Source organism: Pristis pectinata, chromosome 4 (assembly GCF_009764475.1).
Source record: "Pristis pectinata isolate sPriPec2 chromosome 4, sPriPec2.1.pri, whole genome shotgun sequence".
Taxonomy (NCBI): Eukaryota; Metazoa; Chordata; class Chondrichthyes; order Rhinopristiformes; family Pristidae; genus Pristis; species Pristis pectinata.
The window spans coordinates 40,391,135-40,463,223 of NC_067408.1; the positions used below are offsets into that span (position 1 = coordinate 40,391,135).

The 72,089-nt window shown below is 38.8% G+C and overlaps 1 protein-coding gene across 2 annotated transcripts; it reads right to left on the reverse strand.

Moving 5' to 3' along the window:
- Positions 1–1,867: 1,867 nt before the first annotated feature.
- Positions 1,868–47,521, reverse strand: sfxn1 (sideroflexin 1). 2 transcript variants are annotated; one of them, XM_052013961.1, is made up of 11 exons: positions 47,400–47,521; positions 28,070–28,241; positions 26,578–26,748; positions 21,391–21,489; positions 21,041–21,116; positions 16,707–16,792; positions 15,553–15,680; positions 13,918–13,967; positions 12,517–12,566; positions 8,598–8,645; positions 1,868–2,842 (listed from the first exon to the last, which is right to left on the reverse strand). In XM_052013961.1, the coding sequence occupies exons 2-11, from the start codon at positions 28,231–28,233 to the stop codon at positions 2,746–2,748; spliced, it is 969 nt and encodes a 322-aa protein (XP_051869921.1). In that variant the 5' UTR covers positions 28,234–28,241; positions 47,400–47,521; the 3' UTR covers positions 1,868–2,745. The 2 variants fall into 2 exon arrangements, with proteins under 2 accessions (XP_051869921.1, XP_051869920.1); XM_052013960.1 differs by lacking the exon at positions 47,400–47,521 and adding an exon at positions 46,231–46,372.
- Positions 47,522–72,089: the final 24,568 nt, after the last annotated feature.

Below are 72,089 nucleotides of genomic sequence, written 5' to 3' on the forward strand. Positions count from 1 at the left end.
AGAGCAGTTGCTGTACCAAGCTGTGATACATCCAGATAGGATGCTTTCTATGGTGCATCGGTAAAAGTTGGTGAGAGTCAAAGGGGACAAACCAAATTTCTTTAGCCTCCTGAGGAAGTAGAGGCGCTGGTGAGCTTTCTTGGCCGTGGCATCTACATGATTTGACCAGGACAGGCTGTTGGTGATGTTCACTCCCAGGAACTTGAAGCTCTCAACCCTCTTGACCTCAGCACCATTGATGTAGACAGATGCATGTACACCACCCCCTTTCCTGAAGTCAATGACCAGCTCTTTTGTTTTGTTGACATTGAGGGAAAGGTTGTTGTCATGACACCATTCCACTAAGCTCTCTATCTCCTTCCTGTACTCCAACTCATCGCTGTTTGAGATATGGCCTACAATGGTGGTATCATCTGCAAACTTGTAGATGGAGTTAGAGCAGAATCTGGCCACACAGTCGTGAGTGTATAGGGAGTAGAGTAGAGTAGAGGGCTGAGGACGCAGCCTTGTGGGGAACCAGTGTTGAGAATAATTGTGCCGGAGGTCTTGCTGCCTATCCTCACTGATTGCGGTCTGTTTGTTAGAAAGTCAAGGATCCAGTTACAGAGGTCTCGGAGTTTGGTGACAAGCTTGCTTGGAATTATTGTATTGAAGGTAGAGCTCAATACTTCTCTGCAGAAACTGTTACTTCTCTTCACCAAACTGAGATGTTAGATTTCTTTATCAGCCATTTAACTTGATTGGAATCTTTTGGAGCAGTGAGAGATTAAGGACTGTTTGTGCTGTGGGTGCATGTCCATTCCAAATTTGATTAATGGCTGTCCAGACTCAGTTGTGGATAGGATTTGAATCACAGATCCAAGTTCATAAATAACAGGCCAGTGTCTAAGTCTTTGCCCAACAACCCTCATCCCATTCTTTATTTTTGAATCTAAGCTTTTGACTATTTTGGGATGGCTAATGATACCCCAGATGCTGACTTGCTAAAATACAGTTTGAGCTGATAAGCAGTAGCTGAAGCATTTGAGTGGCAAAATTACACCATATTTATGTGTTAATAAGAGTCTTAGCACGAGATGTACAGCTGTGTGAAAAGGAACATGTTTCAATAGTTAAGAATCATACCTGGGGTCATTCTTCACACAAGAAAAATTTGCATCTCGTCATTGGGGAATGGGGACAAGGATGAATACACAAGCCATTTGAACGATGAATTCAGAAACTGTAGGTTGGGAAGAAGTTAGAGAGATCAGATGGAGAAGACCACGAGATGATTAAAACACAAGAATGACTCTTAAATTTGAGGTTTTGGGAACTGGAAACTAATGTAAATCAGCAAGAAAAGATATGATGAGCATGGATGACTTTGTGTGGGACAGGATAGAGGCCACAAAGTTTCAGCTGTTATAGATTATCAAGTATCGATAAGAGGCTGCAATTGCCATTTTATTCTACAATTCTGAATGACTTTCATTCCTATTGGCTTCTCACCAACCAATGAAAATATCAGCTGCTGTACACAGTTCAGTAACATCTTCATTTAGAGATCAGCAAAGATTCTATAGAAAGAAAATAATAGTTAATCCAGTGACCACCATGAAAAATGTTGTTTGTTCCAAATAAACTACTGTGTTCTAGTGCTTGAACAAATGGATAGCTGATGCACAATCAACAAGGATATGAAAAGCAACCAATCACTCCTAATGCATCAGCAATGCCAAGTCCAAACAGATTTTGATAGAGACAATTGCAGTAATTTCATTTTCATATCAAACTTTCCTTCTGTGTAAATAGATGATAGCAATATTACTACTTGAGCGTGTGTGTTTCGACAAATAATTTCACAGGGAAGCTGTATTATCTTTTCTTGAAGTTTCACTTTATTTGGGTTTTATTTTCCAGTTTCATCTAAATAATACACTTTCATTGATTGAAAGATTGCAAAGACAATATACTTTTTCTATTAAAATTGTACCATAATCATGACTTAATCTTAAAAATCCTGAAGGCATTAAATATCTAGGAATGTAAATTATTTTTAAGAATGTGCTTATACAGCAACATTGAAGTTTTATTGCACGTGCCAATGAGATTATAAATTTTAAAACCATTATCATCTTCTGATCATAGCTATCAAGTTCTGTATTATTTCAAGTATTCAGTCCTTTATGCTCAATCTGGAGTTTAAACTTTATTCACCTGGTAGAGCATACAATTTAGCTAATGGAGAATTACCTTCTGATCCTTTCACATATAGCCCTGAAACATAAATCTGAAGTGAAATGTTTATGCCAACTTTCTAATACAATTATATTTGCATAACACTTGACAGTCACAAGATCTATTTTCTGTTCTAATCTAATTAGCAAATGTTAACACTTGTTATAACCATAAACACAGTACAAACATTAACAGGATGAATGTCGTAAATGAGCAATGTAGTAATGTTTTGTGCTGTGTCAGTTGACTGACAGAGGTTTACATTAGTATAAGTTATTTTAGAAATAGACTACATAAATGCAGACAGCACAAACCGTTGCCTTTTTAAAACTGTCTTATCTGAAACTAATATCAACTATAATTAGCTTAGATTAGTATTCTTAGATCATTAAATAAGCTTTCTGAAAAAAACTATGTAAAAGTACAAATGGGTTAAGACAAAAAAAACACAGTTTTTAAGTTCTGTCACATTGAACTCACTACAAACTGGATTGCTTGGTGTTTTTCTTCAATTATTTTGTGCTTTTATAATCCTTTGTTGAAGTAAACATATTCCACTCCAGGACTGGCCTCTCGAACTTTACCCTGAATATCGTGCTCAAGACGGCTCACAGACATAGAGCTGTAAGAAATTAAATAAAAGGCATCTCAAGACAGTTAAAATACATAATTCCCATAAATTGTCTAAATATCAATGAAAAGCCAGGTATGTAATTTTCATTAACATTATTCATCATCCTGCTTCAATCCCTTTCCTGCATCATTCAGCTAGTTGGAACAACAAATCAGATTCTTTTTTTTAAATCTATCCAGTTATAGTCTGAGAATCATCTGAAGTGCTTTGTACCCTTCACTCTCATGCTACTATGTCAGTCTTGTCTGAAGAACCCATCGTTGGTCCTTTCCTCTTTCTTATTTACCACCCTTCAGCAATCTCATCCAAAAGCAGAGTATCAGCTTCCACAAGCTGCAAAGTTTTGGATATCTTCAAATTTATGAAGACTAGAACTTGAGACTGGCCAGGAGTGCATTGAAATGAGAGTAGAGAGGCGAGATAGCCATCTCACCTCTCCACTCTCAGTCCTGATGCAGGGTTTCAACCCAAAACATTGACAATTTCTTCCACTTGTACAATACCCATGCTACTTCATGACTACTAGCACTATCACCTATCTTGATATCAGACTGTCAGACTGCTTATCCAAAATCCAGCACTGGATGAGTATATATTTCCTCTACCCATACACTGACAACATCAAATTCATTTTCTTTGGTTCTCATCACAAATACCAATTCATAGCAGCCGACCATGCCTCAGCATAGTAACAGAGGCTGAAAAGACAATTTGTAGCCTTTGTGTTGAATTTGACCTTGGAATGAGTTTATGATCACAAAACCATACCATCTCAAGATACACTTCCAGCCCTATATCATCCAGTTCCACCCTTGCCTCAGCCTTGTTACTGAAACCCTCATCCATGCTTTTGTAACTTCTAAAACTGATCATTTCAGTGCATGATGGAGACACAAGAGACTGCAGATGCTGGGATCTGGAGCAACAAACAATCTGCTGGAGGAACTCAGCTGGTCGAGCAGCATCCGTGGGAGGAAAGAAACTGTCAACATTTTGGGTCAAAATCCTGCATCAGGACTGAGAGTGGAGAGGTGAGATGGCCATCTCGCTTCTCCACTCTCATTTCAATGCACTCCTGGCCAGTCTCTCAAGTTCTAGTCTCCATAAATTTGAAGATATCCAAAACTTTGCAGCTTGTATCCTAGTTTGCTTGAAGTTTTGCTCATTCACTAACCTTGTACTGTTGACCTATGTTGGCTCCCATGAGTAAAGCTTTAATTTTAAAATAAAATTTTCCAAATTTCTCCATAACTTTGGCCATGATTTTTCTACATTTGCCCTCTTCAGCATGCATAATTTCATTTCCTCCACTACTGTGTTGAAGCTATCTGTTCTATCTACCGAGACACATACAAGCATTCCTTTCTGCTTTGAACAGTGCAGATGGTATAGAAACTTATGAATCAGATAATGAGCTATTTTATTATGGAACTCTTAGACTCAACCATGGTGTTGATATTTAAGACTGTCGTGGTGGGAGACAAGACTGGGCTTTCTCCTGCTCAAGATGCTTATTACCTTACACTTACAATACACAAATATACAATATACCATTGCATTTCAGTCCTGGACTTTATCCAGATTTGAAGATAGCTAACTTGATCTGCTTTATTATCAAAAGTTTGCATATGGAGCTGAGTGGTGAAAGCAATAAATTTTTCACCATCTGATCTTGTCATAGGTGAAGAAAAGTATTGTTAAATAGTGATATAACTGTAAGAGGATATTTCCTCAGGAACTCAGGAGAATCTCACTGCCTCTCCACTCTGCTTTGGAGCACAGACAACCACAAGACTATCGATTACAGCTCAGCATTCAACACTATTATTCCCTCAGTACTAATAACCAAGCTTCAAAACCTGGGCCTCTGCACCTCCCTCCACAACTGGACTTCCTCATCTGGAAACCACAGTCAGTGCAGATCGGCAATAACATCTCCTCCTTGCTGACTGTCAACACAGGCGCATCTCAAGGATGCATGCTTAGCCCACTGCTCTACTCTCTCTACACTCATGACTGTGTGGCTAAGCACAGCTCAAATGTCATCTGTAAATTCACCAACGACACCACTGTTGTTGGCAGAATCTCAGATGGTGACGAGGTGGCTTACAGGGGTGAGATAGATCAGTTGGTTGAGTGGTGTTGCAACAACCTCACACTCAATGTCAGCAAGATCAAGGAACTTCAGGAAGGGGAAGTTGGGAGAACACACAACTTGAGGGGTCAGCGGTAGAAAGTGTCAGCAGCTTCAGGTTCCTGGCCGTCAACATCTCAGAGGCCCAACACATTGGTTCTATCACAATTTATAAAATATAATTTACATTCTATCTATCCTGGGCCCAACACATTGGTTCAATAACAAAGGTGGCACGCCAGCAGCTCTACTTTGTTAGGAGTTTGAGGAAATTTGGTATGTCACCAAAGACTCTTACAAATTTCTATAGATGTATGGTGGAGAGCATTCTGACTGGTTGCATCACAGGCTGGTATGGAGGCTCCAATGCACAGGATCGCAAAAGGCTGCAGAGGGTTATAGACTCAGCCAGCTCCATCACAGACACAACCCTCCCCACCATCGAGATATCTTCAAGATGCGGTGCCTCAAGAAGGCGGCATCTATCTTTAAGGACCCTCACCATTCGGGACATGCCCTCTTCTCGTTACTACCATCAAGGAGGACGTACAGGAGCCTGAAGATCCACACTCAATGATTCAGGGACAACTTCTTCCCCTCAGTCATCAGGTTTCTGAACAATCCATGAACACTACCTCATTATTCCTTTTTTTATGCACTATTTATTTTTGTAAGTTATAGATTTTTATGTATCTGCACTATACTGCTGCCACAAAACAACAAAGTTCATGTCATATGTCAGTGATAATAAATCTGATTCTGAATTCCTGCAGTGATGTCTTGGAGCTATGATGACTTTGACAACCATTGCCATCTGTCTATCATATACGATTCCAGCATCTGGAGGGTTTATCTTTTGATCTCCTTTACCACCTGGTCAAATACTGCCTCTCAACTCTCATTTGGCATTCCGACCTTATGTTCAGATATGGGCCATGACATGAAGTGTACAGATGAATTGTTCTGCCAGGATTTGAACTTTGGAGTAGATTATTTGTGAATATTTATAGTTATATGGCACAACTGAAATAGTGAGATTGTCAATTCCTGGTCAGTAATTTAACATAAGGAAAATAACTTCCACAATTTTAAAACTGGAAATAAAGGGAGAGTAATGTTGGAGAAATGCTTTTTATAGAGCCATGACATGCAAATTAAGGCAGCCGTGGCTAAAAAGCAAATTAGGCATCATTATGTCACATTTTTTTTTGACAAGTGACACTAAAACAGAATGAAATTACAGAGTTGAGATTCTAACCTTTCTAAATTTATTGCTTCCAGTATTTTTGACTGGTTGAAATCTCAGGTCACTCCTACAGGCAAGCCAATTCTCCCTATGAATTAAAGGCTTTACCTGAACAATTCGAGGTAATCGGCAAAGGTAGAGATGAAAAGAATTTCAATGTATCAGATTAAGAGATTCCTTTGCCTCGATCAAAAGTAATAGTTAACTCTGAGGTGGCCCATCTTAAAAATTTGCCAGGTATTACATGGGATAGAAGAAATGAATAATAAGACAGTAGATGAATCTGTGCTAAAGATAATTTTAAGGGTAATCTGACTGATGTACATAAAACAATGAAGAAAATCTACAGGATATACAAGAATGACTGTCTCCTCCTGGATAGAACTTAGAACAAAGGGATGCAGTTTAAATAGAAAGATCTTGCATTTATTTAGCATCTTTACACAACCTCATGATCCCAGTTATTAGTTATGAAATTGTTTTTGAAGTGTAGTTACTTTATAATGTAGGATCATAAAAAGAGTCATTTAATAATAAATGTGAAACATTTTTGCACATTAAAGTGATGCATGTGGAATCCACTTACCCCTGACAGAGTAACTATTAAGGCTTTATAATGAGGGCACTTGTATTTGGAATTAAAGAAAATGGAGAAGCCACAAATGTCAAAAGGAGCCAATTTAATAAAACTAAATTTAGAATCAGCTGTGAAATACAGGTCAGAAGTTATGTGTAGATTGGACCTGTGTCAGGTTCCATTTATTTGCTCTGGTACCAGCCTACTCATGGCAAAATATATTGAATTCATTTTCTCATGTTTCCATGGTGGATCTCTGGACCACTAATCTCATGACATTAACACTACAATGGGCCTAATCGAGCTGGACTCAGGCCACTGTTTGGATTTGCTACTCAAGGGCCCTGCCTACTGTACTTGCCTGGTCTGGATATGGAGGGGCATATAAGCTGACACCCCACTACTGGGTGGTGAAACCAGTGGAGGCCCTGTTCCCAGAATGAACTGCTACCTTTGACAAGGCTGGGAATGGAACTTCTCCATCCTGTCACTTCAAGGTTTTGTAATAGTTTTTAAATGTATGATATTCAGTGACATTTAAAAGTTATTAATAACACATCAAAACACCTATTTATTTTAACTATTTCTTCAATCTCCAGTCTGGAATTTTCATTAAAATGCATGGTGATTTCTATCCTACACCAGCTCTGTCTGGCCTAGATTGTGAAGGAGAATTTCTCAGCATGGTGCCAGGGAATCCCAGCACAACTGGGCTCCGCTGTTTGATTCCAGATGATCGGTACACCGAATTGTGTCAGTCAGCTCGTGCCTGACTTAGTGGGTCGATGCAAGTCTAGGAGTTACTTACCTGGCAGCAGCTAAATGCTGGTGGATCCCTTTGGAACTGCCAGCCACAGCCAGCACAATTCTACATATCTGGAACTCCAGAGTGCAATCTATGTTTAATAAATACCAGTTGCTATGGTCGGTGTTCCCCTATTCTTAAATGACACTTTCCTAGCTCCAAAGATTACACACCATCTTACTGATCCATTAATCAATTTGTTCCATACTTCTCAGGTGTATTTTAGTCAGCTTGTTGAGTATTAATAATTCTGAAAAGCAAAACAGATCACCACTGAAACGTTTGAATGGTTTCACCAGAAAGCCAAAAGGTAAAGCAAAATGGAGCAGAACCTAAGGAAAGGTGACACAGTGGTGCAGCTAGTAGAGCAGCCTCACTGCTCCAGCGATCTAACCATTCTCCACCTGACTGCAAGGGGACACTCATTTTGCTTCCACGTCACTGAGACATGCAGATTAGTAATTTAATTGGGCAATGTAAAGTGCACCTAACGTATAGGCAAGTACAGTAAAACTTATGTAATCCCCTAACCAACTGTTCAGAAATCCCAGCGGTTCGGCAGCTGACTCACCGGGGCCCCAATTCCCACAGTCTCTTTAAAATGATCAATGTTCCGTTTCCATGCTTACATGAAACTTTTTGGTTCCACTATGAAGTTTATTATAATACTGTGTAAAAATGTGTTGGGGAATTAATCGAATCTACTAGTCCGGGACTAAAGTCCCGAACGTGCTGGATTATTGAAGTTTTACTGTAGTAGAATCTGTGAAGCGTTGATGGGAATGTAGGGAGAATAAATTATGGGATTAGTGTAAATGGGTGCTTCACTATCAACACGGAGTCAGTGGGCTGAAAGGTTTATTTCCATGCTGTATGACTCAAACTTTAATTCTTAACATTCATACAAGTATAAAAGTATGCATAGAAATTCTTAAGATGTAAAATCTTACCAAGCATGATGCACATGAACTGGTTTCTTACCTTTTTTGTGGAAACAATGCACAACAAAGAGGTGTAGCAAATACCAAGCTGTAATAAGAAAGATCAGCAAAAATTAAAGTGGACAAAAAAAAAAATCAAAGGTTTTCCACCATAAATTTCTTGCACAGTGCATCTGAAATAGCCCAATATTAATGCTATCAAGGAAAGAAAAATTTAAAATTCAATTAAGATTTTTGATCACAATTGTATTTCTGAACAAACATTGTTTAACTTCACCAAAGAATGTTTTAAGTATTGGTGCAAGACTTTACATATACACCTAATAATACTTATCGCTAATATTTTAATACTAACTTTGTCAGAATTGTTTTGCTATTTTATGGGAGGCTGGTCCAGCATGGGGAGTAGTACATCAAATGGCAATGTAACACAAGAGAGGATAGATCAGCAGTGGAGTAGAAGAAGAAACAGAATCTAAAAGATAATAGTCACTTGAGCTTTGTACAAACCAGCAGAGGGTCAAATTGAGGAGACTGTTGAATGTCTTGCTCAAAGGATGGGATATGGGAAATAAGTTTTTGAATTTTGGAATACTGGCATAAACACTAGATAAAGGAGGGAAGTACTCCATTAGGAAGAGCTCTGTTTAAAACAAGATGTAATCAATGCAAATACGGCTTTAAACTAGAATGGTGGGTCTGGTAACAGGATGGAAGGGTGAGAGTTTGGAAGTAGCAATTGGTGGGTTGGTAGGTGCAGGAAAAGTTTTAGGCAAGGTGAAGTCAATAAATTTAACAATTCAAGGACATTTAACAGTGTAATGTTCAGGGCAATAATAAACAACGTGAAGCACAAGAGTATTGACTGTTTATTGGTGATGATGCATTAATGAATAAAGACCAAATTATGAGGTAAAATTGTAAAATGGCAATAGTAAAGGCCTTTTACTGGAAGCATTTACAAGACGACAGGCTTGTTAGTGGCACAAAATGCAGTAAAGGAGTTTGAGCTAACTAAAGCTAAAGAAGAAATATTGTAGTGTACCTGATATTTTGAAGACAGAAACCAAATGGAAAAGAGAGTAACACTGCCAGAAAGAATGGCATAAATATGTTATTAAGGAAGGATCTTGTTCAGAATATCAGTAAGTGGGATTGATATGGAAGGAAGAAAAATTACAAGGAACAGAAACATGCTGGTGGGGTGGAGTTGTTGGGAAGAAGTTGTGTGGAATAACTTTAATAATGTCCCACAATATAGTCAAGAAACTGGGTGCCTGTAAGAAGAGTCATGAAATAGCATTTATATGGGCTAGGCAACTTAAGAATTCAACAATAAAAACATCCAATGGAAGCCCATTTTATTTAATTTTCAGTTCGGGATATGATACTGGCTAAGAGGGAGGAAAGCCTCCATGCTTGCCCTTGCTGGAAATGTTAAGTGCACTTATATCACCTCCTTTCCCATCCTATTCCAGTTGAAAATGGCTAAGCAAGCATCAAAACTGTGAGCTTGTTGGTCTGTGGGATATAAAAGTACATTTTACACAACATGTGCCCTCAAGTTATTTAGAGGAATAGTAAGGTTATTTAGTTCCCATTGGGAAGATATCAAAGCCTGAGAACACATACCACCAGGCTCAAGGACAGCTTCCATCCCACTGTTATAAGACTCTTGAACATACCTCTTATACGCTAAGTATGAACTCTTGATCTCTCAACCTACCTCGTCATGACCCTTACACTTTGTCTCCCTGCACTCTCTCTGTAATTGTAAATACTATATTCTGCATTTTTGTTTTTACCTTTTCTACTATGTATGAATGAATGAAATAATCTGTCTGGATGGCATGCAAACAAAAGCGTTTCACTATATCTCGGTACATGTGACAATAATAAACTAATTATCAATTAGTTATATTGGCAGCACATGGCAAGTCTTTACTATTGTGAAACCAGCTTCTGATCTAGTTAGTATTCTATGAAAATATGTTAATATGTGTTTACAACATCAATTTTGAGCAGTCTTCAGCTTCTGTAATGCTTTTTAATAATAAATCTACAGAGTGAAATACTTAGACTCAAGACAGATTTAACAAAAAAAATCCACACAGAACACTTAACAGTAAATGAGGTAATACATTTAGGTAAGATAAAAGAATAAATATGAACTAATTGGCTCAATTTTAATCAGCAAGTAAAACCAGAGGGATCAAGCACAAATATTTAAACGTGGCAGTAAAGGTTGAGAAGGCTGTTTGAGCATATAGGATCTTTTGCTTTAATAACAGAGGATTATACAAAAGCAAAAAATTTATGGTAAGCTTTTACTGCTTAGGCTTTAGATGAAGCACTGTGTTCAATTTTGGTTAATAATTTAGGAAGTACGCAGAGTGCTTTTCTAGAGTTGTACTAGTGTTGAGGAATTTCTGATATATAGGACAGGTCAAAGTAACTAGTGTTCTCATTACAGCAGAGAAGGTTATGATAAAGATTTGAAAGAGGTGCTCAAATTCATTAAATATTTTGGCAAGAAGAAAGGAGAAATTGTTTCCAGTGATAGATGGGTTGGTAAGCAGAAGACTGACTGAGGGCAACAGGCAAAGGAACAAGAAGCCAAGTGAAGAAAAATGTAATGCAGTAAGTTATAGTGATCCGAAATACATTAACAAAGGGTGATAGAATAAGATTCAAGAAAATTTTAACAAATACGTGAAAGTGAGAAAAATAATAAGGATCTGGGGAAACAGCCAGGGAGAGATGAATTGGTTACCTCCAGCTCAGATTAATCCCCTTCTTCTGCGTAACATCATTTCATAATATTATAATAATTTATGATTTTATAATAAAAACTTTTCCTCTTTTTCTAATTGCTATTCATAAATAAGAAAACCACAAAGAAAAACAAAAAATAGAGAAATATGGTGCTGGAGCAGTGAATAAATTACTGGACTAGTAATTTATGGACTTGGATTAACAATCTAGAGATACAAGTCCAAATCTCATCATGGCAGCTATGGAATTTAAATTCAGTTAAATATACGTTGTTAAAAATAAACCGTGCCTTAGTAAAGATGAACACAAATTTACTGGATCCACTAACATCTTTCAAGGGAGGAAGTCTGCCACACATAACTCATAACTCTCGAGCTGTGGCAATATGGTTGACTCTTAAATGTCTTCAGAAACAAGCCACTCAACTAAATTGTAGGGTTTCAAGAAAATGGGTAACCACCACCTTATCAAGGCCAACTGGGGACAACAATGAATGCTGGCCTTGCCGGTAACACCTATGTCCCCAAAAAAATGGCTCATGCTCCCCAATTTGCTCTTGCCTGGAATCACTACCAGTGGTGTATCCATGCCAGTATTTACCTGAGATAGATGCAAAGGGCTTATTTTGATGACCCCCTGCATCCCAGACTCCAGTAGTACGGTCTGGAGGCAGCTGGACTTCAGGTGATATACTAAGAATACCCTGCCTTCGTATGCTCTTAACAGGAATGCGACTTCTGGGAAAGCTGAGGGTGGGGCTTTGTCAATTGTAAAATTTGGCATTGCTTTCAATAGTCTTTGAATCTGGAGACATACAAAACCTATTAAAAATGAAGTTTTGTTATTTTTAAAGTATTAAGTTAAACCAATAAACTAAAGCAAAATCATTACCCTATAATTCTCCTTAAAACTAATAGGATCCCAGACAGAATCCAAGAGGTAATTCCCTAGCATTATGCTGGGAAATCCCAGCAAGACTGGGCAGTGGAGCAAACCAAAAGATTCACTTCAAAACCGATTTAACACAAAACTTACTGTTCAAAGTTTATTTTATCTTTTAGGTTGGTGATGAATTTATTCAAGATAGAAATCCTCCATTAAAAACTACTAATTGGACTAACCTTTATCTGCCATCAATTTAGAACTACTACAGCTAAGGGAGATTTCAAAATTCTTCTACTCACCAGATTCCTACCAAACCCACTTGAATTGGTGCACTCATCCATGGGAATCTCTACAAAAATGAAAAGAACAACAACCTTGTAAATACCAGGACTGCAAAAGTATTTAATTACCTCTAACAGAATATCAACAAGGTTGCTAAGTTTTGCACTGTAGACATAGGATCAGACAGAAGCAAGCATTAAATCATCAATGGTAAGATAATTTTTGAATGAACTGGTCAGTTAAAACATTATTGTAAATATACCACGGCAGACAAAGGGAAAAGTTTTCTTTGAAACTTTTACTCAATCTTTTCCTTCCTAATGTTCTCCCCTACCCTTATGAAACGGTTTCCTTCTTCAAGCATGACTATGGATGCCTATTTTATCCAGTATATGATCATTCTCAGTACATGTTTAAATATTTACACAAGTGGGGCAGATTCATAAAATCTGTATCATGTACATTTTACATATCAAATGACACATCTTGGAAGTGATTTTTATAAAAGGAAAGAAAATGGAAGGCCAAAAGGATCATGCATTCTTTGGCTTTCTCACATGCAAGCCAAGGAAAGCATAATCCTTTTGGCCTTCTCACAAAGTATTCTCTAATGGTTTGAAAGTAATTTCATCAGGTAAAGAGAATAATAAAACACTTAATTTGGAGTATTTATGAAGATTTATTGCTTCAAATAATTGCAATTTTCATTGAAAAATCACCATGTTCAAATCAACTAGGTCTGCGTTATCGAGTTGTAGCTGAAGTCCTCAATTGCTAGACAAAGTATTCCTGGAAAATAATAGGCACTGTGCACCACAGTCATTATTTTACTTTCTGATATGCTTTCTCCAAAGAAGATGGCACAGTGCCAGCTGACTGTAGAATTAAGTCAATGTGCAGAGATTTGAATTTCCTTTATCATGCACCATAGTTTTATTATAATCTGTATCAATAAAATACAGGCTTTTATCTCTCCCTTCAGATACAAGGCCACCAACTAAGAGCTTAGCAAAACAAGAATCACAATTATATTTATTTAATCCACTGCATTGAATATCATCATTGCACAAACGTTCAATACTATTATGCTAGTAAAGCACATTTCTATTCTCTTTTGATTTGAAAGTTAGGAACAGGTATTTATGTGCTATAGGCTCAAATATTCCCTTTGTACAATGTCCCAATAATTTAAATTTCTCTTGGAAATGGTTTCACCTACATTGTACACACTATGGATAACTTATGAAACTTTTTAATTTTAGTTCATAAAATATTTCATTTAATCTTAAGAATAAAAAAATCACTCGTGTATTGAATAAACAGCTTGATTGTTGTTTCTTTCAAAGTAGCAGCAAAATGAATATTGCTGAACATTGTAGAATGATGAATAATTCAAAAGACAACCTCAAAACACTTACTTTTAAAAAGGCTTTCCTTTCCAGTGTATTCATTATAAATGGAGGTATAGCTAAAAATAAAAAAAAGCCCATTTACTACATTGTTCACAATTAAAACAAAATCAGCATTAGCTTTTTGGAACAATATGATTCAATCTTATTTTGGATTTAAATTCAACAAAATGGTTGCAAATAAAATGTACAGTTGGCATTTACAACAAGTTGTTTGGCACCCTAAAAATAAAATGATTTGATTTTATAGAATTTTACAACCTTTGGTTAAAAATTTATGAAATGTAATACTATGGTCAGGATAACATTTGTTTTCCAGTTTTCACTTACCAGCTGGAGGCATTTGTAGCCTTAACATTCAACTATTAAGATGGGTAGGAATCACAATAGCTCATAAAACTATGTTAGTATAGGTATTTAATTGATACTGTACTTCAAGACTGTCAAGGGTAGATAGATTACCATTCACAATGAACAACTGCAATCCAAAAACTGTATGGGAATTTTGCCACTTGTTTCTTCATACCCCCAATCATCCTTGTAATTCTGTACAAGTGAGGTAACTTTCCTAATCAAGATGAATCAGTAATTGTTCTTCTATTTTTAATTGATTCTAATTTATCTTTAATTGGTCTCTTTTGTTTTTAATGCAAATCTAGTGGTGAATGTGGTACAATAAAAAAATAAACTTTTCAGAATGGGGTTAAAGCTCAGTAAAGGAACACATGGCAAATAATGGGAAGAAAAATAACAAGCACTGTATTTTTCTTTGTTAATTCTCCAAAGCTTAGATTTAGAATTGCATTAACTTTTCTTCCTAATTCTTTGTTGAGCTGGGCGCTGAGCTATGATTGACTCAATGGTTCCTACTAATGCTCATCCAATTACTTTGGTGGTCTGTATGTTTTATTCTCATCTCCGATAAACCATCCTTTACCTCCTTTTTCTCCCCCCGAATTTATAGGGTATCTCAGGGCAACAATCCAGAAGTACATAGTGTTAACTTTATTTGATAATGCTCCTGTGATGTACCTTGTGACATTTTGCTATTTTCAAAAGGTATTACAAAAGGTATTAGTTGTTATGTTATAGTTGAGGATAGACTCTACTGCTAGATTTTTACTATCTTATGCAAGATCAGATTTTTAAAACTAGTTTATCAACCAGAACCAGTGGGATATGCCCACAGAATTTACTTGAGTTTGAATGACACCCAAAGCTGACCTCCTGAATTGCAGTATCTTTAAAGCCATTAGCAACTATTAAATCTATCAATGTCTGCTAAATATAGTGGCAAGCCAACATCTGTAAATACAAAATCCAGATGAAAACAAACAAGACCAAAAAAATAATTGGGTTAAAAAGTTCCTATAGTCAAATTGGAAATGAATTATGCTATTAGCTTCCAAATCATGACTTGATACACATTTATCAGTGCGTTAAGTCACCATGACATTTACTCACAGTAAAAGTGAAGTATACGTTTCAAATAACAAACAATAACACTAAGTATGCTTCAGTCTCATATAAATGCAAGTCCTCATGGCCACAACACATTGTGCAAATAACTAACAGAACAAAAATGTGCTGACCGGAGTACAAGAAGTCAGCTTGTTGTAACTATTTGCTTTTAGTACTACTGACCCATGCCAGGAGCAGCCATGAGAATCCTAGAGATGATTACTTGTACAATAGCCTGTTGAGCAGCTTTTGTTGATTCTCCTAGTCGGTTGCCATTCTCATCTGTTATTGGTATTCCATGTTTCAATTCTCTATGGAATAAAAATATATTATTGCTATTTCCAGAATGTTTAAACTCTGTATTCCAAACTGCAAAACAACATTTTTCTCCACATAGAAAGCTTTCTTTATTTTGTTTTGCAGCACAGTAGCTAGTTTATCATTTATGCTTATGAGCATACAATGTAAACATAAAGAAAGTTTAGATGAATGCTTTTTCTGTGCTCTCTCAAGCCATTACCCATATCCTGATGTACTGGAAATAGCTTACTTTTCAGCAATATAAACCTATGTAAACTTACATAACTTTTCAAAAAGATTTAATTTTCAAAAAAAGTTAATTTTAAAAAATTTACTGCTCATCATTATACCTTTATCCTTGCTTCAAAAATACACCATATTCAGTGTGTGGCCAAGATGGCTTTTGGTAAATCAACCAATGATAAACAAGGTGCTGAAAAGTGCTTTCAGTAATTTAAATCACACTCTTCTGAAAAACATTTTGTTTGTGTTGTAAGGTAAATAAAACTACACAATAAATAGGATGTCAGTTTTATTTTTACAAAGGGGAAATACAAGATTAAAACTGTTGGCACTCCCTCCACATAGCCAACAATGGGAGGCTTAAAAAGGGCAAACATCGATTTAAAAAATGTCTTCAATCAAAAAATCCTCTATGGATGTCCCTCCCTCCCAGTAAACAGGTCCATTCTAAACAAAGGAAAGATTATTATTTACAAAACACAAATGCCGATCTTAAGAGTTTATGTAGCATTCACATTCCTTTACAGTATCAAGGATGTCTATGTTATTTTCTTCAATTTTCATTGTTCCTTTAATGAAAAGGAAAGTCAACAGGACAGCTACCATTATTCTGCTACATTCTTCTTAAAGGTAGAGGAATTGTCCACAATGATTTCATTGAAATGCAACATCTGTGCTAAATGTCTCCCACTGCAGCAAAGCCAAAACTGAATACTATAATGATGCATTATGCTGTGCCACCCATAGGATCATTTCATTTTTAAATGTGTGCTTACAGCTACTGAAAACCTTACCTCTGTCTCATCAAAGGAATATTTATACAGTTGGCAGCAGCTACTGCAGCAAATGGAACAAAGCGTCCTATTAGAGGTGTCACACGCTGCATGGAATAAAAGGATCCCTAATTATTTCCTTCACAAGAAAATCTACAAGAGGTATCATTCTAAATCCTTATTAATTACATCTAAGTAAATGTTTCAAAATTGCTACATATAAATAAATGTTACTAAATGACTAAATCTTCATCTCCCGAATAATTTCCCTTACACATATTAATAGTTTCTTACCAAACATAAAAAATTAATTACTAAAGGAATCATATCCAGAGCCCTGGGAATTTGGAGTCTTTCCATTTTGTATTTTCAAATAATAGTGATGAAAGAGTGAACAACATTTTGTTTTGCTGCACAATGGCACTAAATATTCTGACGTCCAAATTATACCCAGATTTTAGTATTTATTTAGGTTATCTTAAACTGTAAAACCACAATAGACTTCTGTCAGCTGTCATTAATTCCAATTAACCCAGGTCTCAAATATTCAAATTAAGGAAAGGTAGATTTAAACAATTTAAAGAGCTAAAGGAATTGAATAGATTTTACTTTAATACTTTTTCTTGCATTGATGCTCATATGCTTAGAATGTAAATAAGCAGATTTTTTCCATTATTCATTCCTGGCTAAAAGTCATCCATGGCATCGTTAATATTTATTGACCATCCAGGAACTACTCTCATAAAAGTGGTGTACAGCTTCTTTGAATTGTTGAAATCTGGAGGAAGTCCCCCGAGTCAAACTGGTGTGCAGCTTGGAAGGTAACTTGACAAAGGTGGTATCCATTGCACTTGCTGCCTCTTTCCCTGTAAGTGGCAAAGATCATGGACTTGGGAGCTGTTGTTGAAGAGTTAATGCAGTGCATTATTGCAGCCACAGAATCTTAGTGGGGGAGCAAGTGAATGATTAAGCTGTTGTTTTTAATATTTAGAGCAGAAGGATTAGGTACCAATAAAGCAGACTGCTTTTGTTAGATTGACTGAAACTTCTTGAGTGGTGTTGGAGTGGTTCTCATCCAAGCAAGTGGAGAGTATTCCCATAATGCTTCTGAATTCCACCTGAAAAGACTTTTGAGAGTCAGTTATTATATCGTAACCATCCTTTAATATGCTTTTGTAGCCATAACGTTTATGTGGCTGGTCAGACTTTCTTTTGGTTAAGTGACAAGCATGCTTTTCAGGATTCAGTGACAGCAATGCCTTTGAAAATTATGGGGAGAAGCTGGACTCCTTTGTGGTGGATATGGTAGTTGCTGGCACTTGTATGTCACTTGCAATTCTAGCCTGTGTCCAGATTTCACAGCATGCAGGCACAAACTACTTAATTTTCTGAGAAGTGGTGAATGCAATCATTAGTGAATAGCCCTATTTCTGACATGGAGGGAAGGTCAATGATGAAGCAGCTGGTTGATTTGGCCCTGGACATCACCCTCAGGAATTTATACAATGATAACCTGTGAATGAGATGATGGATCTCTAACTATCACCAATCTCTCCTTGTACTTTGTACAACACTCATCAATGAAGAAGTATTCCTCCCAGCACCAATGACTTCACTTCACTATCTGAGGCTCCAGGGTACCACAATCAAATGTTTGCTTAATGTCAAGGATAGTCACCTTAAATCTTGAAATTAGCTGATGGGGGTGAGAGGGAGAGGGTAAATTGGATAGAATAGGTTTATACATCCTTTGTGGATAGAAAATATTTGAATAATTTTTTGGATTGTTAGGCAGCTTCCGACGTTTTAGTTGTATATCTACAGCCTGGTTTGTGGTACATCCAATTGTAGAGTACAAGTCTTCATTACAAATGGGATATTTTCAGCTGTTTTTCAACATCTTTTAGTCTATTTCATTCACTCCATAAAGTCTGAATTCTGTGACAGGTGGAGGCTGAGATGGATCCACTTAGCACTTCACTCTGAAGATTGTTTCAAATGCTTTAACATTGTCTCTTGCACTCATGCCATTGAGAATGGGGAAATACAAGAAGCCAGCTTCCTCTAGTAGCTGTTTAATTGGATAAGACCATTCACAAACCTTTGCAACAAGATTTCAGAACTTTAATCTGTTAATTTCTCCACGACCATACTATCTACTAAGACAAATTCACATCTTTACAACGAGGACATCATCTATCATGCATCTCACAAGCTTCACACTAAAGTGAAGCTATTCTGCAGGACAAAGGGGGAACTGTTCAACCTGCATCATTTCCAGTTCAGACTCAAGATCACCCCAACTTCAGTCATCAAGTTCAGGACAAGACACTGGAAAACCTGTACTACTTCCCATGTCTTTGGAGTCACCTCTTAACGAAGGCAGACATTTATAAATTAATTCACCATTGTCTTCAGTGCACCAGCACAGATCAAGACCTCAAATGTGGCATAAAGCCCTGTATATCAGTGATCTTTATCACCCCACTCACTTTCTAGGCTTCTGAGACATAGACTACCTGCAGCAAGGACCTCTGAGCACCAAAGGGACACCATTCATATTGTCCCTACAAAATCCTTCTCATCCACTGGTAGAACACCTAGGCAGCCCTTTAGGATCCTGGATGAATTGCCATCACTTGTGCTCTATGTGTTCCGAGGTGACTGATGTGCCCACCATGTGATCCACAGATTTTAGCACACATGAAACAGGTAGGTGGTATAAGTTGGGAAAGGCTGGACTCCTTTTTGTACTGAATTTCTGTGTGCTCCTGACACTTGCATTTGAGGTGCTCAGTGTTATCCTGAATGGTCCTTCTCCAGTTTGAATGTGATGAGCCAGTGATTTCTAAGAGCCTATGGGAATATTGCAATTTTTCCCTAGGAGACTTTGAGAACATCTTCAACCTGGTAATTTCTTCACTTGGAATAGTGTGTCTAATTCAGATGTCTAATGCAAATGATATTGCATAAACCTGACTGAACGTTTATTAGGTGTATATAGTTGGGGTGTTGGCCTGGGAGAGGAAACTGATCTTGTACCATTCATCCTGCCAGTGGATCCGGAAGATTTTGCAGAGACATTGTCGATACATTTCTAGTGTTTTCAGGTGTCCATGGTAAGGACTCCAAGTCTTAGAAACATAGGATAGCATAATAGCATGTTTGGTAGACTATGAACATTGTACCACGTTTGAAATCTTGATCTTCAAACACCTTCTCATTGGCCTAGGCTGTGCTGGCACACTGGAGAGGATTATGAATTTCATCTCCGTTGTCTGCCTTCGCTGAGCAGTGGCTTCCTAGATATAGAAGGTGGTCCATGCTTTCTAGAGGCTTTGATGGACCATTGCTATTGGAGAATAGTGTTGTACAGCAAGGGCAAGTTGTTAGAGGACCTCAAATCCTAGTGTTAGGAGCACAAGCCCACTGTAAATGGAGGATGGAGCACACTACTTCCTAAACTACCAATGTGCCCATCTAAACAAGTGCTTCCTACCCTGCCTGTGTCAAAATCTGCAGACCCGCAAAGGCCTCATCATTTGTCTCAGAACCCTTTAACAGAACCAGTGTCTTAGTCATCGTCCAGGCCAACAATCCCACATAGTCAGCTCTGATGGTCAGGCTGCATTGATTGTGTACCTAATGTCAGACTCCCAACATAGACACACTATTCTGACCTTTGTCACAGCAAATGATTAGTAGGTAGACAGAGGCAACGTTTCAATAATGTTCTCAAAGCTTCCTTGGAAATATGTAGCATTCCCACTGACTTCTGGGAATCCCTGGTTCATGACTACTCAAATTGGAAGATAAGTATTCATGAAGACATTGAGAACCTCAAGTCCATTCAGTGACCACATATAGAAGCCCGACGTGAATGGTATAAAGAATGCATAACATCCCAAACTACCTAGCACCCTCTTGCACCATCAAGCACCTCCTAGCCCACCTGTGGCAGAGTCTGCAGCTCCCACATTGGCCTCACCAGCCACTTCAGAACCCACAGGACTGGATTGGAAGCAAGTCATCCTCGATCCTGAGGGACTGCCGAAGAAAAGAAGACCACTAAGTGAACACAGGATCATATTAGGTGTGATCAGCCAGCCAATGTTTTATACGTATATCCTGAGCCAGTGACTTATCCCTTTAAAATTTATTATGATTTTGAATACTAGTGTTAAATCTTTTATTCATTTATTTTTAACTCTCCTTGAGGATGATATCAGAAGTGCCCAGATAATTAATGTCTGGCCATTTGTAGTTATTATCCTCATAAAATCAACATCATGTGCTTGCTACCATTTCAATATCCAATAATGGATAGGACATACACGTTTCCAAGTTAGTGATACCTTAGTTAGTGAATTAAGGCCAAGAGCTGTTGCTACTGCACCTGTTGTAGCAGAGACATAGGCTGTACCAAGCTGGCTGCAATTTAAAGAAGAATTAAAATAAGAACAAAATTTAATGAAATCTTAAAATAGTAAACCTAAGCACCATTAGCTGCTGTCAAAGCACTAACTTTTAACATTAGCAATAGTAAATTAATACTGTTTCTTACACGACAAATTAATTTCTATAAATATGTAAAGGACTCATTTTGCTTATTTATTTTAACCAGCCAAAGCAATAATTTGAGACACAGTTAAATACTGAAATCTATGACAATGACTTAAGTAAATCTGAATGCACCATCACTTACCTTACAGTTATTGGTGCATCTCCACTTCTGTTCGTATAGTTCACAATAGCATTGAAGGATTGATTAATCCACTGCCAGAATACCACTGCTGGAGTAGTCCTGAAATCAAATCGGGTGAAAACATTTTATTACTATACTCAGTAAATGTAACTGCCATAGTTTAGAAACATTTATTATGTGGAGATTTTTTGATACCTATTTTAATAGGATTACAATATTTTCTACACTATTCATAATAAGTGGAAGTATTGATACAAGCTTGACAAACAATGTGAATAGCCAAAGCCTTTAATGCTGGGAGACACCAAGAGTGAAAATGAGTTAAAGCAGAAATGGGATGTTTTCAAGCCTGAAAACTGCACGAGAGAATACGATGGAAGAACAAGCTTTGTAATCAAAATAAAACCCTGGAAAAGGATTTGGAGTGAAAGATGGGAAAATACAGTGGCATGCAAAAGTTTGGGCACCCCTAGTCGAAATTTCTGTTACTGTGAATAGCTAAGCGAGTAAAAGATGACCTGATTTCCAAAAGGCATTAAGTTAAAGATGACACATTTCTTTAATATTTGAAGCAAGATTACTTTTTTCATTTCCATCCTTTATAGTTTCAAAATAACAAAAAAGGAAAAAGGGCTTGAAGCAAAAGTTTGGGCACCCTGCATGGTCAGTACTTAGTAACACCCCCTTTGGCAAGTATCACAGCTTGTAAATGCTTTCTGCAGCCAGCTAAGAGTCTTTCAGTTCTTGTTTGGGGGATTTTTGCCCATTCTTCCTTGTAAAAGTCTTCTAGTTCTGTTGGATTCTTGGGCTGTCTTGCATGCACTGTTCTTTTGAGGTCTATCCACAGATTTTCAATGACGTTCAGGTCAGGGGACTGTGAGGGCCATGGCAAAACCTTCAGCTTGTGCCTCTTGAGGTAGTCCATTGTGGATTTTGAGGTGCGTTTAGGATCGTTATCCTGCTGTAGAAGTCATCCTCTTTTCATCTTCAGCTTTTTTTTTTTTACAGACGGTGTGGTGTTTGCTTCCAGAATTTGCTGGTATTTAATTGAATTCATTCTTCCCTCTACCAGTGAAATGTTCCCCGAGCCACTGGCTGCAACACAAGCCCAAAGCATGATCGATCCACCCCGTGCTTAACAGTTGGAGAGGTGTTCTTTTCATGAAATCCTGCACCCTTTTTTCTCCAAACATACCTTTGCTCATTGCAGCTAGAAAGTTTTATTTCACTTCATCAGTCCACAGGACTTGTTTCCAAAATGCATCAGGCTTGTTTAGATGTTCCTTTGCAAACTTCTGACACTGAATTTTATGGTTAGGACGCAGGAAAGTTTGGAGAAAAAAGGGTGCAGAATCTCACGAAAAGAACACCTCTCCAACTGTTAAGCACGGGGGTGGATCGATCATGCTTTGGGCTTGTGTTACAGCCAGTGGCACGGGGAATATTTCACTGGTAGAGAGAAGAATTAATTCAATTAAATACCAACAAATTCTGGAAGCAAACATCACAATGTCTGTAAAAAAAAAAGCTGAAGATGAAAAGAGGATGGCTTCTACAACAGGATAACTATCCTAAACACACCTCAAAAACCACAATGGACTACCTCAAGAGACACAAGCTGAAGGTTTTGCAATGGCCCTCACAGTCCCCTGACCTAAACGTCATCGAAAATCTGTGGATAGACCTCTAAAGAGCAGTGCATGCAAGACGGCCCAAGAATCTCACAGAACTAGAAGCATTTTGCAAGGAAGAATGGGCAAAAATCCCCCAAACAAGAATTGAAAGACTCTTAGCTGGCTACAGAAAGCATTTACAAGCTGTGATACTTGCCAAAGGAGGTGTTACTAAGTACTGACCATGCAGGGTGCCCAAACTTTTGCTTCAAGCCCTTTTCCTTTAAGCCCTTTTCCTTTTTTGTTATTTTGAAACTGTAAAAGATGGAAATAAAAAAAGTAATCTTGCTTAAAATATTAAAGGAATATGTCATCTTTAACTTAATGCCTTTTGGAAATTAGGTCATCTTTTACTCACTTAGCTATTCACAGTAACAGAAATTTTGACCAGGGGTGCCCACACTTTTGCATGCCACTGTATATAGAAAAATCGAAAGAGACTTTAGGATAATGCAAATCTAGTTGAGATACAACAAAACAACAAAGGTAAGAAAAAACACTGATGAAGACAGCATATTGTACATAAAGCTCCCTAGCACTGTAGTGTATTTTGTGTACCAATATCTCCCTTCCCATATCCTATGTTCTTATAAAAGGTCAGCAGCTTGGTTTAGCACGTCTGTGCTTTGTTTGAAGCAATGTGGTAGAGTTTGCTTATTTTGAAGCATTTCAATATTTCAAGAAGCCAATATTTAACAAATCAAAAGGATTTTGATAATTTTATTACTTCCTCTTAAAAAATGGAATCTTGCAAAACATTTATCATGTTTTTTTCTGTTTCACAACCACAGCCTCACTTGCAGCCTAATACTACAGAGAGATTGGCAAGATTGTAATGCAAGTATGAAAGCAATGACATTGATAGCTTCCTTCAAAGCAAATGCTCCTTTTTAAAATGAAAACCTGAAACCCTCCAATTAGAGTCTAATCTCCAAGTTCCTCTTTAAAGCTCTTGAAAACTTCGTTGTCAAAATCTATAAGCTTTCCTCTCATTTGTGGTGTCAAATGAGAAATAAAAGAGGTACTCTGATCTTTTTCTCAACAACCCACCTGGTCAAAGTCAACAGTAATATTTTGTGTACCAATCTCTCCCTTCCCATATCTTCTTTGTGTTTTTCAAAATGGCTGGCTTTTCAGTCATACTCAATTGCTTCTCCCTGGCCCCGATTCCATTCCTACCTGTCCCATGTAGATAGTATAACTCCCGCGATGGCTTCTTTTTTCTTGGATTCTGATGATGGGTCATAAACCTGACACGTTAACCCTACCTTCCTCTCTCCACAGATGTCCCTGACCAGCATTCTTTGTTTTTAAATTGGCTTAGCAGACAAGTTCTATAATTGGTAAGGTAAAGAGTATATATGAATCATTACACATTTTTAAATCACAAGTTTAGGAACTATTTTATAAAATACAAGGGCTTAGCAAATTTTAGAATCTATGAAATCTATGCGCTTTGATAGTACTATCTGAATGTCAGCAGAACAAAAGAGCTGGTCATTGACTTCAGGAAGGGGGGTGGTGCCCATGCTCCTGTCTACATCAACAGTGCTGAGGTCAAGAGGGTTGAGAGTTAAGTTCCTAGGAGTGAATATCGCCAATAGCCTGTCCGGGTCCAACCACAGTGACGCCATGGCCAAGAAAGCTCACCAGTGCCTCTACTTCCTCAGGAGGCTGAAGAAATTTGGCATGTCCCCTTTGACCCTCACCAATCTTTAACTGATGCACCATAGAAAGCATCCTATCTGGATGCATCATGGCTTGCCCTGCCTGTGACTGTTAAAAAAAAAACTGCAGAGAGTTGTAGACACAGCTTAGCACATCATGGAAACCAGCCTCCCCTCCAAGGACTCTGTCTACAGTTTTTGCTGCCTCTGTAAAGCAGCAGCATAACCATAGACCACACCCACCCCAGGCATTCTCTCTTCTCCCCCCTCCCTCCCATCAGGCAGAAAATACAAAAGCCCAAAAGCATGTACCACCAGGCTCAAGGACAGCTTCTCTCCCGCTGTTATAAGACTATTGAACAGTTCCCCAGTGCAATAAAATGGACTCTTGCCCTCATAATCTACCTCGTTATGACCTTGCACCTTATTGTCTCCTGCACTGAATTAGTTTTACACTGTAGATTGTGTGCATTACTCAAGATACTTTTCAGTACTCATCGCAACACAGAAATGGAATTTCGCTGAAAGAAAAAACACAGTAAAAGGCTGTTGGGTCAACCAGTCTATACTGGTCTTTATTCTTTAACACAAGTTGTAATCACAATCTCATATGCTTACCTAATTCCTTCATAATTTCTTCTTCAACCACCTAATGGATTCCTAGATATGGACACCAAGTAGCGCTGTGATTCCAGTTCCTTCCTCTAGGTAGTGTCCTTTACTGCCCTGACATTATATTGTCCTGTCTTACACCATAAACACACAGTTTCAGGTGTTCTCCTTAACTTCCCCAAACATGTGACCCTGCTACTACTATTGTAGGATCTGCTTTGTCCTGTTTGGCTTGGCCACACTACAAATAAGATTTAAGGCAAGGATGGCGAGGTGACGAAAATGTCAGATTCATAGATGTGAGATGGATGACGCAAGGTCAGAACATGAGTTCTCACAAAGAGTCTTTGACCTGAAATGTCAACTCTGCTTCTCTTCCCACATATGTGGTCTGACGTGGTGAGCATTTCCAACATCTGCAGCTTATTGATTGTCAAATCTCTCCTTTGCTTGCTACTGCCACTCAGCTCTGCGATCGTGTCTGACCGCCGCTCAACAGAACAGAGCAGGGAGAATGAAAAATCCAACAAAGAGCAGAGAAACATCCAGCAACCAACATAAAACGAAAGAGAACATTGACTGTAAAATGACACTATTGGAAATATACTATACAATATACATCACAAACTATTTCCAGCAAACTAATATGAACAACATTATGGGAATTTCATGAGTATTTAAAACAAAAACTACCCAGGGATATCACCCTCCATGATTTTCCAGGAAAGGAATATATAGGATTTATCTACAATTTCCAAGAAATGTAAAAGCCCATTTCTTTTTAAAAACCTTAATGTAAACAATCCAAAAGTACATATTATTTAATTGGCTTTTTTTTGCCACAGTTAATAATTCTCCAAATTACTCAGGCATATTTTAGGGTAAGGCAATCTCTAATTTCTCATCAAATAATGCAACAAATATTTCCAAACAGCACAGATTTTGAGGCTGCAGATGGTAACTCTAACCATATGATTATTTTCTTAAACAAAATAGGTCATTTAATTTGATGTTACTAAAAGGGGTTATAATATAATTTGCATTGAAAAGGAATCATTGAGTTGAAAAACTGATTCCTGAGTCTGTCATGTTATCACATGCCTTCCCAAAAATGGGGTTAAATGGCAATAGCGCAGAGAAGTGCACCTTTCCCAGGTGCAAGCTGGTGGCATTAAGTAGCTTTCAGCAGTTGTGAAAAAAAATTGAAGCTCTTGATTGTGAAATCCTTTACTCACTTATAGAAGGTCATCATACATCCAGTAATTGTCATGTTCATTGGCACTTGAGCTGACATTCGGCCAATAAGAATCATCTTTTCTCCCGTATCTGGATGAAATGCAGAATCGTAGATATACTTTGCTTTCCAAAGATCATCTTCTGTAAGCCCAGAAGCTACGATACCTTGTCTAAGATTGCAACACAATTAATATCTAATGAATAAAATCTGCTTAAAAATCACCCAAAGTAAATTCTCAAAAGACTAAAAAGATATAGTTTAACAAGGTACAGATTCCAAATGAAGCAGAGATTATTTTCTGTTTCCAGGTTTCTAAATATTTTCAAAGAGTAGTGACTAAAATTCAAAAGATTTTTATTAATTGTTGACATTTTTGGTACCCTGAAGGTACCATGTAACTCCAGTTTTTCTTTTACTTCACATGAACAGATATTTTGGACAAATTACAAATATTGCTTATTTAATGCCTCACAACAATATCAAAATAATGTAAAAAAAGGATTTTGCTGTGATTATATTTACTGATATTTCGCTTCGGGTTCTATGGTTCTATACTGTTTAAGAGGCTAGTGGGAACAAATTCAATTATAATTTTAAAAAGGGGATATTTATTTGAAAAGGAAAATCTTGCAGGCTTTGAAGAGTAATGGAAGAGGATTAATTAAATAAGTCCTTCAGAGAGCTGACGCTTGATTTTGCTGCACCCTTTGAACTCATCTATAAAATTCAGAGACCAGAGTTTGATTAACATTGTCAACATAATACAAATCTATTAGTTTGCACATCAACTGAAAATGCTTTTTAACCAAATTCACCACAAAGTTACTGTACTATATGCATTTGTTTGTTATTTCAAACTAATGCTTTACATAATCATTTTGTTTGAGATTTTTTCCAGTCATTAGTTAAGAAATACTGAAATTACAGCTTTTGATTTATCAAGCCCAGGAATCAGAGATGCCCTTCCCACAGACATTACTAAAAACCATTTATTGATTGGCTCTGGAATTTTAGTGCTATGCTTGCTTTGCTGGAATGATACTTCCATTGTTAAGGAATAGATATTCAAATATTTCTGCCCGAGGTATCCACTTAATGACTTTCAACCTTACTCCTAACTGGGTATTAATCCAATTTGTTTTTTAAATAAGGTACTATTAACTGACAGAGACATCAATAGCTTTCACTGGTAAATGACTAATTAGTGGAAGATTGGACTTGGACATTTTTCCACAGTTTTGATTGAGGTTTGCTTATTTCATAACATTTGTCCTGTATTCAGAGATAAATAGTTTGTTCCCTGATATTTGTTTTGTTTCTATATTAATCAGAATACCAGCCACTTAAAAAAATCTATTTAAAAACATTTATCCTATAAGAAACTGTTACACCGTTGTTTAATTTTTAAATAAATTAAAATGGTCATGCGGTAAAATTGTAGGAGTAAATCAATAAGCAGAATGCCACACTAAAACTCTGCTATACAATACCTATAATCATGTATTGTCTTTCTAGCATTCTCCAACTGGGTATTTGATAGAAGAATGTTCCTGGGATCAGTAACTGTGAAGAAGTGCTTTGCTCTCCCAATAAAAGTACCCTGGTCCCATCGTGGTTCTTTGATATTGATGGCCAATGACAGTTTTTCAGTCATTTTATAACCTTTACATAGGAAACAACAAAATTACCAGTTGGATCATTTTTTTTTCTAACCAACCATATTTCAATTTAACTACAAACACACAGAAGAGCATTTTCTTTAGAAATTATATACAACACGTGATATGTGACAATTTAATCTTGTAATTACATAATTAAATTAAAAACCACCTTAGTCCAGCTAAACCATGATCAGGAATTTCCTGACAGTGAGAAGTGCAGGAGGTGATAAATAATATTGTGTAGTAGCACTGCCCATGGTAATGCGCTCACAGCTGGTTAAGAAGGTTCTGAGGTTTAACCATCTGTCAAAATTGTTAAACATTTTTATTTTTAATCCATGTTTCTGACATTCAAACATTTAAAATTATTAAAAATTACATTATTGAAAAATTAGAATAATTAAAACACCAGAAGACTCAGAAGCAATTGAATTAAAATGTATTAAAAAGCAAACTAACTTACACTTGCCCCCTCCCTCACAATTGTTCCTTGCTATTGAAATAAACTCAGTCACATGTTCCTGAGAGAGGCCTTATTCCTTGGGATGCAGACAGTACTGAGTTTATCCAACAATTTATTAATGAACTTATTTAATATTTATTCTCTTTTAAATGTGGTTATATAGTTTATAAATTCCCCTTCCAATGTTGTGTCCACTTGATCCATTTCCCCTGATAAATACTGGAAAAAAAATGGGTAATTTTGACTTTGAGGGTTTGCTGCCTGGAATTTTATCCTGACCATCCATTAATGAGCATATTCCAATCTTGACCTTCCCTTTATAATGTACATACTTGTAGAATACATTACTATTTTATTTCTGTTTCTCTTTACCATTCTAAGGATTTGAATTCTTTCCTAATTTTTGTATTGTCCCTTATCTTGCCCTCTTCTATATGTACTTAACTATTCCTTTCCTTCCCATCAATCTCCCCCCCCCCCCCCCCCACGTTCATTCATCCACAAAATCCCACTTGCTTTTAGTTTTTAATTAATGACAGAAGACTGTACATATTTTTACTGGGCTTTGGTAACATAATGTAAATGTTGTTCTTTGCTTTATTGTCCAAAGTTTCATTCTTGCGCCCATACCACCCCCAAAAGAAAAATCAACTTGACCTTTAATGCTCATATCCTTCCAATTTAAAAACCCAAGCCATATTACTTTACAATTCCTACATGTTTCATGTTCAAGTTAAGCCCATCCTTTCGGAACAGCTCCCTCTTGTCAGAGTACTATTAATGGAAACACCTCTTTCTTGTATGAGCCCTTCACTCACATATTAACTTAACCCGGTGTGTTCATCTTTAAAACACTTTGCATGTGGCTCATGTAATAGAGTCATGTCACAGAGAAACAGGCTCTTTGGCCTCCCCACGTCTATGTCAACTATCAAATATCATACTAATCCCATCACGCAGCACTTGGTCTACAGCTGTCTATGCCTTGGCAATTCAAGTGCTTGCTGGCTTAAATGTTGAGAGAGTACTTGTGTCTACCTCTCACATGGTGGTTTTCAGATTCCAACTACTCTCTGGGTGAAAAAGTTCTTCCTCAGATTCCCTTGAAACCTCTTACATCTTTTCCTAAACCTATGCCCTCTAGCTTCAGACACCTCTGCTAAGGGGAAAGTGTCCTACAATCTACCCCATCTATTTCCCTCATAATGCTGTCTCTCTCCATCAGGTCGCCCCCTCAGCCTCTTGCATCCCAAGGAAAACAAGTCCAGTCTCTCCTCAAAAGTGCATCATTCAAGGCAACTTTCTGGTGGATCTCCTCTGCACCCTCTCCTATGCAATATCATTTTTCCTACAGTGTGGTGATCAGAACTGTACACAGTACCTCAGCTGTAGCCTAACCAATATTTTATGAAGTTGTACCATAATGTCCCAGCTTTTATATTCTATGCCCCAGCTAAAGGTGGCCAAAAACCCGTATGCCTTTTTTTAAAACTACCTTATCTACTTGTGCTGCCCCTTCAGGGATCTATGGATTTTACACCAAGTCCCACTGTTCTTTAAGACTGCTTTGAGCCCTACCATTCCTTGTGTTTGTTCTACCCTCATTAGTCCTCCCAAAACATTACCTTACACTTATCAAGATTAAATTCCATCTGACATCGTTCTGCCTGTATTACCCACTGATCAATATCATTGTGTAATCTACAACTATCCTCTTCTCTGTCAACGACACTACCAATTATCATTTGTCATCTGCAAACTTACTGACCATCCTTCCTACACACATCTCAAAAGTTAACATCTGTAACAGAATGAGTCCCAGCACCGATCCCTGTGATGTACGACTGGTCACAGGGTTTCAGTTATATTTACTTTTGCTTTTTATGGTAATAGTGACCTCTCCAACTTTACACAACAGTTGCACTTCGAACGAATATACATTGGAGCATTACACTGAGAGTTACAGAGCAACTGAAATACAGAGATTTTTTTTCAAGGTATTATGGACAATATTGATGTGAGTAGAAGGAAAATTGATGACATAGTTGACTAGAAAATTTGTTAGAATCCTCCTCCACAACTGATTTTGTTTCTTAATTTTGAAAGCAAGAAGGAAATTATTCCCAAACAGAATTAAGAATAGGAAATCTGGAGTTCCTAAATTATAAATTGAGAATTCCAGATCCAGAATTGGCTGATCTTGAAAGGAAATGATGGTGAATTGGTCTTAGTGAATTAGAGAAGGAATGTTTAACAAGCAGCAACACACCCAAGGGAATCGCAGCTCAGTTAAATTTGTCAGGTTGCACTAATAACAATCAATAATTGCGAAATTTCCTTTCAGGAGTGACTGAGGCACATACTTGTTGATGCTTAGCTGTCTGCACACGTGTTATACTCAAGTGAGTACATCAATTAAAATAGTTGTCTTTTGCAAATTGTACAATGTATTTTACTGATCTTATAACTACATTATTATTAGATGAATCACACCAATGGCAAGATAACTTCAGGTCAATTTGTTTTAAGAAGGGACTAATCATCTGAAGCAGTTGAAGTATACAGCCAGACTGAAGATAACTCAGAGAAATTAGTATTTTGGTATTAACAAAATATGATATTAGAAGAAACAGTTGACAGCCATTTATCTTTCAGTAGATATAAAATGTACTGAATCAAAAACTTGCTATCCAACTCAGCAGTTTCTGGCTAATTAGCCTTTTGCAAGTCAATAAAACAACATTACAAATACCTGTCAGAAGCAATTATCACTCGATTCAGAGTAGAACAGCTGGCTGTCTAAATACCCTGAAATTAAGTTGGATTGTACCTACTAACAGGAATGAGAATCATATATCCATACCTTCAGTTTATAGCGGCTTGCAGACTTTGTGCTGCCTGCTAATTTACAGGATTGGGGCATGAACCAGTGCTAATACAAGAATGGTGGTTGCATTCCTCCTTACAGAGAATGCCTAGTATCATTTAAAGCTAGGCCATAAAGCACTATGCCTACAGCAGGTAGTGGAAATTATTTTAAAAGTCAACTTGACCTGGAAAATAATGATGCAATGTAGGAAAAACATAGGCTCTTAAGACTTTCCGATAATGCTAGAGGTGGAAGAAATGAAATTAAGGAGTAATGTGCTTTGCTTACAGAAAACAGAGAGACTCTTCAGGCCATGTTCAATGAGTAGTCAGATGGCTATGAGAGTCAAACCCAGAGACCAAAATGCAGCTCACAAGAACTTCAAGGTGGGGACAAGATCAATAAATGAATCCTCAAATGCCATATCCCAACAACATTGCTTTAAAAACTGTGGGTCAATGATCAATATTTTACATCACTCAACTCCAATAATTTCCATCATTGAGGATGGACACCTATATTTTATGGGATCACCTTGCATTTAACATTAATGCAAATCTCACAGCCACATCTCTTAATTTGCGTACAACATTCAATCATGCCAAGCACATCACCCAACCACACCGAACAATGCTCAAGATACAATTTCATTCACTTGCAGGAGGCAGCTGCCACTAATTGGCAAGAAACAGACACAACCACACGATCTCAGCCATGAAAAAATAAATGGACCAGACATTGCCAAGGCTGTCACCAGAGGGATTGAAAACGATAAACAATGGTATCCTCAACCTATTCTCTGCACATATCACTTTGCCTGGTTCCATAATTTCTTCCAGTTGGCAAGCAGCAAATAGTGCAAACATGCACCTCTTATTTCCACCAGCAGCCCCAACAGGTTGGAATAACTGGTGAGCTACTTCTTGGGGAGTGACATTTGTTTTGTGAAGCATGTGCTTTCTGTCCTCTCTCAGGTTGACAATATTTGTACTTTTATCACTGCCACTTAACATTACTTTGGCAGTTGATTGCTAACAGGCCAACTTTAAATGCTATAACCCAAGTAGTCTGAACCTTCTCAGCCCATAGTTACTTGAGATCATCCTCCAAGGCATCTGCAAAATCCTCCACAGAAAGCAGCCTTCCACCGGGGCATTTAACAACTGCTGGGAGAGGAATAGAACAGGCAAAGAAACATGTAAGGCAGAGACATAGGGAATGTACAAGCTCAACAGTCAATATTTCAAGGCAATATTCATGGTTTGATTTACAAATTTAGTTTGGAATCTTATTTTGTGATGGCTTTTAGTTTTGCACTGTGGTCAAGTGACGCTGAGATAGTCAGCAGAAGGAAGATATTGCAAATGGGGAATATTGCTGTCCACGCAGCAGAAGAATTGTTTTATCACACAAAAGGTTGCTCCACAATATCTTGTGCAGTGGCATTACTTTTATTGTTTCCATTCGGCTCCTGTGCATATCATGTTCACTGGTGTCAAAAAAAAAAATTTCCTGGACAGCTCTTGGCACCCAACACATTGCCATTGAATAAGGACTCAACAACTGTTGCCAAGATATTAGGTAGTGGAATGCACAATTTATAGTTTACAATCACACACCATCTAGATGCAGAAAGTCTTTTGGTTACGGTGCATCTTAAGAGTTGACAACTGGCACCTGAAAAGTAACGTGCATGGAGCTGACAGCCCTGCAGCATAGGGAAAACTTTACAAAGCTATGTACTCACTCCATTCTCTGCTTTCTGGCAAGCGAGTTTTTTCCCTTATGCATCAAGGATAGCAAAACAGCTCCAGTCTAGAAGGAGCCCAAAAACACAAAAGCTCATGGACATGATCATCTTGACTTCAATTGGCAATGCAGTCCTTGCCCTGTTTTGCATATGTTGTTGGAAAAGGTGGAAGATTTCACAGAGGATACTCTTATGAAACGTTCTTGTGAAAGTTCACACACTAAAAGCTGTTCCGCAATGAGGTTCAGGAGGGACAATTAATCCTGGGCAGAAATGGCCTACTGCTGATCGCCCTTGTGTCTGTCCTCCACCTCCTTCTTCTGGTCTGCATCTTTTCTGCATGTCTACTGGAAGAACTCAGTGGTTCGAGCAGCACCTGTGGTGTATAGCCCAGTAATATAGACACTACTGCTGTTACCTTCTAGGGAAAAAATGCAGCCAGACCAATTATGGTGGAATTGACCCAGAGTATATGTGGGAAAACACAACAAAAATTATTTTCTTGTGAAGCAAGCTTACAAGAAGTTTGACTTTAAGCTATTTGGAGTCTATTTTGAATATGTTAAGACAAATAGGGAGCAAGATTTTAAAGTCAATGTGTAAAGAAAGCACTGTACTCTCTGAAATGATCAGATTTCATTGAGCATTGGCAATGCTTCCTTTTTGCCATTTTTAAAAGAAGAAATTTACAATATGTTTTTGTTTTCCTTCTGTTTGACAAATGTCAAAATAAATAGTTCGATGTTGACAAGTGCAATAATAGATACAGTGCAACTTGACTCACCGCAAATTTTCTCATAATCTCTGTGCAGGTTTTGGGATCAAAGTATGTAAGTATTGTATAACACTGAACTCCACGCAAACCACGTGGATAACATAAAGAGGGAACAAAAATTTACTAATCTGATAAGGATTAAAAAAATATATATTTTCCATGTCAGAAATAAGGAGAACAGGGAAGCAAATTTTTAGAGAGTTAACTTTGCACAGATATTTAAACAGCTACCCTTGCGGACACAAGATCGTCTTCCAGAGAGTGAACCCACAGAAAGCAATCGGCTCAGATGGTGTCCCTGGCCATGTCCTTAGATCCTGTGCAGATCAGCTGGTGGGGATTTTGCAGATATTTTTAACTTCTCCCTGCTTCAATCTGAGGTTCCCACCTGCTTTAAGAATACCACTATCATAATGTGCCTTAATGACTACTGCCCGGTGGCTCTGACATCCACCATCACAAAGTGCTTCAAGAGGCTGGTCATGACACGCATTAACTCCAGCCTCCCAGGCAACCTTGACCCACTGCCATTCACCTACCACTGAAACAGGTCGACAGGAGACGCCATCTCCCTGGTCCTACACTCATCTCTGGAGGATCTGGCAGTAAAGACACTTATGTTAGACTATTGCTTAGTGACTACAGCTCCAGCTTCAATACTATAATTCCAAGTAAACTCATCTCCAAACTCCTAGACCTGGGACTCAACACCTCCCTTTGCAACTGGATCTTTGACTTCCTGACCAACAGGCTACAATCAATAAGGATAGGCAGCAACACCTCTGCCACGATTATTCTCAACACTGGTGCCCACAAGGCTGTGTACTCGGCCTCCTATTCTACTCCCAAAACACTCACAACTGCTTTGCCGGATTCTGCTCTAATTCCACCTACAAGTTTGCAGATGACACTGCTATAGTGGGCTGTATCTCAAATAATGATGTCAGAGTACAGGAAGAAGATAGAGAGCCCAGTGACATGGTGTCATGACAAACAACCTTTCTCTTATGTCAGTAAAACAAAAGAGCTGGTCATTGACTTCAGGAAGGGGAGCAGTGCACAAACTCCTGTTTGCATCAACTGTGCTGAGGTCAAGAGCGTTGAGGAGTTTCAAGTTCCTAGGAGTGAACATCACCAATAGCCTGTCCTGGTCAACCATGTTGATGCCACAGCCAAGAAAGCTCACCAGTGCTCTACTTCCTCAGGAGAGGCTAAAGAAATTTGGCACGTCCCCTTGATCCTCACCATTTTTACCGATGCACCATAGAAAGCAAAAGCATCAGGGCTTGGTATGGCAACTGCTCCGCCTGGGCCACAAGAAACTGCAGAGAGTTGTGGACACAGCTCAGCACATCACGGAAACCAGCCTCCCTCCATGGAACTTTGTCTACACCTCACTGCCTCAGTAAAGCAGCCAGCATAATCAAAGATTTCACCCACCCCAGACATTCTCTCTTCTCCCCCCTCCCAACGGGCAGAAAGCCTGAAAGCATGTACCACCAGGCTCAAGGATATCTTCTATCCTGCTGTTATACGACTATTGAAGGTTCCATAGTACAATAAGATGGACTCTTGACCTCATAATCTACCTCATTGTAACCTTGCATCTTACTGTCTACCTGCACTGCACTTTCTCTGTAACTGTAACACTTTATTCTGCATTCTGTTATTGTTTTACCCTCAATGCACTGTTGTAATGAATTGATCTGTACGATCGGTATGCAAGACAAGTTTTTCACTGTACCTCGGTACATGTGACAATAATAAACCAATTTACCAATTTAAGAATTAAACATTATACACAGAAGCTTTTTTTAAAAACATATGGCTTTAATTCTTCCTTTATTCCAAAAAATCCCTTAATAATATACATCTCAAACCAGTTGTACTTTGCACAGCTGACCAAAACCAAGGGTTTTATTTAAGCTTACAGTAGCTACTTGCTGGTAATAAGTTACAAGAAACCCAAGTGTCTCACAAAAAATGCTTTCATGCAATTAGCTAGTTATAACTAAATAAATGTGTTAATCTGAAGCTGAAAGAATTCACGTACTTCCTTTTCTGTTTCATTATAAACATTTCTACGTACCTGACCTGCTAGGTTTTTCATTTGTACATTTACTGTCTGACCTACAGAATATTTCTGTTTTTATTTCAGATTTCCAGTGCCTGCAGTTTTTTGCTTCAACTAAATATCTAATTGATCTGCCTTTAGTGGCATCGGTTGAGGGAAAAATGTCAGCCTTAACTCTGAGGAACCCTGAGCACTTCTTCATAGTCCCATGGAATCTCTTACATTACGTCAAACAAGCAAATAGTGCCACATTTTCATGTCTGGTCAGATTAAGTGCACCTCTGACAATGCAATAATCTTTTAGTACAACAGTTTAGGGTCAGTCTGCATTGCTTGATCAAGTTCTAGAATAAAAGATAGGCAAAGAACATTTCAACCCTTTACTTATGTGTAGAGCCAAAAGTAGAACAGGCCAAATAAGAAAATAGTAAAGCGCATTTCATAAATATTAAAAAAAGATTTAATATATTAAATTGTTATTTTGCAATTTTTTTGAATATAATAATTTCTACTGGAATGACAAGCAACTGCCAATGTCATTTCACTGAATTTTAGACAGTCATTTACTGGCCTTATAACTATTAGTAAATTTTTCCTTTATTGTCTTTCCTGAAAATAGCTTCAGCATTCAGAAGGATTTATACAAAAATCTAGCTCACTTACTGAAATCACATGAGTGTATATAATCCATTCTTTAAACTGAACAGAATTAAACAAAGCAGAGTACAAGGGTATATTTCACATAGCAGATTATAAATATTACTATTGCAAAGTGATTCACAAGATCACAAGACAAGGGAGCAGAAGCAGGCCATTCGGCAGCATCGAGTCTGCTCCAAGGAAAGGGAAATAGAAATGAGAAATGGGGAAATGGGGGGGGGGGGGGGGGGGGGGAGAGAAGAAGAAGAGAAAAAAAAAACTATTCTAATCCAATTACCGGCCTTATCCCCATATCCCTTGATATCCTGACTATTTAGATATCTATCTCCTCCTTGAACGCCCCCACTGATCTGGCCTCCACTGCTGTACGTGGCAAGGAGTTTCCACAAATTCAGAAATGCAGATAAGTAAAATTGAGATATGTGGGTCGATTAACAGAAAAAAAAAATTGTCAATCATAATGTTTTGATTTTGGATTAACACTGTAGGTCTAGTAATAGATTTTGACTACCTTGAAATACAAGATACTCCCCATTTTCCTTTTAACTGCTGTTCTTTTTCAAGGATTAAAAAGATTGTCTTTTACCAAAAGTGATGCAGCACCACCGCTGCTGCACTATAACTGTTGAACCAGATATGGAGCTATGTTGCTGTGGATGTTAATTCTTTGATTTGTTTTAACTGCTTAGTAGGAGTCTGACACATTAAACATAGAATTACTGCTTGCAATAAACCTATACAAATTTAATCAGTGATAATTCTCCTTCCCATTAGCCACCAGATTATTTCAGGATACATGCATTATCTTTACCATCTCCCCATAAAAAAATCAATAGTTCCATCGGTGATTAGCATCTAAAAATAATTAGAAGTATTATAAATAATTATAATTTAAACCAGCTCTTTTTTATATAAAAGAATTTTAGATTTAAAGGTAATATCACATTACCTATCAGATTCATAAAAGTCCAAATAAACTCATTGGAAAGGGCAGCACTGTGGCACAGCTAGTTGAGCTTCTGCCTCACAGTTCTAGTGACCCAAGTTCAATCCTGACCTCCAGTGCTGACTGTGTCAAGTTTGCATTTACTGTCTGGTTTCTTCTGGGTGCTCAGGTTTCCTCCCATATCCAAAGATGTGTGGGTCGATAGCTTAATTGGCAACCACCGTAAATAGCCTTGTGTGTAGATGAGTGGCAGAATCAGGGGGTGTGTGAGAGTGAGTTGATGGGAATGTGGGGAAAATACAATGGACTAGAGTGGGATTAGTGTAAAAATTAGTGCTCAATGTGGACTTGGTGGCTGAAAGGCCTGTTTCCATGCTGCATCTCTCTAATGACCCTATAGTTTGCCATTTAACAGACTTATAAACTTTGAGAAGCAATTCTGCAACAGTACCTAAAAGTGTTTCCGCACTTCAGACATTAGAAAATCTTGACTTTCCATACAGAACAGTATATCTGATAGCTGTTCATTCTAGCATTCATGTCAATACATCAAACTTGGGGATCACTTTCCAATGTGGATGAAATATTGATTCCAAGGAAACACAATTCACATCATTCAAATGCACAAATGGTGATTTTTGTTTTACCCATTTGCCTGCTAGGTCTCAATTTCACGGATAAGTAAAGTCACTTCAAAGTAATTAATTGCTTGAAATGCCATATGATGTTTCTAAAATATGTAATCAGGTCTACTATATAAAATTATTTTATTTATTTTTTGTGCCAGACTGCAAGAACCAAATATTTAAATATATTACATTTGAAACCCAAATATTAAGATACATGAATGCCATAATTATCAGTAGGAAACAATCTTTCCAGAGATGGTTGATATATTTGAAAGCTGAAAAGAATTATTTTAGGGCACATCTCTTCATCACAGTATGTTCTACAACCCAACATGTCAGTACATAGCCAAGAGCAACAAGGTCTTTGACTGACAGTCAGGATTCAGAGTCACTTTCTGCATTCTCTCAAATTTAAAATAGTTTGCAGCTTCGTGACCTATTGAAGACACACAACTAAGCTATAAATTGCACATTATCTCTAAATTCTCGGCAGAACACCATGATACTAAATCCCAGTTTACAGTTATTGCTTCTGCTACCATCTGGACCAAAGGTCATTCAAGACAAAAGTACTCACTCACATAAACCTCCATTATCAAGCATTTGAAAGCTGAAATAAACTGATAAAAAAAAAGAATCATGTTGATGTTCATTATGTACAAACCATAACGTCACTAAATATTCAACAGTGCAATTAATGTTGCCAATTTTACTTCTCTCTGACCCTTCTATTGTCTGCCTATTTCCACTGTTATTACTCTGGGTTTCATGCTTCTTCACAATTTCAATTAAGATCTGCCAACAGGAGCTTTTTGCATGGTCTTATTGCTAATGGAAATAATGGAAGATGCAAACCTGAACAGCTCACCTATTGACAAGGTAACTATAGCAAAATGTTTCCATTGAGGAATTCCAAACTAAGAATGAAGGCAAAAATAAAAGTGAGTAATTGTCACAGAAATTCCACATCATAGCTTTTGGTACTCCTCAGCACAAGTACTTTAAATACAATCTATAAATAAAGTGATGAAATAAGCATTAATAGAACAATTTCCTGATACTCACTGGCTTCACAGAAATCCAAGGAGATACTGTCTGTAGGTGCTATCACAAAAATGAAAGAAAAGTTGTCTTTGCCTAAGACCATATAAACTTACATCATGGAAGTCTGCCATATTCAGAAAGGTGAATATAGCTAATATATGTTACATAACCTTCCTTTAAGCTAGGCACACTAATCTGGTGTTTTGTTAGTAAAACTGTAATAATGAATGAGTGCTGGGTTTCTGAAATACCAAGGCAACAGAAATATTAATTTCTGGAGAGTGAATAACTTGTAATTCAAAAAGAAGACCATGAAAATCAACCAGATGGAAGATAAATAAGCATGGAACCAAGTGCTGGAAAAGAGAGATAATGTTAGCAGAGGCAGCTGAAAATTTGCTGACACCTTGTAGCTAGCATTTGAATAAAAGCTGAAGGAAGATTTCATGAGAGATACATTTTTCAAAGCATTTAGGATGAATTGGAACACAAATGCCAGCCAGCAGAATTTTGCACACAATAGGTTTACATCAGTGACGATCAGCATGCTGGCAACAAGAGAGTTGGAGAATAAAGTGTGAAGGAAACTGTATAAACTAAGATTTCAGTGTTAATGTTGCAGAAGAGGATGCACTTGTGATTGAATTACTGGCTCACTGAAATAAATATCTGGGAGGAAGTTGGAGTTAAAGAATTATTGGGGGAATCTGAAAGAGATAGCTTTGTTCTCTCCAAAAGCTCAACTCTACTAAATTTGGCTATTGATTATTTCATATTGAAACTAACTTAATTTATTCATTTTTTGGGGATCTGGACAAAAATCAAGCTGATGCAAGATAAATAGGCGTGGAACCAAATGCTGGAAAAGGGAAAGTATAATGTTAGTATAGCAGCTGAAAATTTACTTACACTTGTAGCAAGTCTTTTGAATAAAAGTTGATGAAAAATTTCAGGTGAGATTTCTATTTCAATGCATTTTGGGATGAAATGGTGCAAAAATACTGTATCCTCATCTGCAACATTAGCACCAAAACCTTAGTTCATTCCATTCACTCTAGACTTTACTTCTCCAGTGTTCTCATTGACAATTTCTGATCATCACTGACATAAAATCTAATTCATGCAAAAGTTCATTGGCAAGGCCAACACTTAATGACCATACTCAGTTACCCTTAAAAAAAGTGGTGGCAAGCCATCTTCTTGAACTGCTACAGTCCTTCTGGGAAAGATACTCCACAGTCATGTTGGATAGTGAGTTCCAAGATTTAAACCCAATTACCATGAAGGACTAGCAAGATATTTTCCAAATCAGGATGGAGTATGACTTGGAGTGGACCCTGCAAGTGGCAGCACTCCCATGTACCTGCTCCCTTGTTCTTCTAGGTGGTAGAGGTTGCAGATTTAAGAGGTGCTGTGAAGCAGCCTGCGCAAGCAACTGTGGTGCATTTAGTTGACTTTATTGATAATTGAGGGTAGATGTATTGGCTTTATCTTTTTTTATGAAATCAGAAAATACCTAGGCAATTTATCCTGAATTTCCTACTAAGGTACAACACTACAGGTGTTGCATCATTGACAAGATGATATTCAAATGGCCAATCTTCAGATACAAGCATCTTAGCAACTAGTAGCACCAGGCTATTCAATCACTGGGAAAAAAAAAATCACAAGAGGCTGTTCACAAACAATTTTCAACAATAATCAATTTTCAGAAAGAGCTTTTAAGACAGAAAATGCTGGATATACTCCGCATGAGTACTGATGATGAAAGGTCATTGTCCTGAAACATCAACTCTGTTTCCCCCTCCACAAATGCTGCCTGAATTGCTGAGTACCTCCAGGATTTTCTACCTTTACTTCAGCTCCTCCAGCATCCAGAGATTTCTTCTTCCCAAAAAGAGTCATTGAATAGCAAACAGCACAGGGAGATCTAGTCATTCCATTCCAATCTTCCATCCAACACCTATCATTGACACACTACCCATTCACCCACAAACCAACTCACTCAAATATGGAATAGATTTAAGGAAAGAAATACCAGATTTTCAGCCAGGACAGGTGAGATATGAGATGTATTATGAGGACAAAGCTAGAGCAAAAAAGTTGTGAAGTACTATACTAGCAAGGTTGTGTGTATTTGAAAATAAGAACAAGAACTTTACATTTGAGGTGTCGGTGGATCAGAAGCCAATATGGAGTGACGGGCGTGCAAGACTTGGAATCTGGGGGATGAAGTGAATAAATAATTTTGGATAAGCATAAGTTTAGAAAGATTGGAAGGAATATTATCCAGGACAGTAGTGGAATTAGTGTTATACTGTTAGTATGGATAAGTATTTCAGCAGCATAAGATTAAGACAGTGATGCTGGGGTTCAAAGTAGGTTTTCTTTCTTAAAAAAAAGGGAATATGGGGTTAGCAGCTCAGGTCATGGTTAGACAGGATGCAAGCAGTGAAATCAATTCTTAGCAGTGTCCAGAGAATGGGATGGAATTGATGGCAAAAAGGAGGGGGTTTGTTGAGCAGTAGGAAATTGCACCCCATCAGGACTATACATCAGACAGCAGGCTAACAACAGAGACAAGGGAGGTATCAAGTGAGGCAAAGCTGGGTGACATAAGCACATTTGTGGAAACTCGTATCTTGCCTTCGATGATATCACTAAAACCCAACAGGATGAGGAGGAAATAGGAGTATTCATACATAGATGTTGGAAAACTTGGTTTTGAGAAAGAAAGTCAATGCCTTGGATTCTCTGGACATAAGTTGATAGGTAACTTGGAAATGAGTAGTGTAGTTCAATGTATCTAAATAACAAAAAGAGGTGCACTGAAGGAACGTGTAATCAACCTTGTGAAAACCTACAGAGTGATGAAAAGAGCACCATGTTCTGTCATTTTGGGTTTGATTAGGACATTTTCAGTGTAGTATATTGGGCGGAAACTTGACTGGAGAGGATCAAACTCAAAGTTACAGTAAATATCTCATGGATATTGAAAGAATATGCTCATGAATTCTGAACAGAAAGGCTGTAATTTGGCTAACAGTTTGCTATGAGGGCAGGACGAAAACGCAACTTGCTGCTGCATGGATGAGTGATTGAAGCAGATAGCTCTAAAATATTTCATCAGTAGGATAAGAGTTGATAATTAAAGGAGATGATGGAGAAACATTACTTGAGGGAGGATGATTTCACTAAGACTTAAAAATCTTACAGTGGTTGCAGTCTCAGAATAAAGGATTTTGAACAAATGCAGAGAAATTTCTTAATTTAGAGGGTGATGAATCCTTTGGAATTCTCTATCCTGGATGCTGTGGAGATTCAGATCATCAAATTTATTCAAAACAGAGATAGACTCCTGGATACTAAGGAAACCAGTAGGTCTGTGGAGAGTGCAGGAAAATGGGAGTTGGAGATGATCAACCATGATGTTGATGAATGGCATAGCAAGCTCAAAGAGTCAGATGGCCTACTCCTGCACCATATGCACACTTGTGTGGCGTGTAAATAGTGGTATGGTGTGCAAGTACTGATTATACCAGCTGGGCCAATTGGTCTGTTATAATACTGTTGAGTCTATACACCAAATGTGTGATTTATGGCAGAGTAAAACTAAATCACCAAGAACCTGACTTGTTTTCCCCCAAAATCAATTTGTGGCTCCAGATTTACAAATCAAGTTAGGTACTGCTGTAGAGTGATTTTTTTTAAACATCCCAATACTCATGTTGAGTTTAAATTCACCTTAAAATATTTTTCTGTTCTAGAAGTGGACTAGAAGCTTGTACCATCAACTTTCAAAGACTGAAATGACTATGTATTTGAAATGATCCACAAAGAGTGGAGGTTGACAAAGGGTGGGGAAGAGATATAGCAATCATTAAACATTGAAGGAGTTAAGTCAGATTGATTATGCAATTTAAAACAGAATAGGATTTTATTAACAGAAAGAGTACAACAGCAAGAAAGTCATGTTTAATCATTAGAAAAAACACTGATTTGATCATAACCATAGTATAGGCCTGGATGTTCTAAGAAATATTGACAGCTCCACATGAAGTCCTAGCACACGTGAAAGCAGAAGTCCTAAACTTCTTGACAGGTATTCACTGGGATTTTGACAACTGTGCTCTGTGCCAGGCTCCTCATGGATACAGGGAAGAAAGTGATACTTCTGAGATCTTAAACTAGGAACATGGTGCCAAACCTGTACCAGGTTAATTTCATCAACTCCATTCATTGCAACGGAGAGAAAAACAGAAACAGAACTGAATTTTCAGATTTCTGAATGTCCCTGACCCCACCTCGTTATTCCTTTTCCCCCCACTTTATTTATTTTGTAATTTACAGTAATGATTATGTCTTTGCACTGTACTGCTACAAGACAACAAATTTTACCTCATACAAGTCAGTGATAATAAATCTGACTCTGAATTGTAGGCCATTTCAACTTTGAGCCTGCTTCACCATTGATACAATCATAGCTGATCATGCATTTCAGTATCCCATTCCTGCTTTCATTCATATCCCTTGATCTCTTCAGCCATAACTTATCTAATTCCTTCATGAATATATTTAATAATTTTGACTCAACGGCCTTCTGTGGTACAGAATTTACCACTCTTTGGGTGAAAATTTCTCATTTGTCTGAAACAGCTTATCCTATTTCCTTGACCTTTGTCCCTGATTCTGGACTTACTCCCCATTGGGAACATCCTTCTTGCATCTGGTCTGTCCAGTCTATCAGGAATTTTACATTTCAATTAGGTCCCCTTTCATTCTTCTAAACTCTAGCAAATAGGTGCTCAATCTCTCTTTGTATATTAGTTCTGACATCCCAGGAATCAGTCCGGTGAACCTTTGCTTCACTCTCTCCATAGTAGGAACATCCTTCCTCAGGTAAGGAAACCAAATCTGTTCACAATACTCAAGGTGAGGTCTCACCAAAACTCTGTACAAATGCAGTAGACATGCTGGTCCTGTACTCAAATCCTCTCACCATGAGGCCAAGGGACCATTGGCCTTATTAACCACATGCATTGACTGGTTACAAGAACATCCATGTCTCACTGCGCCTCCCCCACCCCCAGTCCTTCGCCGTTCAGATAATAATCTGCCTTCCTGTTTTTGTCACCCAAACCGATACTCTCATAATTATCCCCATTACATATCACCTTCCATGCATTTGTCCACTCACTGACCCTATTCAAGTCAAACTGGAGCTCCTCAGTTCAAAATCCATCTCAGCTTTGAGTCATCCACAAACTTAGGGATGTTACATTTAATTCCCTTATCTAGGTCATTATACATGATTTGAATACAGAGGTCCAAGTACTGAACCCTGCAACAGCCATCAAATCACTTTCTGCCACTTAGAAAAGTATGTTTTTTTCCCCTCTCTTCGTTTCCTGTCTGCCAAGCAGCTCTCCACCCACATCAATATATTACCCCAATTCCATGTGCTTTAAGTTTGGACACAGATCTTTTATCTGGAACCTTATCGAAAATCTTCTGTAAGTCCAAATACACCACATCCACTGGTTCTCATCCATCCACATTTTTCTAATAGCACAGTTCCTAAGAGTGTCCGAGAATGCAAAAAGATTAACTAGTTCCAGGAATGAATTATTCAGTCATGCGACAAATTGTCCACCTTAGAGCAGAGAAGGTTGAGGGGAAACCTGATAAGTGTTCACATATTTTGATCTATATAAACCAAAACAAACATTGATGCCAAGAACCCAAATAACACAGAATTATGGTAACTAGCAAGAGAACCAAGGGCAACCTGGAAAAAATCTTTAAACTGTGAGTACTTATGACAAGAGATGAAATGCCAGAAAAAGCAGCAGAACTAGATATAATTGCGGTTTTCAAAAGGAGCTGGGGAAGTTACTATCTATGTCAAATTCCTTCACCAATTAACTTTCCAAAAAGAATGATAGCACCATAGAAAAACTACAGCACAGAAAGCAGGCCATTTGGCCCTTCTAGTCTGTGCCGAAACATTATTCTGCTAGTCCCATTTACCTGCCCCCAGCCCATACCCTTCCAGACCTCTCTCGTCCATGTATCTATCTAATTTACTCTTAAAAGTTAAGAGCAAGCCTATACTTACCACATCAAATGGCAGCCCATTCCACAGTCCCACCACTCTTTGAGTGAAGAAGTTCCCTCTAATGTTCCCCCTAAACCTTTCCCCTTCCATGATCATTTACCTCAATTCTGAGGTATCAGAAGAGAACTGTAGAGAGACTGGATAGAACATGCATAATGGGCGTAAAAGTGCTTCTGTACCTCGTATTCCTTAAATGCTCAAGAAAGTGTATAGGAATTTGTTTAACCTGTTTTTGAAGGGCATGTTAAGTATCAATTTGTGTGCACACATACACTTAATATGCTTCAATAATTACTGGGACAGGCAATGGAGGGGGCTGGAGGAGGGGCTGGAAGAGGGGCGCTATCCATCCCCCTGTAAAAGTGCTTTAAACTGGAAATATATATTATTGTCCATTCCTTTTAACACAAATTTACCTAATTCAGACTCTCTCTTAAGTATTATAGTTCCACTTTACACTGGTGATAATTTCTTTTCAACTTCCAAAACAATTTTGAATTGGTCAAAAATAGTCCAAGAACATAAGTAGGAGTATGCCAAATGACCTGATGAGCCTATTTCACCATTCAAGCAGATCATGCCTATCAAACTTTGGCCTCAACATCACCTTTCTGCTCTCTCCCAATATCTCTTGTCAATGATATAGATTGTCAGTCACTGACCCCTGATTTTCTTGAATAGTGATGTTATATTTACAATTTTCCAATCTTCTGGCATCTCTCCAGAATCTAAGGAATTCTGATAGATCACGACTCCTGCATCCACTTCTTTTGTCCTGAAGGTGCGAGCCATCAGATCTTGGAGACTTATCAGCCTTCAGACCTATTAGTTTGCCAAACATGTTTTTCATAGGGATAGATTGTTTCACATTCTGTACAGACATTAAATAATAAACATTTGTGGAACAGTGCAAACCTTAATCTAAGATAACGAGTTGATAGTTAATGTTTAATATGATATTGGCTGTAGATGAGGCAAATATGAACAGTCAGCAATTTACACTACAGCATACTATGAACAGAAACCATTATTTAGAATGCAATCTCTATACCAACCAGAGATACATGTAAGAATTGAAGTCAACAAAAATTAAACCATTATTGCAAAGATAGCTTACTGTTTAATTTTATCTTTATGTAACATGCCTTCCTGATAGATTATAAACTTTTGGGATTCATTTTCATCTCAGATGCAAGCTTCTTTGGTGCAATTAAAGAAATCATTGCATCAGAAATACTGAAGTCTGTGCATCACTATAATAGTTGGTCGGAGCTCCAAGGGGTAAAAATATGCAGTCAGCAAAAATTTCTGCGACACGTAAGCAACGTTTGTGTGATTTCTGGTGATCCACGATACAAAGTTAAATTGCCTGTTCCTTTTCTGCTACAGTGTCATTCAATCAAAAACTGGCTGGCGTGGGGAAAAGAAAAATGAACTGAAACCGTATGCTATATCGCGCTTAATCTTCACTGCACAAACACACATACATTGGAAGCATTTATTCTGCACCAGCTGCAAAGGAACAAGATAAACCAAATAAGCGAGGACCCTCGCAACGGGGAGGCCGGCTCATGTGATTGACTGAGCGCTCAGCACTACCGGTGGCTATCGGAATCCGGGCTGCCAGTGCCCGGGACCAGAATCCCCGATCACTGAACGATTGAAGGGGCTGAGGGTCGAGGTCCTGGGGGGCGGCTGCTGCTGCCTCAGTCCCGCTCAGCGCATTGAACCCCCCCCCCCCCCCCCCCCGGGGGAAAAACACATCCCGTCACCTCCCGGCGAGAAGTGCCAATCTACCACCTATCACGGACGTTAACGGCCGTTAACTCACGGTTAGCAGCTGCTGCTGCTGCTGCTGCTGCCTCCTCCAGTCAGTTGCCACACGCTGCCGCAGGTCGGTGAGGCGCTTCACCCGGAAGTGCTGCTGCTGACAGCGCGCGAGCCCAACTGAACGGACACGTGCATGGGGGAAACGTTGGGGGAAGCTGCCGGGGTCTCCCGGCACGCGGATTGGGGGAGGGGAGGGGCGCGGGCGCGCGCCTCCACCCACGTGACCCGTGCGGCGAGTGGAGACGGTGACAGCAGCAGCAGCAGGGGGGGTCGGCGGCGGCGGCAGAGAAGGCGGACGGGTGGATGAAAAATCAAAAGGTCTGCCGATGCTGGAAATCTGAGGGTGAGGAGGACGGGGGCAGTTCGTGCCGGGTGCCGGGGTCCAACATCTCAACATGAGAAATAGGAGGAAGCAGGAGGTCATCTCGCCCTTCCAGTCTGCGCCATTCGTCAGATCGTGGCTGATCTCCTACCTCAGACCCACGCATCAAGATCATGGCTGATCTCCTACCTCAGACCCACGCATCAAGATCATGGCTGATCTCCTACCTCAGACCCACGCATCAAGATCATGGCTGATCTCCTACCTCAGACCCACGCATCAAGATCATGGCTGATCTCCTACCTCAGACCCACGCATCAAGATCATGGCTGATCTCCTACCTCAGACCCACGCATCAAGGATCATGGCTGATCTCCTACCTCAGACCCACGCATCAAGATCATGGCTGATCTCCTACCTCAGACCCACGCATCAAGATCATGGCTGATCTCCTACCTCAGACCCACGCATCAAGATCATGGCTGATCTACCTCAGACCCACGCATCAAGATCATGGCTGATTGTAGAAGATCAGACATAGTCTCCTGCACTATCCCATGTCCTTTAATTCCCCTAATCTCCAGAAATCTATTAACTGAGCTCAATGACTGACTCTCCACAGCCCTGCTGGATAGAGAATTGCATAGATTCACCACCATCAGAATGAAGAAATTTTGCCTCAGTTGTACTCAATGACCTATCCCTTTATCTGGGACTGTGACCCCTGTTTTTAGACTCCTCATCATCCTCCGCATCCATAGAGCCTTGTAAGAATGTTGCATGTCTCAGTGAGATCATCCTGGTCTCTCATGACATCTTCCTAACCTGAATGAGTAGCTTAAGCCTGTATTCTCATTTGCTGCTCATCAAACTAAACAGAGAGAATACATGTTTTTTTTATACAAAATAAACTTTATTCATAATAAAAGACAAACTATATATAATTACAAAACAGTTTCAAACCTTTACATTCTTGTACAGATCACTCATTAGTGTTACCTTTTTATATAGAAACAGCACCGATGCCACACGTATGGCTCCCTGGAAACTACCCGGTCCTGTATTTACAATATTTAGGGGCTTTCTCGCCTGTCCCCGCCCCTCCCTCTCCAGTGGCAGAAGAACCCTAAACTGTAGTCCTTCCCCACCGAGCCTTTGCGTTGGCTGCACCCAGCTTCAGTGCGTCCCTCAGCACGTACTCCTGCAGCCTGGAATGTGCCAGCTGGCAGCATTCCCCTACGGGATATCTCGCAGTGCTGGAAGACCAACAAGTTTCGGGCAGACCAAAGAGCATCTTTCACCGAGTTGATGACCTTCCAGCAGCAGTTGATGTCTGTCTCGGTGTGTGTCCCCGGGAACAGCCCGTAGATCAGAGAATCCTCTGTTACGCTTGCTGCTGGGATGTACCGTGACAAGGATGAGAGATGCAAGAGAATACATGGTGTTTACTCAATCATCAAACTGACCATCCCAGGAACCAGTTTAGTAAATCTTTGTTGCATTCCCTCTATGGCAAGTATATCCTTTTATGGTCAAGGAGACAAAGCTGTACACAGTATTCCAGGTGTTTTCTCAGTAAGGCCCCATATGAGAGCAATAAGACATTTTACTTCTATATCCAAATCCTCTTGTAATCTCACAACATCATAGTCCATAAAAACTGTGTGGCTTTTCACTTTTAATTATTAGTTCTCTGTGCACATTTCTGAGTAAATGCACTAATTTCTTTGACAGCTAAGTTGTGTTTGAACACTAATTGACAACTATATACAACCACTCCACATCACCGTAAACTGCTTTACAGTTAATTAAGTTTAAAGTCCAGTTGCTACATCAGCAAAATAGCAGCCAATTTGCTTGGCAAGGTCCCTCAAGAGAGCAATCAAGATAAATGATCAGTTACTTTTGTTTGGTAATCGATGCTATTTTTCCACACTGCAAGGATAATATACATAGATAGCATTGGATGCATTGCACAAATCCAGGACATTTGGAAAATGATGCCAATGGGTTGTGGTGCTCATTATGGCATTCAGATGGAACTGAAATTTATGTCTTTTGGTCATCAACGACCAATTAACTACTGTCTATATTTGGGAATGCAGATGATGCTGAGGAATTGCCTTTGGTTTTTCGTTTATTGTTAGCTTCAATGTAATGTTACGTAACGTGATGCCAGTATCAAAAGTATAAAATACAGAATTTGAGCAACTTTGAGTCACCAGGCATGGATAAAATCTATTGCAGGCTTTTCGGAGATCCAGTGAGGGCAAAGTGAAGGCTCTGGGCTTTACTTATCAGTGCCAGAGGACTGGGAGAATGAAAAATGATTTGATGGGGTAATCACAAGCCAGTGAGCCTAGAATTGGCAGTTGGAAAAGTATTGGAAAAAATTCTGAAGGATGCAAAGGGTGGTAACCATAGGTAGATATTTTTTCCCCCAGTATGGGAAGGCCATGTGTAGTGGGTATCTACAGGGCTTTTTGTTAGGCCCCTTGCTTTTCATTGTATATATCAATGAATTTGGCCTAATGGAAGGGGTCGTATTTTAAAAGTTTACAGGTGATAACAAAATTGTCAGTTTCGAACATAAAAAAAGTTACACTGGGCATTAATTACAATGACCACAAAATTACTGGATTGTCATAAAAACTCATCTGCTTCACTAGTGCTTTCCAATGCCATGGCGGTGGGGAGTGGAATTTGCTGTCTTTACTCTGCCTGGCTTATTTGAATCCAGACTTAATTGAGAGGTTGACTCTTACATTAAGTGCCATCTGAAAAATACTAACAAACAATAAGCTATGTTGACACTGAGAATGAATAAAATAGTCTACCTGGAATTGACCTGGGCACTGAATTTGCACTGAGCTCTTGTCTACATCAATGGTGCTGAGGCCGAGTGAGTTGAGAGCTTCAAGCTCCTAGGAGTGAATATCACTAATAGCCTGTCCTGGTCCAACCATGTAGATGCCACAGCCGAGAAAGCTCACCAGTGCCTCTACTTTCTCAGGAGCCTGAAGAAATTTGGCATGTCCCCTTTGACCCTCACCAATTGTTATTGATGCATCATAGAAAGCATCCTATCTGGATGCATCATGGCTTGGATGGCAACTGCTCTGCCCATGACCGCAAGAAACTGAGTTGTGGACACAGCTCAGCACATTATGAAACCCTGCCTCCCCTCCATGGACGTCTACACTTCTCTCACTGCCTTGGTAAAGCAACCAGCATAATCAAAGACCCCACCCACCCTAGACATTCTCTCTTCTCCCCCCTCCCATCAGGTAGAAGATACAAATGCCTGAAAGCACTTACCGCCAGACTCAAGGACAGCTTCTATCCACTGTTATAAGACTATTGAACAGTTCCCCAGTATGATAAGATGGACTCTTGTCCTCAATCTTCCTCATTATGACCTTGCACCTTATTGTCTACCTGCACTGCACTTTCTCTGCAGCTGTTACATTTTATTCTGCATTCTGTTATTGTTTTACCTTGTGCTGCCTCAATACACTGTGTGATGAATTGATCTGTATGGAGGGTATGCAAGACAAGTTTTTCACCGTACCTTGGTACACAGTAATAGACCAATTCCAATTTGGATGAGGCAATGTGGCTCCCTGCCCAATTGGCTTTGCAAAGTCCTTTTCACAAGCACCTGGATGGGGACTGATATGTGGGAAAGTTTCCACATAAACTAATCAAGCAATAGCCTGACCTAGGCATATCTTTCAGATAATGTCCCAGATTTCTCCATTACATTTGCTGGGTACATTGGTATTGGTTTATTATTGTCACTTGTACCGAGGTACAGTGAAAAGCTTGTCTTACAAACCGATCGAACAGGTGAATTCCTGTACAGGTCAGTTAGTACAGAGTGCATTGATGTAGTACAGGTAAAAACAGTAACAGTACAGAGTAAAGTGTCACAGCTACAGAGAAAGTGCAGTGCAATAAGGTGCAAGGTCACAACAAGGTAGATCATGAGGTCATAGTCCATCTCATTGTATAAGGGAACCATTCAATAGTCTTATCACTGTGGGGTAGAAGCTGTCCTTAAGTCTGGTGATATCTGTACCACCTCAGGCACCTGTATTTTCTACCCGATGGAAGAGGAGAGAAGAGAGAATGTCCCGGGTGGGTGGGGTCTTTGATTATGCTGGCTGCTACACCAATACAACGAGAGGTAAAGACAGAGTCCAAGGAGGGGAGGCTGGTGTCTGTGATGCGTTGGGCTGTGTCCACAACTCTCTGCAGCTTCTTGCGGTCCTGGGCAGAGCTGTTGCCGTACCAAGCCGTGATACATCCAGATAGGATGCTTTCTATGTGCACTGGTAAAAGTTGGTGAGAGTCAAAGGGGACAAACCAAATTTCTTTAGCCTCCTGAGGAATTAGAGGCGCTGGTGAGCTTTCTTGGCCATGGCATCTACATGATTTGACCAGGACAGGCTGTTGGTGATGTTCACTCCCAGGAACTTGAAGCTCCCAACCCTCTTGACCTCAGCACCATTGATGTAGACCGCCCCCTTTCCTTTAGTCAATGACCAGCTCTTTTGTTTTGTTGACATTGAGGGAAAGGTTGTTGTCATGACACCATTCCACTAAGCTCTCTATCTCCTTCTTGTACTCCGACTCATCGCTGTTTGAGATATGGCCTACAATGGTAGTATCATCTGCAAACTTGTAGATGGAGTTAGAGCAGAATCTGGCCACACAGTCGTGAGTGTATAGGGAGTAGAGGGAGTAGATAGAGTACATCCTATCCCTCTGGCAGTGGGATAGGGTGTACAGGTGGGAGTAACACACAAAAAGCTGGAGGAACTCAGTGGGTCAGGGAGCATCTATGGAAGTAAATTGACAGCTGATGTTTTGGGTTGAAATCCAAGTGAAACTAAGTGGCCTGGGGGTCTTTAGTATTAAATCCAGGCCCCATGAAGTCTCATGATATCAGGCAATGAAATCTCCTCCTGATTACCATCTGCTGTCCTCTTCAATAGATTATTCAGTGAGCCTTTATGTTGAACAACACTTGAAAGAAGCACTGAAAATAGCAGATGCACAGAATATATCCTAGATGTGGTACTTCAATGTCCACCATTAAAAGTGGCATGGTGGCACCACCGTTGGCCAAGCCCTCACGGACGTATATGTCACATTTGGATTGCAAAAGGTAATGAGGGATACCGACACGGCACACTCATCAATGTACCTGTGGCAGATGCATCTTCCACATTAGCACTGGTATAGATGACCATCGTAAAGACAAAGCTCTTTCTTCACATCGAGGACACTCTTCATTGTGTTGTATGTTAAATGGAAATGACCCAGAGAAGATCTCTGGCAGCTTAAAATGAGGCATTAATGAAGCACTGTGGACCATCAGTAGCAGCAGAAATGCACACCACCACAAACTGTAACCTCACGGCCTGGCATATTCCCCTCTCTGCCAATACTATAAAGTCAGGGGATCAACTCCATTTCATTGAAGAGTGCTATAGGGTGTGATGAGAGTAACACCAGGCTTATCTAAAAATGAGATGCCCACCTTTTGAAGGTGCAACACAAGACTACATGAATGTTAAATAACAAAAACTGCATGCCAAGATCATTTTATGTATTTGGGTGTTAAGATTACCAAGAAGCATAAGGACCTGTTTAAAGTTAACTTGTTACCTTTAATTGATCACGTTAAACAATTATTTACGAAATGGTCCCCATTATCTCTATCATTGATAGGCTGAATTAATTCGGTTAAGATGAATATTTTACCAAAATTTCTGTATCTATTTCAGGCCATTCCAACTTTCATCCCAAAATCTGTTTTGACACTATTGATTCTAAAATTCTTTCATATATATGGCAGAATAAAAACCCAAGGTTAAGTAAGAAATATTTAAAAAAATTAAAAAAGGATGGTGGCATGGCTTTGCCTAACCTTAGATTATATTACTGGGCAATTAATATCAGATATTTAATTTTTTGGGCACAAGATTTAGATGTAATTCAATGTTCCAAATGGGTATACCTTGAGTATGAATCAGTGCAAGGATTTTCATTAGCTTCTATTTTAGGAGCCTCACTCCCTTTTGCACTTACTAAATTGTGTAAACATATGACTAACCCAATAGTTAAACGTACAATATGACTATGGTTTCAATTCCGTAAATGCTTTGGATTGAATAAATTTAATTTATCAAACCCCATTCAATCTAATTTTTTTCTTTCAACCATCCAGAATCAACTCAGTTTTTTCTTTAAGGAAAGTGAAGGGAATAACATGTTTCTGTGATTTATTCATTGAAAACTATTTTTTATCTTTTGAACAGTTGTCTAATAAATACAATTTGCCTAGGTTACACTTTTTTCGATACTTACAGATTAGAAATTTTTTAAAAGTTACTATGCCTTCTTTTCCGACTTCATATAAAATTGAAATTACGGAAAAAAATTTAGGCTTTAATCCCTATCAGAAGGGCTTGATTGGAATAATTTATGATCTAATTATGAAAGTACGTCCAGAGACACTTGATAAAATTAAGAATGAATGGGAAAGAGAACTCCAGATACTTTTACCCACAGAGACATGGAAGAAAATTCTTCAATTAGTTAATACATCTTCAATGTGCGCCAGACACTCTTTGATACAATTTAAGGTGGTTCACAGGACCCATATGTCAAAGGATGTTAGCCCGTTTTTATCACCATATAAATCCTATATGTGATAGATGTAATTCAGAGGTGGCTTCCCTGACACATATGTTTTGGTCCTGTCTTCTTTTGGAAAAATATTGGAAAGACATTTTTAACATTATTTCAACTGTACTGAATATTGATTTACAACCTCACCCAATCACTGTTATATTTGGGCTGCCAATGATGGAATCTGGTCACTTATCTGCTGCTGCTGCTTGTTGTATGATTGCCTTTGTTACATTAATGGCCAAGTGATCCATTTTGGATCCAATACCTCCCACTACTTTTCAATGGTTTTCTCAAACTATATCATGTTTAAACTTAGAAAAAATTAGGAGTGGCACTCTTGATTCTTCACTTAAATTTGAGGAAGTTTGGAGTCCATTCATTCAATATTTTCATATGATATAGATCCCTTTTCAATAATCTTTGAATTTAGAGGAGCAGAGTTGATGACATAATAATGCTGTTTGTTCATAGAGAAATATCAGTCCAGTTTTTTTTCTTTTAATTTTTTTTAGTTTGTTTTGTTTTATTACTTATAATTTTTTTTGATTTGGGTTTTTTTATACAATAAATCTTCTTCTTTCTCTTTTTGATTTTTTTGTAATATATTCATTTACTAAGAAATTGTGGCGCCCAGAATATATTTTTTATTCTTTATGACTATATATGTCATGATTGTCCTCCCGATCTCTTTGTATTACGTATAATTACCGATGTTATATGTATTAATCTGTATTAATTTGAAAATTAATAAAAAGATTGAAAAAGAAAAACTGCATGCCAGACCCACTCACTTATGACAAGTATGCACCTGAAATTCTGGAGAGAGAGTGACTTTTGGCTGCTGATACTTTGTTATTGGCTACTGCAATGTGCCATTTTCCAGAAGCACTTGTTTCCTGTTAATTTTTGGAGTACTTTAAACATAATACCCTGAATGTCTATTACTTGCAGAGATAGTAAGTGATGTTATGACTCAAAAATTATCTGATAGCAAATGCATGTCCAAGAAGAAATTACAATGGATTTGCACCAGTTCATGTCAGCAGTTGGTTTTCCTGTTGCAACTTTAACCAGCTAACAGGAATGGAACTCAGCCCAACAACTTGTTTGGGTTAACAGTGTGGATGAACTCCAGGTCAACAGTGTAGAGTGAGTTTATGGAACAGCAACAGGATAAGTTGCGGACTTGCATCAATTTAAATGAGATTAGTCATTATCCTTTGAGTAAAGAAGGCTAAGAAGGATAAAACAATCATTTAAAGAAGAACGGTTAATTAATAAACTAGATATAGTTCACTGTCCCAAGAGAAAAACCATAAAACAATTGTCCAACCAAAAAGAAGTGTTCTGTAAATGGATATCGGGCATTTGGAAATATACTCATGTCTAACCTGATCAAGGCAATAAAAACAACTTTTTTAGAAAGAAGAGACCAGAATTTTTTGATTTCTTTTCTAAATCGGTCAACTTATATTAAGAATATATTAAGTTGAACAATAGGATCAAATTGTGCATGTATGATAATAATTTACACAGCAAAAGAATGATAAATTTCAGTTAATTGCTCTTTCATAATACTTCATATATCCAGTAAAGTTACTTAACTATGTTACTAATTTGCAAGTACTAGATCTTTGGAGCAGATGAGTTTATTCCTTTGATATGTAAATGCATTGACTAAACTATGTGTTTATATATTGTTATTCATTTTGAACTTTTGTTGCCTTATGAGTTGCTATGACAGTCTATACAAAAATGGTGTGGAATAATATCAACACAATCTATGAATATTAAATGACTAATAAAAGGTTATCATCTTTTCCTTTTATTCTGCCAGCTTCTCCCTAATATTGCTGGGTTTGAATTTTTATTTTGTTTTTTTGTTATTTTGCAGTAGTTTGGGTGTGCTTTATTTTTTTAAATCAAAGTTCAATTAAATCAGCTAATTTTGATTGCTAAATTAGTAAATTAGATGACGTGGATGCTACGGCCAAGAAAGCACACCAACGCCTCTACTTCCACAGAAGGCTAAGGTAATTCGGCATGTCCCTGATGACTCTTACCAAATGTTATAGATGCACCATAGAAAGCAACCTATCTGGATGCATCACAGCTTGGTATGGCAACTGCTCTGCCCATGACCACTAGAAATTGCAGAGTTGTGAACGCAGCCCACAAATCAAACTCCCCTCCATTGGTTCCATCTACACCTCCCACTGTCTTGGGAAAGCAGCTTAAAATTAAGGACCCCTTTCACCCCAGTCTTCTCTCCTCTCCTGTCAAGCAGAAGATACAAAGGTTTGAGAGCACATACCACCAGACTCAAGGACAGCTTCTATCCCACTGTTATCACACTCTTGAACGGACTGCTCATACACTAAAAGATGAACTCTTGATCTCCCAATCTACCTTGTCATGGCCCTTGCACTTTATTTGTCTACCTGCACTGCACTTTCTCTGTAACTGCAACACTATATTCTGCATTCTATTTTCTTTTAACTACCTCAGTGTAAATATGTATGGCATGATCTGTCTGAATGGCATGCAAAACAAAAGCTTTTCACTGTATCTCGGTACATAGGACAATAATAAACCAATACCAATAGATGCACAAACTGTTAGCCTCAATAAACAAAATAACAATATGTGCACATTCAAATTGATATTAGGTTATGAATTTTATTTAATTCATTGGATTGTCCTGTTTTCTTATTCTTACAAAATTACTTATTTAAAATGTACACAGGACAATTTAAATAAAATATATACACCTTGACATAAATATCAAAACTATGGTTGAAGTGCTGATATTCAATTTCAAATGAAGCTTTGGAAAAAGACCAATATAATAAATCACGGCATACTTACAGTATTTGCAGATATTGATGCTCTTTCTTTGCTGTCATTGATATGAAGATATTAAGATATTTATTTATTAGTCACATATACATAGAAACACACAGTGAAATGCGTCTTTTTGCGTTACTGAGAATGTGCTGGGGGCAGCCCGCAAGTGTCGCCACTCTTCCGGCACCAATATAGCATGCACACAGCTCCTAACCTGCACACGTGGGAGGAAACCAGATCACCTGGAGGAAACTCACACACAATGTACAAACTCATTGCGGATGGTGGCGGGAATTGAACCTGGGTCGTTGGCACTGTAACAGCATTACACTAACTGCCACACTACAAATCTGAGAAAAGGAACCACATTTGAATAGGCTAGTGACTTTGCTGACAACATCAAAAAATGTTGTCCTTTACTGGCCATTGTGGACGCTGCTCTTTACAGAATACTAGTATTCTAACATTTGGATACATAGGGACTGGAGTGAGAATACGTTGAATAAACTGATTTGGAAGTGCCTCTCGATCATATTTGTGTGCAAAATAGTTTAAGATTAATTTGTAATCTTCAAAGGTTCAGGAAAATTGCTTTTTACATAGGAGGCCTATAACATCCACATTAGCACAAAGGAATCTTTGCCCTGAAATTACAGTGCCTTACCAAAGGGCCTCATTGATGCCTTGAGTCTGCAAATAACAAACTGGAAAATAGATGCATCAAGTCTTTCAATATATTGAATGGCAGATGCTTTTGCAGGTAACCAAAGGTAAATCAACTCTACAGTATTTGCAGTTTAGTTCATATTTTCCCTTCCTTACTACTTCAGCAAAGTCTTCTTCCTCTTGATTGCAGATCCTTGCTCAAATACTGCTTGTACTTTTTCTCTCTGGCGCACCACAGACCAGCCTAACCCAGAGCCGATTGAAATGGTCAACAGTCTATAGACGCATTTTGAAAGCCAAATGTAGCATTCTGGAAGAGAAATATAAATTCTGCATGAGAAACAAAGGACCACAGATGCTGGAATCTAGATGAAAAAATAACAAGATGCTGGAGGAACTCAGCAGGCCAGGCAACATCCGTGGAGAAAATCAGACCGTCGACGTTTCGGGTCAGGACCCTTCTTCAGGACAGAGGATAGGAAAAGGGGAAGCCCAATATATAAGGGGGGAAACAGAGCAGTGATAGGTGGACAAAAGAGGGGAGGCAGGGTGGGTACAAGGTGGTGATAGGTGGATGCAGGTAAGAGATAGTGATAGATGCAGGGGAGGAGGGGAGAGCAGATCCACCAGGGGATGGGTCATGGGTATGGAGGCAGGCACCCCATGGGAGGAGGGAAGGAGAGGAAATTTCCTCTCTGGCACTCAGGAAGACTGCCCTCAGGAAGTTCTCTGGCACGCACAACCTCATCTTCACCATGGACGTCCAGTCCCATATATACCTATAATTTCCCCTCAGAACGTTTTCTGGCATGCACAATCTCATCTTCTCCATGGATGTCCAGTCCCTATATACCTCCATTCCCCATCATGATGGCATCACCGCCCTCCACTTCTTTCTCGACCAGAGACAGAACCAGTCCCCTTCCACTAACACTCTCCTCTGCCTGGCTGAACTTGTCCTTACTCTAAACAACTTCTCTTTCAATTCCTCTCACTTTCTACAGACCAAGGACCTCCCAGACCCAACAGCGATAAGGTTCCCCTTGTCACATTTCATCCCATGAGCCTATGCATCCAGCACATCATTCTCCGCCACTTCCATCCCACCACCAAGCATATCTCCTCCCCACTCCTATCTGCCTTTCACAGGGACTGCTCTCTCTGTGACTCCCTAGTTCACTCCTCCCTCCCCACCCATCCTGCTCCCACCCCCGGGACTTTCCACTGCCTCCACCATAAGTGTAACTCCTGCCCCTACACCACCTCCATCCAGGGACCCACATAGTCCTTTCAGGTGAGGCAGAGATTTATCTGCATCTCCCCTAATATACTGAATTCAGTGCTCCAAGTGTGGCCTCCCCTACATTGGTGAGACCAAATGCAGACTAGGTGACCATTTTGTAGAACATCTGCGCTCCATCCATAACCGCGATCTGCATCTCCCTGTTGCCAGTCACTTCAACTCCCCCTCCCACTCCTTCACTGATGTGTTAGTCCTCGGCCTCCTCCACTGCCAGGAGAAGACCAAACGCAAACTGGAGGAACAGCACCTCATTTTCCGTCTTGGGACCTTACAGCCTAATGGCGTGAATATTGAATTCTCCCACTTTAAGTAAACCCAACCACCCCCACCATGCCTCTTCTTTTCTTCCCTATCCAAGCCTATCTCTTTTTTTCCCTCTCCTCCCCTCCCCCTATGGGGCTCCTGCCTCCATACCCATGACCCATCCCCTGGTGGATCTGCTCTCCTCTCATCTACTATCTCTTATCTGCATCTATCACCACCCCCTTGTGCCCACCCCACCTCCCCTCTTTTGTCCACCTATCACTGCTCTACTTTCCCCCCTATATATTGGGTTTCCCCTTTTCCTATCCTCAGTCCTGAAGAAGGATCCTGACCTGAAAAGTTGACCGTCTGTTTTTCTCCACAGCTGCTGCCTGGCCTGCTGAGGTCCTTCAGCATCTTGTTTTTTTCATATAAATTCTGCATGGTTGCAGTTTATTGCTTGCAGAGTTTTAATAGTGTGTAAAAAAACAAAAATATTTTCTCAAGTAAACCTTCAGGATGTATTTTTGTTTTTTATTGGTTAATACCAGAAAATTCAAGCCCTATTTATTGAAGATGGGAGACTTATTAAAGTGGGAGACAATAATAAACCAATACCAAGATTGAGCTTGACTTCATTCTGTTACCAGGGCAAATTTCCTTAGCTAAGAAATGTTAGCCTAACTCTTTTCTTGCTGAACACTCAATGACTCTTAGACACAATCCTGGATTTATTGCATTGAGGTGAGACTTCTCCAAGTTCTCCTTAATGCTTTTTCTAGCTCCATCTGTTGGAAACTACAGTCATTCAAATTATTGTTCCTCTATCATTTATAGTTTGACAACTTCTGTTGATCATTGTGAAATGTAGCAAAATGACTATCTGACCTTTGACTTCATTTCTAATTCACCTCAATGTGTTCCTCCAGGGTTGTATGTTCTCTTTGACTTTTTTTATTTCAGCTTTTTAATTCCAGTCCCTATGTTTCAGGCTCTGCACAGCTGTTCTACCTTGGAACTTCTTACTGTACTTTCAAACAGCACTTTATTCTTACTTCTATGGACTTTCCCCTTTCTGTTTCACTCAGTAACCGCAATGTCCTTCATTTGTATGAATTAATGACTTTCAGTGGGAGAAAAACACTGCAGATGACCAATTAAGGTTAAAGTGCACATTAAGGGTTGCTTATTGATATTTCGCACAGAGTTTTGTTTCTTTTTAATACTGATATCTGTACCTTTTGCCAAAAAACCACTGTAAATTGTGTATTTATTGGTGAATATCCAGATATACTCAGCTGCAAACCATCATTCATCATTACTCAGCATTGGGTATGCTGGCAAGCTGTTCTTCCAAACACCTTTAAACCTCTACCTTTTAGTGAATGCACTGACCTCTGCTGGAATGTTGTTGAAAGGGTGCCAGATGCTTCTGCTATCCCAGTTAGGTGACCTTGGTCAAATGTACCATCAACAAATTTTGCTGAATTACGTAATCCTTGTGTAACTTACATGTGAAAGGCAAAATAAATATTTAAAAAATTTGCTTTGCATTCATTCCATGATGATTTGATGTTTTCTTGATAGATGATTAAGGTATTTTCTATAATTAGTCAACGCTGATCATTTGTCATGATAGTGATCATGGTTACTTAGATTTATTATGGGTTATTTTTTCGCACTTTAATCTTACTGGGTTAAGAAAATTGTAATATTTTTCTTGCAATAGATACAGTAATACATCATGCAATAAACTGAAATTAATTTTACTATGAGAAATATTTTTAGTGAAAAGGAAATTGATTTGCATGGTTGATGGTTTTAAAACCTCAGACTGCTGCATAAAAAAATTCTGTTTTTCAGCTTGTTCATGAGAATAATTTCTTCTTTCTTCTTCAACCAGGTAAATTCCTTATATTTGTAAAGGGTTGTAACTAATTATTTTACCATAATGCCTTTATGCAGTGTAATTCTGGGAAAAGTGGAAAATAATAACAGTAAATTACACACACTGTCAATACAGGAGAGACCTATTTTCATTGTTAAATCTTAGTCTGGGCTTTTTTTCTCATTTTAAAATCTAGTTCTCTGTGCACAATTGTTTGCAGACATGATTGAAAATATTTGTTGCACAATTTGTGCCCGCTTAACCTGCATGAGTTGTCTTATTTTCAGGTCAGAGTTCATTAACTATGCAAACACTGAGTATTAATTGAGCATACTGACAGAGGAATGTTGAACAGGGGAGTGGAAGGAAGGAAATTCAGACATCACTGCAGTTCTTACGGAGAAGCATTCACTTAAATGTAATTGGTTGCATGTGGAGCCACAAGTACATTCAAATTGGCAGAAATAGAAAAGCTGCAGTTAGTTTCTGAACGGAAAAAGAAATGACTGACAAAATCTAATGGATGTAGTGGTTAGGTGATGGAACTGCTAGTAGTAAGGTTTACACAGGTGAAAATCAGTTTAAAGTTTTAACTCACCCATTTGACCATGATTACTGAAGTGAGAACTTTGACCACTAGATTAAGTCCACTGGAAAATAAGGATGGATGGGAAATTGCAAGCGAATGGATATAGCTTTTTTATGTGTCATTCTTGTAATGCTGCAGGAAGAATTTTAAGCAGAAATGATGTATAAGAATACAAATGGTATTCACATACTCTCCATATTAAGTAAGGTCAGGAATGGAAAAGAATTCTCTCCAAAAGTATATGTTCAACAAATATTGACACATACATTTTTAATTAGATGAATATCTATAGTCAATTATTGTTCCCTGGGTTGAAGTGAAATTACATCTGCCTGAGAGCCCTTTTCTGCTAAGGACTGTTGAAATGTTTCAATTAGTCTTTTGATGATCTTGAACACTGATGAAAATCAAAAGTAACTGAGCATGTTCTACTCAAGATAGCTGTCTGAAAAGAGAGTGATCCTTTAACAGTACTGATTCAGATCTGGAACTGATTTGTAGTTACTGTTACCTCCACTTACATTTTGAAACTGGAAACTAGGAAATCAGAGGATGAGTAAATAAGAAATATTTGTTCAGAGGTTAATTTTCAGGATCATTCCACAACAGCTGGTGGAAAAGCTGAGGCTCTTAGAGGTGGATACTGTTATTTGCAATTGGGTCCTCAATTTCCTGACGCAGCGGCAGCAGATAGTTAGAGTTGGCAGACATACATCAGGAACCATCTCAGTGAGCACAGGCTCGCCTCAAGGCTGCGTTCTGAGCCCTTTATTGTTTAGCCTGCTCACACACGACTGCATTGCTAGATTCAGTACCAACTACATCATTAAGTTCGCTGATGACACAACAGTGGTGGGTCTCTTCAGTGACAATGATGAGTCTGCATATAGGATGGAGGTGGAGCAGCTAACAGCATGATGTAGATTCCACAATCTCGCCCTCAATGTGGACAAAACAAAGGAGATGGTGATTGATTTTAGGAGGGCTGGCAAGCATGATCATACACCGCTGACTATTGATGGTGCTGCTGTGGAGAGGGTCAGCAACATTAAGTTCCGGGGGGTTCACTTAGCGGATGATCTGACCTCCACTATTAACACTGCAGCCATTGTTAAAAAAGCCCAGCAGTGGCTTTACCCCCTCCGGAGACTCAGAAAGGCAGGCCTCCCTACTCCATACCTCATTACTTTTTACAGGGGCACCATTGAAAGTATCTTGACCTACTGCCTCACCTCCTAGTTTGGTAGCTGCAAGGCCTACGAACAACAGCAGCTCAATAGGATGGTGAAGACAGCTAGCAGGATCATTGGTGCCCCTCTCCCCTTTTTGATGGAGATCTATCAGCAATGCTGCGTTCGCGGAGCTATGGCCATCATTAAGGACTTTCATCACCCTTCTCACGACCTGTTTTTCCCCCTGCCTTTGGGGAAGAGATATAGGAGCATCTGCTCTAGATCTAGTAGGATGCTGAACAGCTTTTTCCCACAAGCAGTCAGGATCATAAATGGACTGTGTCCCCTTCCACTGACAAGCTCTCCCTCCACACACAGGTACATACTCATATCTATACAGAAACAGTTTGATAGTTAGTTACCTGATACGTTGAACTTCATCTCAAGCTGAATAAACACTTTATGCACTTTAACAGATATGAATATGTGGTGCTGATATGTCTTTAGTTTTGTTTCAGAGGTGTTTTTATAGACTATTTTAGATATTTATCACTGTTCTTTTTGTTGCACTGATATGAGCTGGTGAGAAACAGTATTTTGTTTTTTTGTGTATGTAAATACTCAGAGAAATGACAATAAAGCAAATCTTGAATCTTGAATCTAGGATATATGATTCATTTGACTGGTAGCCTTTATTTTAAGAATAAGTTTTTGGTATGGATAAATCTAAAGCAAGAGAATTTTATCATATTTTGTTGAGCACCCTGGATGCTGTATTTTAGCACAGCAATGGGAGGATCACGTAACAAGAATAGACAGCACTTGCCTGTAATTATTGATGTTTAGTAAATACAGAATTAAAGTAGAGACTAATAGATACCGAGAAATGATAACAGCAATGATCTGTATTTAGCACAATGAATTCACATGGTTATTACAAAAAAAAAGGTACACCTTTAGGTGGATAGCAGGGTAAAAATATATAGTTGAAGGCATGGATTTATTGGAAATCTTTAAGGAAGATGAGGAGCAGGAGGAGTTAGGAATAGAATCCAGAGAGCAGGAAAGAGATAATAACAGGCAGTTCATTAGTTGTAAATGCATTACAATGTCCTGAACACCACATAAGGTAAGATTTCTTTATTAGTCATATCAAAACACACAGTGAAATGCACCTTTGCGTAGAATGTTCTGGGGGCAGCCTGCAAGTGTCGCCACACTTTCAGCGCCAACATAGCTTGCCCACAACTCCTAACCTGTACGTTTTTTTATGGAATGTAGGAGGAAACTGGAGCACCTGGAGGAAACCCACGCACTCACGGGGAGAACGTGCAAAACTCCTCACAGACAGTGGCTGGAATTGAACCTAGGTCGCTGGCACTGTAACAGCATTATGCTAACCACTAAACTACCATGCCTGCCCCCTACACTACACACATGCATCATAGAGACACAAGAGGCTGCAGATGCTGGAATCTGGAGCAATAAACAAACTACTGGAGGATCTCAGCAGGTTAGGCAGCATCCGTGGAGGTAAAGGGATAGTTGACGTTTTGGGTCGAGACCCTGCATCAGGACTGGCAGTGTAGAAGGGAGATAGTAGGCTGAGGATAGACAGGTCGGTGTGGGAATGGTAAGGGGAGTTGAAATGGCATGCAACTAGAAGCTCAAGATGGCTATTGTTACACTGACCTGTGTCCTCAGCCTACTCCACTGTCAGGGTGAGGCCAAATGCAAACCAGAAGAACAGTACCTCATATTCCGCCTGGGTAGTTTACAGCCCAATGGTATGAAAAATGAATTTTCCAATTTCAGTTAATGCACTGTGTTCCTGTCTCATTCCTGATCAACCAGGTATTCTCAGCCCCTTCTTTCTAACCCCCGACCCCAACCCCCCATAACCCAGTATTTTCCCCTCCCCCACCTGATTCCATCTGGCCATCACCCACACACTTAACCTACTATGTCTCCTATCCCCATCCCACATGGCTTCTTCTGCACATCATCCCCACCTACCCCCTGCCAACTCCTTTACTGAAGCACAGAGGCTTGGAAAGATGCAAAGGTGAAGAAAGAATAAAAGGGGGAGTTTGTGAAGGGTTGGGAGGTAAAGATTGATTGACAAATGAAATGAAGACAGAGGTAAAAAGGTAATGGTAATGGAACAACTAAAGAAACAAAGCATGGATCAGGAAGAGTTGCAAATGGGCTGTAACATTACTAACTGCTGCTATCTGAAAAATAGTGGGTACAAATATTTGAAATTGTTGCAAAATGTTAAGCTTAGAAAACAATACAGGTGAGATGCTTTTCCTTGATCATTAAAACAGCGATGGAGGTCAAGGGCAGAGAAGCCACAGTAGAAATGGGTCTAAGAACTAAAATTATAGGTAACTGGAAGCTCAGTGTCAGGCTTCCATTCTGAGCAGAAGTATTCTCCAACTGAGTCACCATATTTGTGTTTGATCTCCCCAGTGTAGAGCAAACTGCAGTATAAACAACAAATATGCAAAGCTGAAAGAAGTAGAAGTAAATTGCTTTTTTACTGGATGTAGTTTTTGGGGTGCTTGATGTAGGGAAGGGAGAAAGTAAAAAACATATGAAGCATATTCTCAATAGCTGAGAAAGAGGTGTAAATTGTTGAAACATTGCTAACTAATTATGTTCTTGATGAGTTCAAAAAAGCTATAGAGTGCCCAAGAATTAGATATAAATTTTCAGGCTTCATTTGAACAGTGAAAGGCACTGAGAACACAGGTCAGAGTGCAGGAAGATTTCATGGATGATGTGCATGGGTCAGAATGCCACAAATGATTGTTATTCTGGATAAGTGAATGTTAGAATTGGAATGAGTCAAGCAACGTCTAGAACTGTTGGTGCAGTTGGTTGAATACAGCAATTGAAAAGCATTCATCACCTTGGACACTGAGTGAGATATTGAAGTTCTTGTGACAAAGCATATAGATCCCTTACTTTTATATAGATTTTAATACTCGTCCATTTTGCCCAAAATATCTGTGTTGAATATGTTAAACTGTTAGGATAAATATCCTCCAAAATGATGCCAAAACTGATTTTAAGGAAAACCTTCACTGAAAATGTCAGAATGGTGCAGTATATGTTATTTTGACATGGTGATTAAACATCAAAGAGGTAAAGCAAACTTTTATTTTTCAAATATGAATCTAAAATATGCAAATATAATATTCTGGCAGGATGGTATGTTAATTTGTACATATTTAAGCCAATTTACCAATTTTCTATTTTATATGTTGGGCTAGCTTATGTACAAACGCAGGATATGCAAGTTTGCATAATCTCAATAATGTTAATTTGAAAACCTTAGCATTTACATCATTGGAGTTATTCAAGAAATTGAAGAGTTCACTTTCTTTCGACTGATACCGTACAGGTCTGGAAACACAATAATATTCCAAAAACTACCTACGCATTTAAAAAAAAATATATTTCTTATGATTTGAAAACAAATTAAGGCAGAAGAACCAGATGATGGAATATTTTATATAGTCCTTTGATACATAAAAAGCCTTTGGTGGAAGTAAGACCCTGTAGCCCGAAAATTTGAATAGAAGGAGAAAAACACTTGCTTTTTCATATGTGTAAATTATTTTGCACGTTTTAAAGTGTTTGCACCCATTTTCAGCAGAAGTCCTATCCTTTGTGAAACTGGATTAGGCATTTCTGTGGAGATTTATCCTAACATGGGTGTCATTCCCCCATTGTATGCTGCATAAATGATGATATAATCAACATGTGCAGTGAGCATTTCTGATTTATTGATAGAAATTAGATGAAAAGGATGAAAATATATAACCTTCCTTATTCACTTACACACAAACAAAAAGGGCGTCATGCAGAAATTCAGGGATCATATCTGAATTAAAGGATTTCCAACAGGACATCATTTCTGTCTTCACTGACTTCCCCCATTTGTCCTTGAAGACAGGCAGCACTGATAAAAAAATGCAGCATCTGGGCACTGGAGGCTGGAATCTGTGGCTCCCATGATCAGAACAGAATTGCTCATCTAGGCACTTGGTCCAATCTCAGCATGTTGCAAATCTGGCCACTTCATAGTGTGGGGTGCTTATTACCCAAACACTGCTGTTTTAACCCTTACCTACCCTGATTTCCCCACCCCTCAATTTCTCCTGCCTTCCCTCAGTTTCCTCCATCTCCTCTGTTTCCACCCTACCCGTTTTCTCCACCTCCACCCTATTTTCTATTACAGAGACATTTTAACAGCGTTGACCCACTTCCCAGTTGCAAGTGTGCATGGTGAGACAGCAGCTGCTTGCTGAGCTCACAAGCTGCTGTCTTTGAACGCTCAAGTCAGCCTCTAATGCTTTTAAAGAGAGAAAAACACAGAGCAATTTCTTAAAGTAAGGCTGTCCTGGTTTTGGCAATTTTTTTTAATGAAACCCATTTTGGAATTAGGACAAAGTTTTGCACCTAGTTAGAGCACCAAAAATGGATGAAATCGAATTTCTACAGGTGAGTAGATAAAACAATAAATTCAGACAACATGGATACATGAACAAAGAATCATATTTAACTGGTTAAGGTGATCCAAGTTACTTACCTTGATGTACAGAAAACATTTCATAACTCCCTTATGAGCCTCATCAACAGAGTGACAGGGCTTGTTGAAATTTATGTTGCACTATTAACTGATTCACTAACTAGAAAATAAGTTGTTGGAAAGAAAGTATATCTAATATGATATTTGAGACCTAGTTCATCCAAGATTAGCCTGAAGAGTGCTCAAAATCTACATGAATGTTATAGAACGGTACGGTATGGCACGGTAGCGTAGTGGTTAGCGCGATGCTATTACAGCACCAGCGATCGGGGTTCGATTCCCGTCGCTGTCTGTAAGGAGTTCGTACGTTCTCCCGTGTCTGTGTGGGTTTCCTCCGGGTGCTCTGGTTTCCTCCCACATTGCAAAGACGTACGGGTAGGTTAATTTGGGTTTAAAATGGGTGGCATGGACTTGTTGGGCCAAAAGAGCCTGTTACCACGCTGTAAATAAAATCTAAAAAAAAAGAAGTGCAAAACTTTGAAGCGGTTTTAGTGGTGCTGGATGCAGGAAAGGGAGAAAGTAAAAGAACAGACGATGTGTAAGTGAGGAAGAGGTATAAATGGCTAAAACATTACTAATTAATTATAATCTTGTTTTGAGAAAGCTGTGGAGTGCCCAAAAAAGAGATGAAAATTTTGAGGCTTCATTTAAATGGTGAAAGAGGCTAAAGACACAGATCCGAGCACAGGAAGGTTTCATGGAACAAGGAACGGATATCGTGCATGATTAAGAATGTCATTATTGATTGTGATTTTTGGTGGGTGAATGATAGGCTTGTGGTGAATTTCTCCACAATTTGCACAGTTCTATTGATTGCAAGACAATAAGAACAGAGACAGCTGCTGCCCTCTTATCATCAAAAATGGCATTGCAGATTTACAGATTTGTTTTCTGAGTGAGATGAGAAATTAAACCCAGGCTTTATGTGAACACACAAAGCACAAACAGCTAAATACCAGCTGGTGCATCAAAACTGCAACACCCATGAAGGCTGGAACATCATGATTAGACACTTCTTCACCCTCCCTTCCCTTTCCTCCCAACCTTCCCTTTGCTTATCCTCCTGCCAGAGGTAAAAATGCAATAAAAACATTCTCAGAAAGTAATACTAAGAGCATTTCCCTTCTGATCATCCCCTGAAAACAACTGAAAGCAGCCAAGGATGTGTTATTTATGACATTTCAACTATGAGTTATTTATGACATTGCTTACCTTCTATATAAGGTCTCACATAGGAAATTAGTGTACAAAAGTTCATGGGTTTAGGGGTAATGTACTGACATGGATAGAGAACTGGTTGATAAACAGGAAACAAAGAACAGGAATAAATGGGTCTCTTTCTGAGAGGCAGGCAGTGACTGCTTGGGTGCTGCAAGGATCAGTGTTAGAACCCCAGCTATTCTCAAATTATACTCATGTTTTGGACATGGAAATTAAATAAAATATATCCAAGTCTGCATGCAGTACTAGGCTAGATCAGAGTGTGAGCCATGAGGAGGACGTTGAGAAGTTCCAGTGTGATTTGAACAAGTTGAGGGACTGGGCAAATGCATGGCAGATGTGGTATATTGTGAGGTCATTCGCTTTGGTAGCAAAAATGGGAAGGATGATTATTATCTAAATGGTGGTTCATCAGGAAAGGAAAATTGCAATGAGGTTTGAATGTGCATCTGCACAAGTCACAGCAAGAAAGTATAGAGGTGCAGTGGGTGGGTAAAAAGGCAAATGAATGTAGAAAGGATTTGAATAGAGGTACAAGAATGTTTTGCTGAAATCGTGCAGGGCCATGGTGAGATCACACCTTGAGAACCATGTACAGTTTTGGTCTCATTATCTGAGGAAGTATGTTCCTTTGGAAGGAGTACAGCGAAGATATACCAGACTGATTCCTGGAAAGCAACACTGGTCCAGATGAAGGGTCTTGACCCGAAACATAGACAGTCCATTTTCCTCCAGATGCTGTCTGACCTGCTGAGTTCCTCCAGTGCTTTGTGTGTTGCTCCAGATTTCAGCACCTGCAGTCTCTTGTGTCTCTTTCTGATTCCTGGAAAGGTAGGACTGATATATGGACAGAGGTTGGGTTGATGAGGCTTATATTTGCTTGAGTTTAGAAGAACGAGAGAGAAAATTGCAGTGAAACTCACAAAATTCTAGCAAAACTGAACTGACTAGATGCAGATAGGATGTTCCTGATGGCATAGGAGTCCAGGACCAGGGGTCACAGTCTAAGGATAAAGGATAGGTGATGTAGGACTGAAATGAGGAGAAATTTCTTTACCCAGTGAGTGGTGAATCTGTAGAATTCTCAACTGTCAACATCAATTGAAGCCAAGTCATTAAATATATTCAAGATGAAGTTAAATATTCTTAGGCCTAAACGGATCAAGGGATAAGGGGAGAAAGTAGGAACAGGGTATTGAATGTGGATGATTGGCAATGATTGTATTGAAAGGAAAAGCAGGCTTGAAAGTTCAAATGACCTGCTTCTACTCACCCTTCATCTATGTTTCTGTTTGCGTGATGCAGCCTCTGTCATAATCTAGTTCCAATTATGAGCATATTGGGAGAGCACTCACCAGACTAGCCACCAAAGCACTCCAGAAGTTAACTACTCTTTGTAGAAAGAGCCGCTCATATCTGGTCTTACAAACTTGTGTCCACTGTTCCCATTACTGTTAAAGTACAATTATTCATAGCTGAGATCCTTTTTTAAGTACTTCACGGAACTCTGAAATGTTTAAGGCTATGCTGCTCCGAAGAAAATGGATGGAGGTCTAAGTCTACTTGAGTAGCTCACCATTTGCCAAATAACACTTTCTAGATTAATAATAAAGACAGGTAATGCCATAAGTCATATGCCTCCAAGCTGAACCTCATTCATTATCTATGGCATTAAGTACCTTCTCATCTCAATTCAGTCAAGTCCATAGTATTATTCAAAGCAATGGAGGGAAGTTTCCTTAATGACATGATCAATGCTTTCCATCAACTAACTAGCAGTAAACATTTCTGTTTGTGGATCCTTAACGCTTTCCTGCATAACAATGAGGTCCACATTTTGACAACTATTTAAGGCATCCAGAGATGTGATATACAGTAAATGTGAATTATTTTTTATGTTAGTGGCCTCGATGTAGTCAGGAAATGTCAGCATTGGGATTTCCATCTAAACATGGAAGTCCCAAAGTTGCAATTAGTTGTTTACTGTTGCTACTTCATATGCAATCTGATGCTCTACTCCTTAAGGAATCCTACAAGAAAGCCTTAAGCTGTGACAATTCTCCATCACTTACACTGGGGAACCTGCACAAACCTCCCCAGGGACTTTCTAATGATTTCAATGGAGGAGAGGCAGTCCTCAAGGAAGTTTATCCAGGTCTAAGGCAAGTAATTGTTAATTTTTTAAAATTTGTTTGAGTGTATTTAAATATTTTTAACTGTCTTTTCTAAAATTTTTGATGTTTTAATATTTGTAATGTTTTATTATGTCTTAATACTTTTTGAATATTTATGAATTCTTTCAAACATCTGGATCTTAACGGATATGGCCTCCCATCCACAACATTCTCCATGACCACGCTAACTTGCTGCAGACCTGCCAGTCTGACCACACCAGAGGCCGTCCTGCTGCAGCTATCCATCATGTGGATCCTAACCTGGTCTTTCCTGATGGTGTTTTGATAGCTTGTGCTGTCAAAGGCTTTTAAACTGCTTTTAAATGCCACTGAACAAAAACAGTTTAAAAGAACATCCATGAAGCATTTTCCCTTCTTCCTGGAACCAGTTGCTGTTCTGGAGCTCAAGAGTATAGTACTTGCTTCGGGTAGTTGGGAGTCAGGCATGGGGATGACATGGCCTGCCCATCAAAGCTGTAGGAAAATGATCAGTGTCTCATCGCTGGAGATTTTGGCCTGGGTAGGGACTGACAATGCTTTGTCTATCCTACCAATGGATTTGGAGGATTTAGCAGAGGCAGTATTGGTGCTATCTCTCCTGTGCTTTGAGGTGCATACTGTAAGTTGCTTATGTCTCCAACACATGGATGAGGGCAAGGATAACTGCTGCCTGGTAGACGGTGAGCTTGGTTCTGGGTTTGAGGTCATGGAATTCAAACACTTTTATCCTTGGGCAGTGGAAGACTGTGCTGGCATAGTGGAAGCGGAATAGATTTTGTTGTTGATGTCCACCTTTACTGAGCGTTGGCTGCCAAGATAATGATTTAATTAATGGCCCTTGCTCCTGCAGGATAAATAAATCCTAACTGGCCTAAACAAATGCCAAGACCCACTAACCAACCCACAAGCTACAGGGTGATCACTGCCTCCCTTTAAAAGACACTTAGACAGATACATG

Coding starts and splice junctions, on each gene's coding strand:
- sfxn1 (XM_052013960.1), bottom strand. CDS start 46,360: ATGGCTCGCACCTTCAGGACAAAAGAAGTGGATGCAGGAGTCGTGATC. Junction 28,242..46,230: donor ACTATTCAAGAAAATCAGGG/GTCAGTGACTGA, acceptor TCCTATGTAAAG/GTTATAAAATGACTGAAAAA. Junction 13,968..15,552: donor CATGGCTGCTCCTGGCATGG/GTCAGTAGTACT, acceptor TTTTATTTTTAG/CTATACCTCCATTTATAATG.